This window comes from Phragmites australis, chromosome 1 (assembly GCF_958298935.1).
Source record: "Phragmites australis chromosome 1, lpPhrAust1.1, whole genome shotgun sequence".
Classification (NCBI taxonomy): Eukaryota; Viridiplantae; Streptophyta; class Magnoliopsida; order Poales; family Poaceae; genus Phragmites; species Phragmites australis.
In genome coordinates, this window is record NC_084921.1 from 3,144,907 (window position 1) to 3,215,995 (window position 71,089).

Below are 71,089 nucleotides of genomic sequence, written 5' to 3' on the forward strand. Positions count from 1 at the left end.
ATCTATTACCTACACATCATGAGACAAACAAACATATTTCTCCAACTGCACCTCTAGTTAGTCCAAATCAAAATCAACAGTTGAAAGCACATCCCAAAAAGAATCGTGAACACGGGACAACTGAACTTCATCTAGTGTATCCAAAAGTTCTGGGTTCAGAGCAAAAGTTTGGGGTTCACCAGAATCAACACATCAAGGCTCATGCAAAACCAGAGATCGTCAAACCAAATCAATACTAATGTAAATCACTCATCACAAAATAAACCAAAACATATTTCAACTTAGTTTCTCAATGACCGACCCTGGAGAGAGCAAGTGGCAGCCGCTCCGGGTCCCCAAAACCTAGGGGCTCCTCCCATATAGATATACATATATACTACTTGTGATCCAACAAAGCACATCAGTCCAAATTCCAATCGGCTAGGGGCTGTAGTTACATGATTGTGCATGGGTTTGCTGCTTTGCTACTTTGGTTCTTTAGTAGAGGTTAGTAGTAACCTAAATTACCAATCTTCTCATGCACAAAGAGGTCGATGAGATCGCTTCCTCTCGTACAATTTCGATCCGACTCCTACACCTCCCTGGAGCAGCTTCTTGACTTCCTCGGCACTCCCTTAGCCATGACCCTCTCTTCCTTCGCGCCTTGGGCACCTCATGGCCAATGCACTTTTTTATATAGCACCCGCCAATGGCATTATGAGCATGACCACGGACTGGACTGGACTCCACGCGGTTGTTGCTCGTTTCCAAGTCTTATCTCGCTACTTGCTACTCTATTTTGCAGCAGAAAACATTGTAGTAGTATGCTATTTGATCTCTAAACTTTGATTTTTTTTAGAACAGTCTTGCCAGCTTCATTTGACATGATTTGTAGTAAGCTATCAATTGACGGGTTGGGGACATAAATTTTTGCGAGTTTCACATGATAATTGGTAAGATTTCTTTAAGTTGATTTGGTGCTTTTATATGTTTGCACTAGTTTTCAAGTGCTAATGTATTTTTTTTTTAAAAAAAAATCAGCACATTTTTGATAGCATGTCTTCAGAAAGTATGCATCGGGTAGCGAAAAAAGAAGAAAAAAAAGAAAATGAGTTGATGAGTTGATAGAAATATTAGAAGAAATTGTTTAAAATAGTATTTAGAAAGTGTTTGAGGTAAGTGTTATTTTTTGATACACTTCAGATGTTTATCGGAAATAATTTTTTAATACATCGAATATTATTTTTAGAATTTATATATTAATTATTATTATTTATTTCAATTCAATGACTCGTTTTTAACTTCGTCCCGACCAGGACCGGTCTGGTTTCGGAACAAAAGTGTGTTTCGTCCATGAAAGTGGCCTGAGGCCATTTCACTCTCGTAGGGCAAAGAGCTCAAAACGTTCTGCGTGAAACGTTCCGCGAACTAGTGTTTGGTTGCGATCTGGCCGATTCGGCTCAGATCCTTCTAAGCATCCAAACGCGTATAATCAGACGAAAATGTATCGCACTGTCTTAGTAGTGTTTGATTGGTGGAATATTTTTGGATGGTATTTTTTTAGACGTATGGTTAAAGGATGTGAGTAATAGAATAGTTTTTATAGAAGAATATTTTTTAAAGATTTTGAATAAGAGGATCATAGAAATTTTTTAGGACGCAACCATCCTACTGTAAATATGAGAATGACAGTGAATCTGATATTAAAATAAACTTGTTATATTCTTCTCATTAAATAAATATTTTAAATCATTTCATCCTTAATACATCGATGGAATCCTCGAACCAAACGGTTTAGGGGCGGGGCCCGCATGTCAGAGAATGGAGGGAGACGATGACCTGCCCAGTCCTTGTCCCCGAATCCGAGGCTTTTACGGCTACCCACAGTACGGCGGCAGCCCTCGTCTTGTCTCTTTTTACGGCGCGTGTGGGGGCCACTCTCTGACCCCTGGCGGCACTAGACTAGACTAGACCCATGTGGATGTGGAGCTCCTGCTCCATTCTGACCCATCGCGTGTGGGCCTGACCCGTGGGGCCCTAACTGCGGGCTACCGCTCCCACCGCCACTGGGAGCCTCACTTTTACTACTACTGGTAGTACTACGTTGCTGACATTTTTACACACGGGAGCGAGACCCATCTGTCGGTGAGACGTGATGATACATTTCACAGCGCAGTAGAAAACCATCCGAAGAAGCTGATTTTCTCTCCCTCTCTCTCTTTGGAGACGCCGAAAAAGCAAATTGGTGACGCAGAAGCTGAACCATGTCCAGAGCAATTTCTGATGACATGACAATGTTAGTGCTAGAAAAATGGAAAAAATGGCTCTAACAAAACCTATCAGCTAGCTATAAGTTTATACCCATCAGATTTTTTATCTATATGCAAGAGAGAGTAACAAGCAGAGATGAAATTTAGGTTACTGACTAATAGGTAGTATACTTATTTAATTTATAGACAGCGCGATATTTAAACTATTAGGAAGATTAGTTATAATTATCTATTGCTGATATCATGATACGTAAAAATAATATATTTATATTATTGAAGATGCTCTAGTTATGGTTAGCAATGGCAGGATGTTATTTACGGGAAAAGCCCGGATGATCAGATGTAGTCATTATGAGGCTCGTCTGTAATTCTATGTAGCACTAATAATACTGGTTTGAAAAAAAGAAAAAGATAATTAAATTGTAATTATTGGGTTATTTGATTTTTTTGTTATTTTTTTATTTGATATAGTGACAAATTTATTATTCGATCCACAGTTCAGACTCAAGCACTATTTGTCACTCTTAGTGAGGAATTATTACTCTGGTAAAATAGAAAAAAGTTAAATATTCCGTAATTATCAGCTGACCACGAGTACTTTGGTCTGTCTCATCAGTTCTCAAGTCTCAGCTCCTTCGATATGAAAAAAAAGGATGAACGGACAGACTTTGTTGTTGTTGTTGACGAGGGAAGAATTCGATAGAGTCTGCAAGGCCGGCCGGTGCACATATGCACAGCCAGAGTCTGGAAGGCGTCGAAGCCGTGTGGGTAAGACTTGAAAGTCAAAACACGAGACGACAAGATGATACTCTCTAAGCACTAGTATCTCACTTTCCTTACGTTTCACTCCTATTTTCGCAGCGCCTCCTTTACTTCTTCTCACCGCGAGCAAATAGATCGAGAGTGACAATAGTTACAGCTAGCGCGGGATTGCTCTCACTTGCAGAGGTTGACAACTTGACATGGCACGTCGTGGGGTAAAGTCGAAGGCATCATCAGGTGAATACAACCCATGAACCCATCCAAGTGTACGTCACAGGGCATGCAACGCAGGTGTTGCATGTGTCAGACCAGGTGAGGTCCAGAGTTCATCCCATGCAAGCAAAAGCATGCATGCCCACTCCCTGAATCTGACCAGACGCTGAAGCAACAAGCAAGTGCTAGTAACAAAGGCACACGAGATCTTCCTAACTTTTCAGAGCCCATACAGTTACCACATGCGTCTTCCAGAAGTTCGGACCAACAAGACAGATAGTATCCAAGAGTCTCCTCGATTTCCAGACAACAACGTGCAAACAGCTGAGTTGTACCAATGCAAATTATATGTACAGCAACATAATCTCTCAATTCCGAAACGTGCTATGTGCTTAACTAAATCAATACTACTCGCTACAACAAAATGATACAACGGACGCCTGCTTGGAGCGGTTCTTGTTCTACCTGATGATATTCAGGTTCAGACGTCTGGGAGGCTCAGTTAAGTGGTTGAAGCCAGTGCAACAGCAGACGAAGTTTGCTCAACAGGTCCATCTGATAGGCTTATATCTTCTTGAAGAATGACATAATGTTCCCCTGCTTGGTACCAGCCTTCGTAGCTTTCTTGCTGCCTGCTGTTTTACTTGAAGCTTTGCTTTTCTCGGTGTTGGCTGGTGCCTGTGGCTTGCTTGGAAGGGTTGTTGCCCTGACACAAAATGGAAGGACAGAGAGAAGCATTAGTATGTTTGGGACTTTGGGTCGAGTTAGAGTAATAGGTGAGGTAGTGAAACAAAAAGGAATGCATTTGCTCAAGTTGTCTAATCCCGTAATGATCTTCTACACAAGATGAACATCAGGTCAGGAAGGCACTGCTATCAGACCACACGCCTCCCTTGTTTGTTTGTACCCACAACAGATAATAAGGAATTGACAATACGAAAGTCAATAAATTCATAGACCTACTGAAAGATGGTTCTGCCTGATAGGTATACTCCTGCATTTTCATGTTTTTTTTTCTCGAACGCGCAGGAGAGTTACGTGTCATTACATTAAGTAAAAGAGTCATCTGAATACAAAATCGTGCCAACGGTCAGGTTAGTTTTTGGATACATGTGCGCCACGAACTAAGAGAACGGCCACATTTTCATGTTAAAAAGAGGTGGTTTTGACATATCTTGGAATTATTCCCATAAGCACAACAGCGGATGGAAAGGATTTGGGTAACTGAGGAAAACAGACCTAATAAATTCAGTAGTCAAATTTAGTCATGAGCAGCTTTTTTTAGGTTCGATGAGAAAAATGGTTCTGCCTAATAGGTATTCCTCCTGCCTGTTGGTTTAAGAAAAATGAGGTTGTCTGGCCAAATATTGGAATTATTCCCATAAGCATAGCAGAGGATGGAAGGATTTGGGTAACTGAGGAAAATAGACCTTATAATTCAGTAGACAATTTAGTCACCAGCAGGTTTTATTAGGCTCGATGAGAGAAATACGGACAGAACATATTGCTTCAGCAATCAAATGAATTTACTTCTAAGTTTGACACTTTGCAAGAACTGTTAATTGCCATGTAACATGCAGAGAAGTCCTCGGTTCTGGGGTGATTTGGGTTCACCAACCAAACAAGGCATTAGATGCATAAAAGCCCCCAAAACACATGCCATTAAGATTTCAAATAAACTAATATTTCTCACTGGCAGAATATAATTCTAAGAATTAAAGCTTACATGAATAGCATAATATAGGCATAGCCTTGAGGTAAAATTTCTAGGTGACTTTCAGATTCATCATGCATTTTTTTCGTGCATAATGAACTAGAAAGGGAAAGAGAAGCTGTAATAAAACTGTCTAGAGATATTTCCTTCACTCTCAAATATCAATTGCCACGATATGGCCTTAAATTGAAACATGCAAATAAAACATATACATAATGAATTATCAATGACTTCACACAGCACAAAATACAAACAAGTCTATTAGCTGCTTCTAGCATCAGTATTGCTCATATTCTTATCTGCCTTATGGCTTGCAGAACCTTCACCCTCCCAGACAACCTCAGTAACTGAAAGAGAATATAACCAATACCTCAAAAAAAAATAGAATCATGTAGGAGGATCAGAAAGCAGATGAGAGAAATAAACAAAAGGAACACTGAAAAGCTAAATGTAGGGCACAACAATGCATCAAGAACACATGTCAGTGGCATCTTGAACAATTTGTAGACTATGTTACGCATGCATAAAAAAACTACATACAGGAAGTTAGAGCTTATATAAAATGCAATGTTTTAATAGCTACTGCATTTGAATATATTACCTCAACAAATTAACATCATTAATCATTTTTTCATGCTGTCATAATTATTTTGCAATTGGATGCCAACAATTCAACACATGACAGCAGAATCACAATATTGGGCATGAAGTTTTCATCGCCATAATAATGTTTGCTTTTAAAATAGCCAGTGAGCATAGGAAAAATTATAACAACATAATCGAACAATGCATAGTATGTTTTACTGGGCTCAGAGTATAACTATACCTTCCCTTCCCCGCTCATCTATGCGTGTCTTCAAAACTTTCATTCTTTTCGGTGAGGCCGAAGCAGGCTCAACAGTTTGATCTATGCTGTTCGGTTTATCCTGTTTATTTTCCAAGTTCTTCTGAACTGCTTTAGTGTATTCAGCAGCTTCAGTAACAAGATTTGGGGCAGGATGTACAGGCAGCTCAGGAGATGCAATGCTTACAATATTGTCCTCTTCCTCATCATCTGAAAAATCGAATCCTGCTCTTCTCTTTCTGTTATTTGCCCCACCAGAACCCCTCTTGTACTTTATACCTTGTTCAACGTCACTGCTATCAGCATCTGCTTCTTTGCACATATCTGTGCATCAGCTGTAGCTGAAAATATTCACAACATCAGAAATACAGAAGTATGCTTAACATAGCAGAGTTGATTTTACAGGACTAGATGTGCATTGGAAATTAACACACAGTAAAGTAAAGCGAAGGGATTTAAAACATGAACTTTTGCGATTCAATACCAGCAACACTAGCTGTAGCCGTAGAATTTGTGGCAGTTGGAGGCTCGGGTTTTCCTGATGCACGCCCCCACATGGTAGCCAGAGATCCACCGTTAGTGAGCTGGGCCTTTTCATTCTGAGCCTTGTTTTTGCTTGCATGGACAGGAATTGATGGTTCTTTGACAACAGGAGCATTACCAGCTTTATCTAATACTGAGGAATTATCCTTCTCAGCCTTATTGTGTGTTCCCTGCTTTGGAATAGACGGTCCAGGCAGATCTTGCTGCCGAGCAGTAACAAACTGCTCCTTTGAAGTAATACTAGGTTTGACTGCGCGGCTGCCGCAGCACTATTTATGGGCTTTGGTGGCAATGGACTCACATGCTTCCCACCGGAAGTTCGCTTGACAAAAGAACTCAAAACACCACAAAACCTGTGCAAATTTGAGTAGTTATCAAATTGAGATTTGAGAATACTGATCAGGGATAACAGTGACACACATCGAAATGCTTATAAACAAAAAGTTTACTTATCAAATTGCTGTTATCTTTGGTATTTTTGCTGTTTTATATGCTACTCTATCTCCCTCTGCCTCTGTGTGTTTAGTTATTTATATTCTTATCTCTGGTTATGTGATCCCTTACAATTCCTTTGTAGGTATGCCTGCTTGGGACAAAACCAAAGGGGGTGGGGGGGGGGGGGGCTCAAAGAACAATACCTATTATCTCTCAAACAATTCTCTTCATCAAAAGGCTTGTTGAAAAGCTCCTCTGCCTGCACAAATTCAGGATTCCAAAGCCTGAACAAGAATCTTGAATTCTTGCCTTGTTTCTGCATCAAACAAAGAAATTTACTATTTCGAAAAGAAGGTTGGCACTGCAAAACCAGCATATCACTGGAGAGTTGGGACAAAGTTTTTTTTTTTTTTGGCGAATGGGACAAAGAAAACATTTAAGATCCAATTTTCAAGATATTTATCTGAGAGGGGACAATGTAATTTTGGAATCTGTGCATTAAAAATGAAAACGAATTCAAGCATTACCATCAAGTTTTAGGCCTGAAGTGAGTTTTACACAATAATTTTGGAAATTGTTCTTTGACCACCCAGATACACTGTAAATCACTTGGAGGTTGGTTCCATGTTTGTTGAGAAGCAACCTGAATGTACCTTGCGACTGATTAGTTACGCTCGTGATATTACAGTTTCCTAGGGTAAATATCCATAAAAACTTAAACATTACCTCTTGGCATCATTCGATCATATGCCTTCGGACATAAGCACAATACATTACAGTGTGTTGGAACGTTGGCCCCCAGGTAAACAATTCCAACAAACTGAACAATGGAGGAAAGACATGTGACCAAAAATGTAATGTAGCGAAGGCATATGATCGATTCATCATACCAAGTTTGAGTAAAATATTGCGGTTTAATCACTCTTAACTATGCATAAACTCGTAAAACAAGAGGTCCCACTGCTATTCATTTTCCTTATATTTTGTGAGTTTGTCACTCCGAACAAACGTAGAAAAATCAAACTGATGAATATAACAACTCAAAGTATTACAGCACCTAGTTCACTCTAACAATGAGGATTGCAGTAAATCTTATCAAGTCATCAAGGGAGAAAATGAATCAAATGTCGTAAGAGTCTATACAGAAATTAGGCATCATATGGAGAAAACTGTATTTGTGCCATCCTACGAACGAATAAATAAGGAACAGTGCACCTGGAACAACAAATGTGCCGTGAACTAACACAATTTTTCAACTTCCTTCCCAGGGAACCGGGGTGGAAGCCAGAAACTTCCAGAACAAAGCACTAGAACATAACAAACGTCAGCAAAATCTTCAGAAGTAATCACAACCCAAACTCAAGCCCTCGCACCAAACGAGCCAACAAGAAGCAGACCAACGGAATTCAGGGAATCCTCTCCCTAACGTAGGAAGCTATCGCACAGCTAAGGCCACACGGCGCGGGATCCGACGGGAGGATCAGCGTGGGGATTAATTCCATTACCACACGAAGCGGGTCGGAGAAGAGGGCGTGGATCTGGGGCAGCAGGTCGAGCATCGCTTGGTCCGCGGCCGCCGCCATCCTCCTGCTCAAGAAGGTTCTAGAACCCTCGCTGCTAGGGTTTCCGATTCGGGGAAGACGAAGACGAGGGCGCGCGGGATTGGGTTGGGCGGCGAATCACCAGGCGGCCGTTTTCCCGCCCCTCTCTTTTCTTGGCGCGGGACGCAGGTGCCGTTCGTTTCACTGGCAGGTGGGCCACCCCTATCATCGGGCAGTCAGGTCATTTCGCTTCGTGTTGGGCTGGCCCACGCGTCAGCGAGGCGCCACTCGTCGTCTCACGCAATGGCAAGCAACCATGCTGTGCGCTCTCTGCTCTGCCTGTGTGTGGCTTCCGCGTCGGCGAGGCCACGGGCCACGGCCGCTGGATTGCGGCCAGCCCCTGGGCCGCCGCCCGCACCATTGGAGGGCACGCTCTTCTGCCACCCCGCACCTTTCGCTTCTGCCGCGACCGAAGCCTGCATTTCGCCGGCGCGACCCGTCGGTGGGGTCGGCGTTGCCGGCCACCTGCTCGACGAAACGCTGCAACGAGGTAACCAACTGTGAAGTCTTGCACTCTGGCTGCCGCCGCCGATGGTTAGGTATAAGAGCAGATGGTTGTGAGGTGTGGATGATGGCGATCTCCCGTCGGGTTCTGCATTCTGTGCGGCGCTGACACTCGTAGGCTTGTGTCGGGAATCGGGGCATAGGACGCAGAAACGGAGGGCGATTGAGCTTGATGCCATGCCTGCATTGCAGCTATCTCCAGTTCTCCAGGTTTGTGCTGCATTTGGGGTAATTGATGAAGTGCAAAGGAACGGGTAGCAAGGTGAATGTGAAGAATCACGGTCGCGTGCTCTGAGTTATAGGATACAAATAGGGTGGTTGAGGATATTCATAGCCAGGGGTACTCCCAATTGGAGGTGCTATTGGGAAGGGTGTTGCACTGTTGCTTGTTCGTCACTTGTGCAGGGGAATTAGGCAATGTGCAGATGGTATTGATCAGTTAGAGTTTATAAGGTTTGTGTCATGTGCAGCGAGAGCACCATGAAGTTTCTTGGAGGAATAAGGAGGTAAATTGTATCAGTAATTGGTGGCGCGGCAGCTAAAGCAGTGAATTGGATTAATCTCGGATATCTTCATGCATTTGTTCAATGCATCATCGTGCAATTATGAACAGAATGGTTAGTTGCTGATTCTTGCTGTAATGCTGTCGGAGGTGCTTCTAGACGAATCCTCTCAGATGATGAACCTGCCAAACGTGTTCAACTCCAAGGTGCTAGCAATGTCAACATTGTTGAAGGAATGCAAGGTTGAAGCAGCCTCCTCATACAGTTCTAACGGCTCTAGCCGGTGAAGGCCAATCTGCAATTCTTGGTGCCGGACTAATGTAACACAACTATTAACAATTGAGGGCCATCTACAACTACAAGTGCATGTTAGACTGATCTCTCACTAATTAAGCCCAACGGCTTAATTAGAACCTTGACCCGCGCCCTGATCGGGGGCGTCCAGCCCATTTTGGCTGGTGGGCCCCCGTCGCCAGCGCTATAAAAAGAGGTGGGGGCCGGGGCGCTCGGCACGAGGTTCACCGCGCCGCTAGTCACCCCACCGACACCTAAACCCTAACCGATCTAGAGGAGAGGGCGCTGTGCCGACGGGAAGCTCCACCTGGCCCTCTGCGTCACGCCCTGGACTACGTGCGCCTACGTCACCATCGTCGGACGCCGGCGAGCCCTTCTGCCCCGACCGTCGCTGCCCTAGCGCAGAGCTCCACCGACGAAGCAGAGATGGCGGGTTCTAGCAACCCTACTCCAACCACTGGAGTCTCAGGTATGAACCCATCCATCTCCCCCCTCTCTCTCTTCTACTCTCGGTAGTGCGGTCATCAGGTTGTTGAAGATGAACATCACATTGCTAACAATGGTATCAGAGCCCACAACCAAACCCTAACCCTAACAGTTCATCTTCGACTAGAAGGGGGGGGGGGGATGTCTCACCTCTTCTGGCCGTAGATCACCGCCGTGGGCGGCAGAGTACTCGCACCGCCGCTCGACGGCGTGCGGCACAGAGCCGAGCCCCGAGCGCCTCCTCCGCGGGCTCAAGGGGTCAGGCACCACCGTGAAGCCACTCGACGGCGGCGCGCTCACCCCTAGGGGAGCGCGCACGCCGGCGAGGAGCCTCGCGGCGGCACCGTCTCTCCTCTCCGGCGCCGGTCGCCGCGGATCGCCTCGGTCGCCACCGTGTCGCCGCTCGGTCTCGCGAGAGAGAGAGGAGATCGAATGGGTTAGGGTTAGGGCGAGGGGCGCGGCGACGTCGGGTTTTGTTCGGCCGAGATCGCCGCTGCGCCGTCCGATCCAAATGAATGGCTGAGATCGACGCGGGCGGGCGCGGGGGCGCGCTGACGGGCCGAATTGGCGACCCAGGCCCAGGTTGCGGCCTAGGCGCGCGTCGGCCGTCGCGGGCGCGTCCGCCGCGGGCCGCTAGCGGGCCAAATCTCCGGCCGGGCCGAAAGTGAAATGGATGGGCTGTCAAGGCCGAAATGGCGTTTTCAACAGTATAAAAGTATCTATACTGTTTAGCATTTTCCAGAAAGTATTTAAATTGAAATATTGGTGTGATTTTTATGCAAAAAAATTTATCCAACGATAATTTTGCCCAGAAAATTATAAAGTCTAGAAATAATTCTGGAAAAATAGTATAAAGTATTTAAAATTGTTTTCCGCTGCGTATTTTCATTATTAAATTCAAACCAACGGGAGAATTTAATTCTGGAAATGAAAATGATGATTATTATTATAATTTTGTTATTATTCTGACCAACGTTGATTAATAGCAATATTATAATAATATTAATGTATAATCTCATGTATTAATTCTATTTCTGCCCAACGGTGATATAGAATTAGTGCAGGGAACAGTTGTATGTTTTGATTTTAACCAACGTTGCAATCAAGGCATGCAATTGTGGTGTCATTTCATGTTCTCACATTATTTGAATTGTATTTTCAGGAGGGTACAACTTGATGGGTTGTATCAATGAGATTCCAACTCTGAAAGGTGACAACTATTCAGAATGGAAAAAGAAGATCGACCTAGCCTTCATCTTGGCTGAGGTTCATTGGGTAGTCACCACACCGTGTCCTACAGATCCTGTGGCACCGATGAGGGAGACAAACGAGGCTGATGCCGCTTGGGCAACCAGAGATAGGGATTATCAATCCCAAAAGATGGCCTATGACCTTGAGCATAGGAAGTGGGTCACTGCCAACAAGAAATGTTTGGCAGTGATAAAGAACACGATTGAGCCTGCTATTGTGGGTTCGATCCCAGAGTGTGACACTGTCACTGAGTACCTGAACAGAATAAAGAGTCAGTTTACTGGCTCTTCAAAGACTTATGCTACCCAGCTGATAAAGCAGCTGGTAACAGAAAGATACTCAGGTGGAGGCAGTGGCATAAGAGAGCACATACTGAGGATGAGCAACTTGGCATCCAAGCTCAAACCAATGGATCTGGCTCTAAAGGATGAGTTCCTTATCCATTTGATTTTTGCTTCTTTGCCAAAAGAGTTTGATACATTTGTTGTGAACTACAACATACAGCCCGAGAAGTGGGATTTAGAGAAGCTCATTGCTATGTGTGTGCAAGAAGAGGAAAGGATAAAAGCTTCACATGGTGGTTCCATCAACTATGTGAAAGAGAATAACAAGAAAAAGAATTTCGATGCCAACTCTCCAAAGGGCAAGGGCAAAGGCCCCATGCAGCATCAACAAAAGAAATTCACAGTGGAGAAAGATCAGTGTCTTCATTGCAAGAAAACGGGGCATTACAAGAAAGACTGTCCCGAATTCTTGAAAATGATAATGGCAAAGAAAGGTGAGAACATTATTACGTTCATAAATGAAATCCTGTATGTGAGTTATTCGAAATCTACATGGTGGATTGACTCAGGAGCAACTGTTCATGTTGCAAACTCATTACAGGGATTCCGTTCGACGAGGACTACGCAAAGAAGCGAAAGACACGTTAAAGTCGCAAATGGAGTCCAAGCAGATGTTGAAGCCGTTGGCGACCTTCCTCTGGAGCTTGCTGATGGATTCACATTAATTCTTAGAGATGTGCTTTATGTTCCCTCTTTACAGAGGAATTTGATTAGTGTTTCATGTTTGGATAATGATGGATATGATTGCCATTTTGGAAATGGCAAATGTAAGATAACATTCAATAATGCATGTGTTGGGATTGCTATCTTACAAAATGAGTTATATTTGTTATCACTACGTGATGAAGTAAATGTTATATGTGATAGTGAAAACGTATCCTCGTCTGCGGATGTAAACAGAAAACGAAAGCGAACTCAAGATGCGTCGTCGAAATTATGGCACTGTCGTTTAGGCCATATTTCGAGGGGGAGAATAGAGAGACTAGTAAAGAATGATATTCTTCCTCCATTAGAGTTCGCAGACTTAGAGCAATGCAGAGATTGCATAAAAGGAAAATATGTAAAGAAAATTAAGAAAAATGCCAAACGAAGCACAGGAATATTAGAAATAATCCACACAGACATATGTGGTCCATTTCCTGTGAAAAGTGTGGATGGTTTTGACTCGTTCATAACATTCACAGATGATTACTCCCGTTTTGGCTATATTTATCCAATTAAAGAAAGAACAGAAGCATTGGATAAATTTAAGATATTCAAAGCAGAAGTTGAGAACCAACACAGTTTAAAGATTAAGATAGTCAGATCTGACCGTGGAGGGGAGTACTACGGTCGTCATACCCCGTATGGACAGATTCCTGGACCTTTTGCAAGGTTCTTACAAGAAAATGGAATAGTAGCCCAGTATTCGACACCGGGCGAGCCTCAGCAAAATGGAGTAGCTGAAAGGCGTAACCGTACCCTGATGGATATGGTGCGTAGTATGATGAGTTACTCATCCCTACCATTGGGTCTATGGATAGAAGTATTAAAGACAGCAATCCATATTCTCAATAGAGTACCAAGTAAATCGGTGCCCAAGACACCGTATGAGTTGTGGACAGGGAGAGTACCCTCACTAAAGCATTTACGTGTGTGGGGGAGCCCAGCTGAGGCCAAGGTGTTTAACCCAAACATTGGGAAGCTAGATCCCAAAACAGTTAGTTGCCATTTCATTGGCTATCCTGAAAAATCGAAAGGTTATCGTTTCTACTGCCCTGATAGACATACAAAGTTTGTGGAAACGAGACACGCAATCTTCCTAGAAGATGAGATGATGAGGGGGAGCGTGGTAGCTCAAGAGTTTGACCTTGAGGAGAAGCGGGAATATGTGCCCACTCCGTTGACTCATGAGCCATTCTTCTCACTACCCGTTGTAGCTGCACCGACAGTGGAAGACACTGTGATGCAAGCACCTGTGGTTGTCCCTCCTGTGGCAACAACGAATGAAGATGTGGAACCTGTGCTTCAGGAACCCATGGAAGCTATTGCCACAGATCAAGGGGAGCAACAACAGCCTCAACTTGAAAATGTTCCAAATGTGGAGGCTCCTAGAAGGTCTCAAAGAGTGAGAAGATCAGCTATCCCTGACGATTATAAAGTGTATAACATCGAAGAGTTTCAAATGGAAGGTGATCCTACCTCGTTTGAAGAAGCCATGAGAAGCGAACACTCATCCAAGTGGCTTGAGGCCATGGAAGATGAGATAAGATCAATGAGTGCCAACGAGGTTTGGGACTTAGAGGTAATTCCTAAAGGAGCCAAAACAGTGGGCTGCAAATGGGTCTACAAAATAAAATATGACTCCCAAGGGAATATAGAAAAGTATAAAGCGCGACTTGTGGCAAAAGGCTTTACGCAAAGAGAAGGGATTGATTACAATGAGACCTTTTCTCCAGTCTCATGTAAAGATTCCTTCAGAATCATAATGACGCTGGTAGCCCACTATGATTTAGACTTGCATCAAATGGATGTAAAGACAGCATTCCTTAACGGGGATTTAGACGAGAGTGTCTATATGGCACAACCGAAAGGCTTTGTCGTAAAAGGAAAAGAACGTCTGGGATGCCGCTTAAAGAAATCCATTTATGGGTTGAAACAGGCTTCAAGGCAGTGGTACTTGAAGTTTGATAAGACAATAAGACAGTTTGGGTTCAAAGAAAATGTAGAGGACAATTGTGTATATTCAAAGTTTAAAAGTGGAAAGTATATCTTTCTGATCTTATATGTGGATGACATCTTGCTTGCGAGTAGTGATGTCAGCCTAATGAAAGAAACAAAGAAGTTCTTGTCCTCGAACTTTGATATGAAAGATCTCGGTGAAGCTACATATGTTCTGGGAATTGAGATACACCGAGATAGAAGCAAAGGGGTATTAGGACTGTCACAAAAGGCATACATAGAAAAGGTCTTGAAAAAGTTCAGTATGCATAAGTGTAGTGCCTCACCTGCACCCATAGTCAAGGGCGATAGATATGGGGATTTTCAATGCCCAAAGAATCAATACGAGATCGATCAAATGAAAGTGGTACCATATGCTTCAGCTGTCGGGAGCTTACAGTATGCGCAAGTTTGTACACGCCCTGACATAGCTTTTGTCACCGGGTTACTTGGCAGATTTCAAAGTAATCCAGGACCAGAACACTGGAAATTGGTAAAGAAGGTCTTGCGTTATTTGCAAGGCACAAAAGGCCTCATGCTAACGTACAGAAAATCAGATTCCTTGCACATAGTAGGGTACTCGGATTCTGATTATGCGGGAGATGATAGAGAGTCCACGTCAGGGTACGTGTTTACTCTCGCAGGAGGAGCAATATCATGGAAAAGCTCCAAACAAACCGTCACTACATCGTCCACAATGTATGCCGAGTTTGTAGCATGTTACGAGGCAACGGGGCAGGTGAACTGGCTAAAGAAGTTCGTACCCGGTTTAAAGGTGGTTGACGACATCTATAGACCACTAAAGTTATACTGCGATAATTATCCGGCAGTACAGTACGCTCACAACAATAAGTCAAGTGGTGCTGCCAAACACATTGACATAAAGTATTACGTTGTGAAGGATAAAGTCCGGGATCAAATCATAAGTCTCGAGCATATAAGTACAGCAAGGATGCTCGCGGATCCGCTAACGAAAGGCTTACCACCCAACGTGTTCAAGGAACATGTAGCCGGCATGGGGTTAAGGGATAGCCTGTGATTCCTGGACTACTAGGGCCCAAAAGTCAAAGAATCTGTTTCAAAACAGAGACGTGCTTGTAGCTACCAAATCTATCGTCGATTGACCGTGACGATGAAGTATGCTCTATGCAACTATCTGTGATGGAATGGGATAAAAGTAAAAGTTTAAAAGTAAAAGTGTAGAGTGAGATCAAGGGGGAGAATGTTAGACTGATCTCTCACTAATTAAGCCCAACGGCTTAATTAGAACCTTGACCCGCGCCCTGATCGGGGGCGTCCAGCCCATTTTGGCTGGTGGGCCCCCGTCGCCAGCGCTATAAAAAGAGGTGGGGGCCGGGGCGCTCGGCACGAGGTTCACCGCGCCGCTAGTCACCCCACCGACACCTAAACCCTAACCGATCTAGAGGAGAGGGCGCTGTGCCGACGGGAAGCTCCACCTGGCCCTCTGCGTCACGCCCTGGACTACGTGCGCCTACGTCACCATCGTCGGACGCCGGCGAGCCCTTCTGCCCCGACCGTCGCTGCCCTAGCGCAGAGCTCCACCGACGAAGCAGAGATGACGGGTTCTAGCAACCCTACTCCAACCACTGGAGTCTCAGGTATGAACCCATCCATCTCCCCCCTCTCTCTCTTCTACTCTCGGTAGTGCGGTCATCAGGTTGTTGAAGATGAACATCACATTGCTAACAGTGCACACTAGAGGAGTGAAAATGCATATGGTTTCTCAGGAAGTATATCTAGGCAAGAATTCTCTGTTCAGGCGACATTTTTCTCCAAAGATGGAGCCACCTCCTGACTACTGGTTCAGAATACTACCTTAACTTCATGCTTCCATCACCTTTCTGCCTGCTTATATTTGCCTATTGCTCACTAATAAAAGGTTCCACCTATTGCACATGGCTTCTGTTACAAAATATTTAATTTTACAAATGCAATGCAACAGTATTGCGGAACAGACCTGTAGATATGTGCAAGCACAACAACTGCAAGTCTCTTCTCCACATTCGTGCAATTTTCAATTTCATTTTTTTGCGATTAATCACAACTCATGCTCAAAATTATTAACAAAGATCTAACACAAATTTATGTTATATATTCTAGCATTCCTTTGGTAAATTATGATGCCACGTATGTTACAATTCTTCTCAGGATAATAAACCTGACATTAATTTCATCTGTGTAAACAGGTCATCGTATGCATAGAAACTGGGGAAAAAATTGGACTATTTTCTTCATCTGTAGCTTTGTAGTATTCACGAAGATCAGAATATGTTACTTTTTTGCAACAGAACCGTGGTTATTGTGGACACAAAAATCTTCTGCATGTGATCTTCCTATCTACTCAGAATTGCCTCGTTTCACCTAGGACCTGATAAATGTGAGGCTAGAGGTGGAAATGATGAAGCCATTTTCCCATCATTACCATTGTTGGCTGGAACTATAGCTACGAAGTTGAATTCTATATTAGGTTCAAGGTTCACTGTACCTTCCAGTACTTTGACAACAACTGACATTTGAGGCCTCTTCTTGTAATCAATCTGCAAACACCACATTGCGAGCTTCATCATCTGAATAATTTCTTCCTTGTGCATTTGCATTTCATCACCATTCTTATCAATCAAATCTACCAACTGATCATTCCTTGCCTTTTCCTGCAATATGCTAATGAGATGAACGCTTTCTTCAGGTTGGGAATAATCGAGATTCTTTCTTCCACTAATGATTTCCATGACCACTACGCCAAAGCTATATATGTCAACTTTCTCAGTGATTTGTGATGTCAACCACTCGGGAGCTAAATATCCAGGAGTGCCTCTCATTCTTGTAATCACTTGGCTCTTATCCGATATATATATATATATATATATATATATATATATATATATATATATATATATATATATTCCATGCACATGTGGTTTGTATCACCGTTTGGACCAGCTAGTGCCTGATGCTAAAGGCCCACGTTATTTGTAGCTCTATTTCTATGATACGAATGAAACATTGTCACACCGAGTACAAAGGTCTCGCATTAATCTCATTAGAAATATTCTACGCATACTAGAAAACAACCCTTATATGCAGATATTCAAGTGCATTGGTTATGTTCCAAACCTAGATGAGTATAGGATTGAACTAAACACAAGCGTCACTCCGGACCAGCGAAGGTACAATGCACTCACAGCTTCTCAAGTGGCTACGATCTGGATTGAAGGGAATGACCCACACAATACCTTTGATAGAAGTATTAACATGTATGGACAGGGAGACCGACCATGAGATATCAAAAGCATATCATGGTTGCTCTGACCTTTTTGTGTATCTTTTATTTTTCCCTAGTGGGGAAACTGGATGAACTCGTTGGAAGTCGTACGATGGACCACCTTTAGGTGATCAGGCGAATAACCTGGATGCCACCCAGAATGATTCTATTGAACAAGAGGAACATTCCATAAAAAAATGTTATAGGTATATGTACTTTACTTACCACTTTCATTCCATAAAAAAATGTTATAATATTTTGCGTAGAGTTCAACATATTTATTTGTACACATATAATTTGTTACTAATATACTTGTGCTCCAACCTTGATCCAAATGATAAGATAATCCAAAATCAGAAAGTTTTGCGCTGAAGTTGTCATCTAAGAGGATATTTTGTGGTTTGATATCCAAATGAGCAATTCTCTGTCTGCACTCTTCATGAAGATAAGCTAGACCTTTGGCGATGTCAGTGATAATCCTGCATCGTGTATGCCAATCAAGGGGAGTATTGTCATCTCGGCAATAGATCCACTTGTCCAATGATCCTTTGGACATATATTCATATACTAGGAGTCTGTGGGATTTCTCTGCACAGAAGCCAATCAATCTCACCAGATTGATATGATGAATGTTTCCAATTGTCTCAACTTCGGCCAAGAATTCCTTCTTTCCCTGAACAGCTCGATCCAGCTGTTTTACAGCAACTTTCTGCTCGCCTACCTGCCCCTCAAAAACGGAACCAAATCCTCCTTTCCCAAGCGTTTTACTGAATTGCTCGGTTGCGACTTTCAACTGCTCAAATGTGAACCTACTGGTCATACCAGATACTTCCCCAAACTCGTCATCACCATCTCTACGTTGATATCGCCTCCAGAGAACCACTGAGGTTATGATGATCACAATGAGTAAGGAAATGACTCCGGTAAGTGTGTAGCCAACAATTGCACCAGCACCAACCCTTTTCTTTCCTGTGGATGTAGACCTATTCACTGGCGCATTCGAAATCGAGGGACCAGGACTAGGAGGTGAATGTGTGATCTGCACCTTAAGGTATGCAGAAGAACTATAATGAGTTATTTCCTTCTGATTTACCTGCAACGAAAAGAGTTGTGTTGGCAGGTAACAGGAGCCTGTAGAAGTATCGTCAGGATCGTACTGAAAGAGTGCAGCCTTGCAGGAGCAGTTCCTCAGGCAGGCCCCCTTGCAACTCTCTTCATCGATCATTTGAGGCAATGCGGCCGTTGAATCTATATAATTGAAGTAAGAAACATTACTTAGAGCAAGGAGCCGGTGGTCTTGCATCGACGCGCAAGAAATTGGAGTCACCGGCGTGCATCCGAGGTTAGTCCTGCGGTCATCAATCTGCTTGAAGTATGTCGCATTGCTGTCAATTGGGCATGTACACTGCCCACTGTCGCAGATGCCGTACTCGCCACAGACAGTCGGGTAAGCACAATCATCTACTTGCCCCTTCAGAATGTCATGCACCGCCGGCCACCCTTCCACCAGTCCAATATACCGATACAACTTCAGGTGCCCGTCAGATTCGAGCCTTATGTACCCCATCCCCGGCTCGCCGGACGCCATGTTCGTCTCTAGAGTTGCTACAATCTCAGAGGAGGATCCAAAGATGGCCACGGAGTCATTTGTCAGGGTCATGTAAGTTTTCCTGCTTCCGGTTCCGGCTGCGGTCACCGTCTTTTGGTAGTACAGTTGAGGAGGCGAAGATTCAGCAAATGCATATAAACCATCAGCGCGGACAGTGATATACAGCTGATTGCTGGCCGTCCAGTTGGTGGCGGAGGCATTCGGTGTTAACCTCATCCCTTCCACCAGTGGCTGGCCCGGGAGCAGAGTATCCGTTGGATGGTTGAATGACTGCCACAGTAGCGCATTATTGCGATTGAAGAGCACCAGGTTGCCGGACTTGGTCACGGTCATGCCGGCAACTGACTGGCCTGAGGTGCCGGTGGACCAGACGAGGCTTCCATCGGTGTCGCGGAGCAGCAGGTCGCCGCTGGCCGTGAAGCTGAGGGTGGCGTTTTCACGGACAAGGTGGCCACGGTTCGCAGACCAGACGATCTGCAGGGTGCCTGCGTTTGGCAAGCTGAGGTAACCCCCGCTGTCGACGTAGACGATGCAAACGCCGAAGAGGAAGGCTTTGCATGGGGTGATACAGTAGAAGCACGCGGCGTAGCAGAGGCCTTCCTGCGGGGGAACTTGGATTGACTGGAGGAGGAAGACGCTCACGGACGTGCCGTCCATGTAGTCGAAGGACAGCGCGCCATGGTTTGCCGCCGTCAGGCTGACGGTCCAGCGGGTGGAGAGGTTCGCGGATGCCGGCGTGGGGAAGGGGACGCCCTGCGCATGGACGTGGACGGCCGGCGCAAGTAGACGCGCGACTGCAGCGGCCAGGAGCAGGCAGAGGAGGTGTGAAGGAGGCATTGAGCATGAGGAAGTGTCTGTCACAGCAGTTTGGAAAGCTCACATGACTAACAGGGGTTGATCTTGAAATGTGCAGATGACAAGTGGAAGTTTGAGTGCTTGACGGGGCAGCGGTCGACGGTCCAAGTGTCACAGCAGTTTCGCGAGAAGGCGTAGCGAACGAGTCAGAACCCGAGTTCAAGATTGGAGGCGCCGATCGGTGTCATCGGTCCATCGCATTTGGCAAAGCCGCGTTGGATCAGGGAATAGTATGTGTAGGAAGATGCGACTAAGGATCATCTTATTTTATGTTACGTGGAATCGTGGATGCGGTTCAGCCAAGACGGTTTTCGTTGGGCCGGCGTCCGTGTCAGCCGGGCACAACTCGACTCACGCAGCCATGCCCTGTTTTGTTCTGCCTCCAGCGTCCAGTCTGGATTTGATCCAAGGGCGGTCTATTTTTTTCTTTTTTGTATTGCTACGGTTCTAGCTTTAGCTGTAAAATACTAATCTACAGTGTTACTATGATTTGGTTCATTTATCAGGTAGCCTAAATTTACTCTGATCGCTTCCATTGCTGGCTGTTGGTATTTGGTGAACGCGCATTGATGCATTGAGAAAACAAGGCCACACAAGGCCAAAGTTGAAAACTAGACTCGTGAACTGGATTACTCCTGCCGAAAAGTCGCGCGCCCTTCAATATTTTGCTAGTTCGATTAGGATGGGAGCCAAGGAACATGAGCTGCAGTCGTAAAAGGTAACGCGGCAAACTCCACATCGATAAAGAAACTATTTTTTGGACCAGCAGAAACTATTGCAGGACTGGACACACGACCTTTTGCCACCACTGAATTTACATATTTTATGGAACTTCTACCGAATGCAGTTCATGGCACTCGACCGTGGTCTTCGTCGAGGAGCTCGAGGCACTCGACCATGGTCTTCTCGAGGAGCTTGAAGCACTCGAACATCTCAGGGACAAAGCCGTCGGGCGGCGGGTGCTTCCTGGAGACCCTGGCGGAGCACTTCTGCCACTCCTTGTCCGGCTCGTACCGGTGGAGCTTCTCTTGTATTATTTTGAATGGATGTCAGGATTTAAAATAAATTCTAAAAAAACGAGACGTTTGTTTTAATCATCCAGCAACAAAAGAGATGTTGAAATATGTGTCGAATATGTGTACATGGTAGGTTACAGATAGACTTAAGTTATAATTGAGTGAGATTAGGATTAGAGTTGTAGTCGAACTCCTAATTCCGGGTCTTTAAATAGAAAGCACCACCATTGTAACCAGAGTTAAGATAGAAACAGTGGGAAAGGAGCGCCCGTAGTCATGCCTCGAGAATGTAGGCAATTTGGTCGAACCTCATTAAAAAATATCGTGTCTTGTGTGTTGATTTTGTGCTTGGCTTGATGATCCTGGTGATACTTCCGCTAAAATCCTAACAAGTGATACCAGAGCCATGAAGAAAAATCAAGGGAAGACACGAGGATATGTTTCACACCACGCAAGGCTTGCACGGGTCCGGGGAAGGACGGCGCAAGGTGGAGCATGGCGGCGATTGACGATTCGGTCAGTGGATTCGGACACTTCAAGCGTGGTGGCTTGAATCGTTCGATGGACTGCATCAACGGGGATCCGTCCAGACGTGGAGATCGGGTTGATGGCGGCTGGTGGCTGCTGTTCGATAGGGGTTGGTCAGACGTGACGCCCAAGTTCGACGGTGCGGCTGGAAGGCGTCGCGGACAAGGCGGCGACTTTGATTCACGGTCTGATTGACAGGCGGTCAATCCAAATCGAAGCGGTTGTTGTCTGCTCAAGGTGGAGCAGCGACAATGTCGGAGGATGAACTCCACAAGCGGGGATCCGGAGGGACCCCTTTGAGATTCGGCCGGGGGATGGTTCTGAGTCTGCCTCGTGGGTGAAATAAATGGGAGTAAATGAGATGCAGGTGGAGTTGGATGATCGAATGCAGTAGGAAGTAAATGCTCAGGGGATTTTAGACAGGTTCGAGCCGCACGGAGCGTAATACCCTACTCCAATGTGTATGCTATAAATGCTCTGAGAATGTCTCTCTGTGGATTTGCTGTGTTACAAGAATGTTTGTCTAAATCTAGAGCTTCGTGAGCTTGTCTTGGTCTTGGAGACTTTGCTGTTCGTTCGATGTGTTCGGTTGCTTCTTCTATGTCTCTCGTCTCTGATTCAGGCTTGGTTTCGCCGGGGAGCCCGCCCCCCTTTTATACCCGTCGGGGCGGTAGAGTGCCCAGAAAGGATGGCGCGAGTTCCAAGGCGTCATAAATAGAAAGCAACCATCATGGGCTGCAGTTTGAGGTGACGGGGAGGGTTGAAAACGTACCCCTGTCCGGTCTTGTTCGTCATCATTCTGCTTTTTCAGCGAGTGCTACGGGGAGGGCCCACCGGGTAGCCTCCGAGCAGCTCCGCGTGCCCGCCCGGTCAAAGCGAGCCTGACACAGCAGGGGGGCAGGCGTCACGCCTTGAGCCCTGTGACGTTATCCCGAGGCGCACCAGACGACACGCGATGGGACCCGTGCATTAAATGTCCCCACGCCTCCCTGCCAGACCATGGCAGGGACTGACAGCAAACGTGGAGGAGTGGTTGGAAGTGACAGGCCACGCGCCCTCTTAAATGCAGCATCGGGCCTTGTCACCAATTGACACCTCACCGCTGAGCTCTTGTGGGAACCACCGGCGAAGGACTTCTCAGGCCCTCGGGGAACTGTGAGTGCTCAGGGGCTACTGTTCACAGCCTCGAGCACTCTCTCCCGGATATACCCTTTCTTGGTCCTCGGGGAACTCGGGTGCTCGGGGACCACTATTCATGGCCCCGAGCGCTCTCTTCCGGTACTTAACTGCTTGGGTCCTCGGGGAACTCGGGTGCTCGGGGACCACTGTTCATGGCCCCGAGCACCCTTTCCTGGGACTTGATCTTCTCGGGTCATCGTGGAACTCGGGCACTCGGGGACCACTGTTTATGGCCCAGAGATAATCTCCGAGGAAGGGCGCCACGTGGCACTCTACTGTCCTGGCCTCGGGACTCGGGGACCCCCTGTTCCCATGTCACCGACAGACAACGATGACGAAAGTTATGGTGGACTTTGGAGGTTGCGAATGCGTTCGGGATTACGAAGCGGCGCAGGTGCGCGTGGAAGGGTTGCGCAGCAGCAGGCAGTTTGGCGCGGCCTGGGCGTGTGGCGAGTTCGGCGCCATGATGGATCAGGCAGCCGGTCTGCTGGCCGTGGTGCGTGGAGGCCACGTCGGATGCGAGGATGACGGCGCTGGATAATATGGCTGCATGTGGAGTTGGCGTACGACGGCTGAGAACACACAAGAGACCGAAAGGAACCTGGAGGATCGACACCGGTTTTGTTTGCTACGTTAGTCCAGATCAATTGGCGTTGGTGCTGTCGGTGATCAAGTCAAATGGTGCATGCAGGAGGGCTCCACGTGTATTAATGCACATGCAAGGAAAAGATGCTTCACGTGTATTAGTGAATGCAGTCTGTTCATTGCATGCATGTATTAATGCTTCGGCTGGAGTGCTCGGCGGATTAAAAAAAAAGGAAGAGGCCAACAGCAGCGCTGAGGCGGCTGGCCTGGTGCGGGAGGCTTGGTTCAGCCAGCAGGACAAGGCCTGGCGCAGGAACACTCGGGAGGCACGAGACATGCAGTAGGCGGCTAGTTTTATTGGAGCGCACGGATCAGGAGACCGAATATTTGGAGTTGGAGTTGGTCACGACTTTTGTGTTGTGAGGCAATCGTGTTTGGACTCATCCGATTTGTATTTCGATCAATGGTCAAACGGGGCAATAAATAGTAGCCGTGTATAGGGTGCAAGAGAGAAGAACGCAGAGGCAATCGAGCTGTTCGTGAACCGTTGCTTGTGGCGGTTGATGGCGAACAGCAGGTAGCGATCGAGTGGGTCAACTTCGTCGTGTGCAAGCGGCGTGGCAGTCGACAGGGCTTGAGAGCGGCGGATCGTTCACGGACGGTGTACGAGGCGGCGTACGCTTAGTTCGGCGTGTGCGTGGTGGTGCATCCAGGCGGGGCGCAGGTACGTGCATGCAGAGGCGCGTTCAGCACACGTGAGGTACACGTGAGTGGGATTCGGCGGTCTGCGGCAACAGGCAGATGGCGTCGATGGCATCCAAATTCGAGGTGATGAGATTTGACGGGACTGGCAACTTCGGGCTTTGGCAGACAAGAGTCAAGGACTTGCTGGCGCAACAGGGGATCCTGAAGGTTCCTAGTGACAAGAAGCCAGTCACGGTAGATGATGACAAGTGGGAAGAGATGCAAGCACAAGCGGCAGCGACAATAAGGTTGTGTCTCTCCGATCTGATCATGTACCATGTCATGGATGAAACATCACCTAAGAAGATTTGGGATAAATGGATGATCAATTCATGTCCAAGACATTGACTCGAAAGCTGTATCTGAAGCAAAAACTGTATGGACTGAAGATGCAGGAGGGGTCGGATCTTGCTGAGCACGTAAACGTCTTTAATCAAGTTTTCGCTGATCTTGTGAAGATGGAGGTGACAATTGATGATGAACACAAGGCGATTATTCTTCTGTGTTCCTTGCCAAGGTCTTATGAGCACTTGGTCACAACACTGACGTATGGTAAAGAGGTGGTCAAAGTGGATGATATTCTTGCGGCGTTATTTGCTCATGAACAAAGGAGGAAGAACAATGCTGGTGAGAGTTCATCTGGAGATGCTTTTTTCGTCAAAGGTGATCGAGACAGGGAGACTAACAAGAAAAAGAAGAAGAATGGGCCACAGTGCTATAAATGCAAGGATTGAGGATATGTAAGGAAAGATTGTCCAGAACTGAAGAAGGGTGTGGCAAATATTGTGGTTTCCAAGAAAGATGACTCGGATAGTGATGGTGATCTTCTCATGCTATCAAGTGAAAGGTCTTGTGGTGAAGCATGGCTGTTAGATTCGGCAAGTTCATATCATGCAACATCAAACAAGGAGTGGTTCTCTTCATACTCTGAAGGTGATTTTGGTCTTGCTCGCTTGGGAGATGACACGGGTTACCGTGTTATGGGAGTCGGCAATATCAAACTGAAGATGTATGATGGACAAGAAGTGCTACTTGAGGGTGTGCGGCATGTGCTGGGACTTAGGAAGAATCTAATATCGCTTGGATTTCTGCATGGAGAAGGTTGGCTGTATCAGACGATGTTAGATAAGAAGACCTTAAATGTGATGCATGATGGAAAGACTATGATGATATGTGAGAAGATGGAAGGTCATCAGTACAAGCTGAAAGGTGAAGTCAAGGAGGTGGGAGCTGTAAATTTTGCGGAATACATTCCTGGCGGCGAGGCATCCTCGTCGGACTGTTCAGGATGAGCAGTGGAGATAGACGGCTCAAGTCTAAGTACACGGAGGTTCACACATGGCGGACTCAAGTTGGCGTGCATATTCGCCAAGGTAGAGTTTGTTGGAATATGTGTCGAATATGTGTACATGGTAGGTTACAGATAGACTTGAGTTGTAATTGGGTGGGACTAGGATTAGAGTTGTAGTTGAACTCCTAATTCTGGGTCTTTAAATAGAAGGCACCACCATTGTAACCAGAGGTAAGACAGAAACAGTTGGGGAGGAGCGCCCGTAGTCATGCCCCGAGGATGTAGGCAACTTGGTCGAACCTCGTTAAAAAATATCGTGTCTTGTGTGTTGATCTTGTGCTTGGCTTGATGATCCTGGTGATGCTTCCGCTAAAATCCTAACAAGACAAGTGCGCCAATATGCTCAATTGCAGATTAGGGATCCTGCCCCTCAAGTATCTGGGAATACCAATTGACGACCAACGTGTAGCCTTGGCTGCTTTTGAGCCCCTAGTTCAAAAACTATGGAAAAGATTGAACCCTTGGAAAGGGAAAAATATGTTGTCAGGGAGAGGCTGGTTTTGACCAACACCTGCTTGAGCAGTCACCCCATGTATACCATGAGATTTTATCTCCTCGATGCTGGAACTCATGGTAGTATGGACACTGTTAGGTTCAGGTTCTACTGGAGAGGTGTCCAGGACAAATTCAAATATCATATGATTAAATGGGAGGCAATTTGCAGGCTAAAAGACCAAGGGGTCTGGGTGTCATTAATACACAGGTCATGAATCAATGCTTAATGGTGAAATGGATTTGGAAAATTCTGAGGAAGGGGGATGCCCTCTGGTGCAGACTCCTAAATGCTAAGTACATGAGTGATAGGGATTTTTTTGGCTCTAAGAGGAAAGGATCCTCTCAATTCTAGCAAGGCTGGCACAAAGTCAAACATCTTTTTTAGTGGGTGGCTATTTACACTGTTCATAATGAGAAAAGGATAAGATTTTGGACAGATACATGGATTCATTACACCCCTCTTAAAATTCAATTCCCTGATCTCTACAAGATGGCCTCAATTGAAAAGGCCAAGGTAGCTGAGTGCTTTGAGGAGGGCACTTTCAGTACATTTCAGATGAACTTTGACTCCTGCGGAGCTACAGAGTTATGAAGATCTAAAGTTCCTAATGAGCTCCATAAAGTTAGATAATCTAGATGATGAAATCCACTGGGCTTTAGATAAATTTAGGAATTTCACCACTAAATCGCTATACCGTTTTATGCTAAACAGTGGGATAAGAAGCAGAATCAATGGGAAAATCTGGAAGTGCAAAACCCCCCTGAAGATTAAGATCTTCCTCTGGCAGTTATTTAATGACAGACTTCAAACAACAACCAATTTAAACAAACGAGGGTGGAAGGGCAGGGAGTCATGCTGCCTTTGTGGTGCAAAAGAAAATATGAATCATATCTTCTTCTAATGTGTTCTCGCTAATTTCACATGGAGTGCGAGTAGAGAATACTTTGGTTGGATTGAACAGACAAGGATCCTTGATGATTTCAATATTGGCTGGTTAACTCAGAAGCTTAACCTTTCAGCAAATCTGAGTCTGTTCTTTTTTGCAGGACTTTATTAGACGATCCGACGCACGCGTAATAAGATGGCGATTGAGAAGACCTTTCTTAACAAGCCAATTGATATCCTACTCAACTGTCTTTCTTGCTTGCAGAGGTAGAAAATCTTGCTCAAGAAGAGCGACAAGGAGAAATGTGACTCAGCGCTAAAACAGCTCGGGGATTGGTGCAATAGCTTCCATCTGAATCCACATATCCAATCCGATGTCTGGGAGCTTTAGCACCTCTCACCTCACCTTGATCACTGCCGCTGATGTGCGCCTGTTGAGAAGCTGATGCTACTTATCTTCTCTATCGCTGCCTTTCTTGCATGTTTTTGTTAGAACCTGATATTTTGGGTTGGTCTAAGCTTATGGGTGAGCTGTCTGTTACTTTATCCGATGTAACTGGCTATGCTTTAGTTGTTTGCTGATTTCCTCAGCATCACCTATTTTCCTTTCTTCTGTACTTGTAAATTAGCTTTGAATAAAAACCGAGTTAATCTTGTTTAAAAGAAAAAAATCTGCGGCCAGAGGCGATGCTAGCGCCGAAATGAAGGTGGCGCACCGCTTCATTATATATCTAACACATACAATTTTCTACAATTGATACGAGCTTGTTACTAAGCAAAAATTTCCTTCACCCAACTCTCTAGCGTCGCCCCTGTATGCGGCTGGATCTCGCTTCAACTTTGTCCTCGAAGCGGGGACTCCCACACCTTTTCTGTTTCTTATCATCCTTATGGGTTGGCCTGGCCTTGGTCCTGGTCCTGGGAGGTGGGACCGTGGTGGCCCGGACTGCAAGTTGACGTGAGAAGGCGTCTCAGGTCAAACACTAACCATCTCGTGTATAATATCTGATGAGTGGTGATTAGGATATTCTGACAGTGACGCTATGTTGTCAGACATTTGTCGTCATTCATGCTTGGGAAAGACTCTGTCGGAGCGCAGATAGCGATGGTTTATCTTTGGTCGTCGAGATAAAGAACGGGTAGCAATATAGGTTGGAAAATAGAGATAGGATCAAAAAAAAGATAAAAACGAAAGTTAATGTAAATTGTGTTGGATTGATTGGCTAATGATTTCAATCAATTATGATAATCTTCTATTTAAAGGGCGGCATGTTTTAGCCGTAAGGAATCGGGACTTCTAATTTAAACCGGACAATCTTACAGATATGATTCGGTTATACCATCTAATCTCCAAACCTTCTATAACTGACATATCTTTCCTATTAAATCACGTAAGTTCTTCTATATCTATCCGAATATTTTTTATTGTGCAGTTCGGACTTTTTGAACTCGATTACCTTTTCGACTCGAACCACGTGCTTAAAATTCAATCAGCCACTACTCGGTCCGACCACCTGCTGCGAAAACTACATGTTCGAACTCGATCAGTCCTTCCACCTGCTCGGGGATGCTTATGTCCTTGGATTTGACCCATCATTGCTCAGTCTGACCACCTGCTCTGTCCAACATGCCCGAATTCAACCCGTTACTGCTCGGAGATACTCACGTGCTCGGATTCGGTCATTTGTTGCATTAGAGATGCTCATGTGCTCGAATTCGACCGGTTACTGCTCGATCCGACCACCTGCTCGAACCCACTCAGAGATGCTTACATGCTCGGATTCGACCAACTGATGCTCGAAGACTGACTGCTCGATTCAATGTGCTCGGACACCAACGTGCTCAAAATTATTTGGTCGGAGACATTTGCCTGAAGATCACCCGATCGAGAATCATCAGCTTAGAGTCCATCTGGTCGGAGATCGCTTTCTAGAAACCTTCCTAATTGTAGACAATCTGCCCGACATTCTCCTAGTCAGAGACTCCCAGCTTGGATTCGATCAGCCCTCCAATTTTAACCTACTAGCGTATCAACCTGTGCGACTACACAGGCTAGAAATTTAGCATACAACTGAATTTTAGATATTTATGTTAATAATAATTGTATGCTAAGATACATCAGCTATTTATATTTAAATATTAGAATATAAAATATAAATGTAATTTTTATTCATAATATTGAAATCATATTTATTATTTGTGAATAGATCTAATTTATAATTTTCATTTTATGTGTTATGCAAATTGATTTTTATTTGTTTCTTGATTTTTTGAAATTATTATTATTTTTAATATTGTCACCGTATCTCATATTATTTTTTTGAAATACATTATAAATTCTTTGATATTACTTTTATGTGATAATCCGTAATATGTTTGCGTTCTGTTGTTTTAATTTTGTAATATCTGATTACACGTATATTTAATTGGTATATTTTAATTGATTTGGAAAAGTGTGTTTATTGCTAACGTAACTAAGTTGGAGTTTGCTAACGTAACCTTGTTAGACAAAGGATATCTATAAAAAAAAGGAAAGATCAGGAAGGAAGTAGTCTTAGAGTTGGACTCTGATTTGTTTTTTAATCTTTTGTTTCTTCTGGTTGTTGATCTATGGTTACAGTTAGTCAATCAATTAATTCGACGGTCGGATGTTTTGCTTTTTTATGAGAATTTTTAGAATTTTTTTAGAATTAATGTGGAGGCATCAAAAGGAGCCTCCAATTAGTAAGGGAATTAGAGGCTCCTTTTGATGCCTCCACATTAATCGTAAGAAAATCCTAGAAATTCTCATAAAAAAGCAAAACATCCAACCGTCGAATTGATTGATTGATTAATTGTAACCATGGATCAACAACCAGAAGAAATAAAAGATTAAAAAACAAATCATAGAGTCCAACTCTAAGATTACTTCTTGCCTTTTTTTTATAGATAACTTTTGTCCAACAAGATTACGTTAGTAAACTCCAACTTAGTTACGTTAGCAATCAACACACTTTCCAAACAAAAGCTAACGTAACCTTGTTAGACAAAGGATATCTATAAAAATAAAGGAAAGATCAGGAAGGAAGTAGTCTTAGAGTTGGACTCTGATTTGTTTTTTAATCTTTTGTTTCTTCTGGTCGTTGATCTATGGTTACAGTTAGTCAATCAATCAATTCGACGGTCGGATGTTTTGCTTTTTTATGAGAATTTCTAGAATTTTTCTAGAATTAACGTGGAGGCATCAAAAGGAGCCTCCAATTAGTAACTAGAATTTTTCTAGAATTAACGTGGAGGCATCAAAAGGAGCCTCTAATTAGTAAATATAAGATAAGATATAAGATTCCTTGGACCCGACCAGTTTCGGTTTTTATTTTCTCATCTTCCTAACATCGAATGTTCCATTATGTTAAAGCTCCCAGGTCCGAGACTCTTCAATATGTCAATTTCTGTCATGGACACTACGGAACATATCACTAACTAGCCACGTATCTCTAAAACCTTCTGGCCCACTTCACCTAGACCAAACAGCGAATTTCCTATACGTTGGCGACGGTCTGACTGACGGACGAGGTCGGCCGGGGACTCGGCAAGGTTCCGAGACTGGCGGTGAATTACTAGGCCGGCTGCAGCTCACCAGACCTTTTGCCGTTCGACAATGTGACACAGGACAGAGACTGCTGGTTTCAACGAGCGAGAAGAGGCTCCAGAAGAATACTCCTCGTTTCTTCGGCATATCCTCCCCAGGCCCTCGGCATATCAATGCGATAGCTTCTGCGCACGTTGCCGGACGGCTATAAATTTGCTGCACAGGCGAAGAGCCGATCGAGGCATGGCTACGAAGCAGGCTCAGCTGCATCGAGAAATTAAGAACCTGGGGGGCTTGTGAATGACAGTGCAGTGCTCCCTCGGCAGAGCGGAAGGCCGGCGAAGCACCTTCAGCAGTGCAGCTTGCCGATCTGCCGAGGGAGAGCTGCCCTGCCATTCAACGCCGCAAGCAGCATAACCAACCTTCTCTACCCTGCTTTTTTTACTGGCTACCGTCTTGTGGTAGAACAGTAGACTAGTTGAGGTGGTCTGCTTCCGGCAAACGCTTCAAAGGCTATATTATCTTGGACAGATCGTTGGTGGTAAAAATGCTGATGGAGCAGTCTAATGTCGGTTATCATAGAAAGCCCTTATCTCATGGCACATTAATATTAGACAACATGGGCATTATATTTCATCCTCAAACAATTAATATATACCCTCAGTGTTCACTACAGGAACTGCAGACACGTATTTAAGAGATGCTCTCCTGGAGCATTATTCAGGTGAATTGAGGTTTAACTGAACACACACGGACCATACAACCGTACAAGTCTCTATAAAACAGTGTAACTCATCGGCTCTGGTATTTAAGCGGGTAGTTCAATAACCACAGATAGAATTGTCTAAAGATCATTATAGAATATTCAATCCCTGTGATCCAAAGTCCTTACACTTGGCTTTTGCTTCATACAAGAAGCAATACAAGTCAACCACCACCCAGCAATCAGGTACATTATGCAATGGACTAGAGAGAGCAAAGATTTACCCTTCCAAAACTTCTGCAGAATGATTACTTTGTTTCAACAGAACAACAAAGAAGGCAACAATTTAACCACAAACCATATACAGGTCATTCATGAAAAGGTAAGTAACACATCTGTTTTTACATCCCACTAGACTCATGTATCAAGTATAGACTTCCGCAGTTATAACTTATTACATGCACATGAGATGGTTCGCACCATTGCAGAAGCTTAGAGATCATATGGCATCCCATTTGACAAGAATATTACATGGCAAGGCATCATGGAAGCGCTACATTTCCACTGACAACTGGTAGAATTATTGGGGCGGGTTTATGTAATAATTTCTAATAAATTTTAAAGGTCTATATTGTGAAGAGGTGACACACGTTGAGACCCACCCTCAATTAGTACTATATTACTAATGGAGGTAGATGTGGGGGATTTTCTTCCTATATATATGTAAGGATCCCTACCTCATTGGGTACACAAATAATATAGACTGCTAATTGAGAGTAGCTCTAAAATTAGAAACACTCTCATTACGTGAGTCTATATAAAAGTTAGGGTTTTTACCTCTTTCTCTTTCTATTGCGTTGCCGTTGTAGTCTACTCTGTTCCGGCGTCAGCATGCACCGGCAACCAGGAGAGCAGGTCTCCAAAACCCTCGCTCTTGAGATCTTGCATCAGGAGATGGCGAATAAGGTTTTTGGGAAACGCTCCGCACGACTGCTCAAGTTCTTCACCATAGCTCATCTTCCTGATTGCTTGGGCGCTGCTCGCTGTCATCATCAGCAGGATCGATCGTGCCGTCAACACGGTTCAACCAGCATCTTCAGCAATCTCCACAGCGCAGGACCAATACGTAAAAACCATATTACTCGTACTTTATTTCCTGTGGTTCCTAATTTTAAGTATAGTAAATCTAGGCATATGTAATGCTTTCATACAAATATCTAAATTATGCTCTGATAATGTGAACATGTTAGTTTATTCTTAATTTGAAGGTGTATGATCCAACTTACTATTATGTCGCCTGTGCCTTGGTTTCTCATCAGTAACATGATTACAGTGGTTTTCTTGTAGGGACCTCAATCAAAGCCATTAGAGACATAGCTACAATAGAGATGAAATCAATCAGGTAGTATGCTACAATGCCACTCTATAAAAATTGCTTTATTTTAGTTTGAACTGATGCCGGGACACTCTGTACTTTCTCTTACAATTTAACTATAGGCTTTATGCTAACACTGGATCGCGCCAAAGATTCAGATTCTGATAGTTCTACATTTGATGCAGATTGCAATCAGCTCTAAAGGTTTTCTTGCTGCTTCAGATGACAGTGGGGATGTTAAGGTATAGAAGATGTTGGAAATGTATGAGCATAAATGTTGAAGACTATCGCACATGTATCTATCATTTTGTAACAAATATGAAGTATCAAGTGCTCCAGATTTCAGTATTGGCTCTCTTGAGTTTGTCACATGAAAATGTTGAAAGAGTGTGCAAACCTGTAGGCATTGCAGTGCTGCTACAAGTAAATTTGAATAAAAATTATTTTGACTATAAAAATATATTTTATAGGACCAATAAAACAAATTCTAGGGTACACTATTTTTCTAGCTTTAAGTGATGAAATATTGTATAGCAGTTCTGTTGGAATGTTCTTTTGAAACAACACAAATGCTGCACTTAAGGTTAGACACAAGCTGCACATGTTAGGACTTAGGAACATCAAATTGTTTGTCATTATGGGTTCAAATTAATCGCCTTGTATGTTTCTTCGTTTTGAAACCAAGAAATATTATATAATTTTTTTTTTTTGAAGCAGAAGTGGATTGATAGATGGTTTAAGAACTGGAGTGAAACAGATCATCAAGTTAGAAGAATAATATGTGCAACACATTGATAGGCACAATTAGTCTTGTACTCTTATTCAATGATTTCGTTCTTGAGAAGTTCCACATTGATAGCCTGTATAAAAGATTGAGGGAAGCCCACACAAGTGTATCCTTATGTGGTGTGACTGGATGGTTTTGATGATATTTCTTCGGATAACAGTGCTCCACTTTATGTTTAAAATTTTTACCACGATCCGCAGATCAATCTTTTCATCTTCATGCAGCCTGTATATCAGTTATATCAGTTGTTCCTTAGTTATCTTTCTACAGATTTGCAGCAGCGTATAATTCATTCCTTGGAGACCTTGGACAGGTTGGTGCCATCGTTTATTTTTTCCCTGTTTTGTTTGGCTTACTCTTGTTGCTCCCTTTTGTTGTCAACTCAACTGATTAGGGAGCAAATACTATATATTTTTCTTGGATTTTTTTATTCTAAATTTGCAATGTTATTTATCCTCACAAATAGATAAATTTCATTTGGCAGCAATCACTGGCCTTGATTCAAAGCTAGCTGCATGGGATTTCTCCAAAGGGCGGACACTATTTTCTATTGATCACGGTACCTCTTTTTTCTACTGAAGGCCTGTGAACGGCTTACATTACTTAAGCTGCTCCAAGTTCTATTTATGTCTTGGCCTTGATTATAAAGTATCCTGACAGTTCCTAGGGGGTCTCATATAATTTGCTTTAAGCATGGTAAATGCAGCCCATGTATGCCTATCAGAAAGTGGGTTCACCTCGCTTTACATAGTGAAAAGAAAAAAGTTTATGTTGATCCATTGCAAAGCTGTATGCACTATTATTTTTCACCTCAAAATACTCTCCAATTTGGATCAATCGGCACAATAATTTATATTGATTTTCAGGATCACCTGAATTGCAAAATGGTAGTTCTTCCAGTAGCACAGGGCAATGTTTCAACCCTGCTTTTGTTCATTCGGTAGCAGTTTCTGAAGAGGGCATTTTGGGAGGGTTGTACAAAGTTTGTGCTGTTGCAAGGGGGGATGGTGCTGTTGACGTAGTTGATCTCGAATATGAACTGGCCCCTGCAAAATCAAAAGGATCTTCTCGGGCGGTGGGTTCAAGAGTTCAAAAGGACCTGATCTTGGAGATGGAAGCAGTAATCAAAGTCAAGTGAAAAAGATCCATCATGATTTTACGATGGGTGGCCATACTGCAGCTGTGTCTTGCGTCTAAGTCCTTTCATTCTGCTGATGTATCTATCACTTACACATCTCAATTTTAACTAATCAGCTCCTTAACAGAGCATTTTCAGCATTTGGTGAGAAGGGGAAGCTCCTTGTTTCAGGTGGCAATGATGCATCATTAAAGCTATGGGATTGGTCCAAAGGATTTTCTTTTGAAACAAACAACAATGGTGAATTGGCATTGGATATTGATGTGAAGAAAAATGTCACAACTGGATCTCCAATTTTGTGAAAGCTATTGTCTCTGGTTATTATATGCACAGTTCAGAACAAAATATAGAGGTCTAATAAAGTTTGTTGTTTTAAAAAAAAAGGTTCTAAGTCTCAGTAAAATGCTGACCTGTGATCCACGTCTTGGCAGGTAAATTGGTTGTGTACTACTCCAACTGATTCAGATAACCTGATTGTGTGATACATCGAAGGTGGTCAAAGTATATAATTTCCCATAGATGGAGCAATATTTGGCCTCATCTTATCGGACAATTTTCTGAAGGAGTGAATGTTGCCTGACCATCATTGTCAAGTTGGCCCCGACTCTGGTGTCCTGAGATGTGAAGCCAAGCCCACCGCAGCTAGATATGTGAAGTGATAATCCAATATTATTGGTTAGTTCTTTGCATTATCAGTTGTGGGACTGAAAGGATCCGCTAAACTATTTATAATTTTCAGTCAGGATAAATCTTTCTTTGCTGTGACATTTTTGTACTTCGATAGACTGCTAGCTAGACTCGGCATGTATATCTTTGTTGTATAGTGAAATGAATTTATTGTTGTGGGAAAAAGCTTGTTTGTGCTGGCAGACATGATTTTCATTTAAAGATGTTGAAATGTGTTTATCTTTTTATTTATTTTCATTTCTATAGGTAACAGTTGTTTCTTGAACACACGAAATTGTTGTTTCTTACAAAGGCATTCTGCCGCAATGCTCTGATGTCATTCTCTTCATATTGTATAGGGAAAAATACAAAAATCCTCCCAAAAATCACTTGGATTTTGACTTTCATCCTCAGAAGTTGTTTTTGTTGCAAAAACCCCTAAAAAAATTCGGCTTTGTTACAAAACCACCCAAAAATTAAAAAAAAATCACAAAAATTCTAAAAAAAACTAGAGACAATTTTAAGACATTTTGTGAATTTTTTTTCGAAAATAATATCCTTTACTTCATATTTCATGGAGATGAAGTTTGAAAAAAAAATATGCAGCTCATTTATTAATTCGAGTTAAATGTATAGTTAATTATTTACTAATTCAAAAATCATGAAACTAATTTTTTTAATCTTCTTACATGATCCTCTATCTTCTAAAAATACATGAAATCTTGAAATAGTTATTGTAACATGCAGGATTGAGTAAATGTGTAGCAGATAGATTAATTCATAACTAATCCATAACACCTAAAATTAGTCAAAGCACTTTTATTAGTTTACTTAAACAATGATTTGTGTAGGAAAAATAATGATAGAGATGACAAAGTTAAAATAACATGAGTTAATAAATGAGCTGCACGTTTTTTTTTCAAACTTCCTCTCCGTGAAATATGATGCAAAGGATATTATTTTTGAAAAAAAAAATCACATAAGGCCTTAAAATTGTCTCTAGTTTTTTTAGAATTTTTTTGTGATTTTTTTTTTTTGAATTTGGGGGGTGTGTTTGCAACAAGCCAAACTTTGGGGGGGTTGCAAAAAACAACTTTTGAAGGGAAAGTTAAAATCCAAATGACTTTTGAGAGGTTTTTTACATTTTTCCTATTGTAAATGCAAATCAGAGTCCGTATGCACATGTGCTATGAACAAACTATGGTGCTACTAGTAGCAACATATGTAGGCTGGTATGAACAAACTACAGTCACATGATTGATGTTTTCTCCACCAGTACCCTCTCAAGAGCACCGGCCTTCTTCGGAGTGATGGAATCTGTTTGGATCTCTTAGAATGTTCTCTCTGTTGTGCATCTCGGATATGAGTTTGGCAGCCTCATGGCAGTGACTGCAAAGTCTTGTATCCATGGGAGCAGGTTTCAAATTTTGCCGCAATATGTCGTGATTCCATTGCAATTTAGTTTGCTTGCTTGTAATGGATAGCTTTCTGGATTAGGTTGTCCATTTGCTCTTTACCCCCCTGATATTTTTAGGAGGGTATTTTTGCATATTTTCCTGGCCTGTATCATTTATCATTTGCATATGGTGACTGGTGAGGAAGTGGATCGAAGCAGCACCAGCACCAAATTGTTTCCACTGAAGACCAGGAGGTTTTCTTCTGCTCTTATTTGGGTGGAGCAAAGAGAGGGACGAAATGGGAGGCATTCTTGCCGCATCACCTAATCTCTCCAAAAAATTTCCAAATTCCAAAAGACCGCCTTCCCAGGATCATTTGCTCTTCACAAAGCTGACTGGAAAAGGCATTTTCACTTGGCAATTTGTAATTTTCCTTTACCAATGAAAGGCAGCGCCCCTGCCATTTGCTTCAAAAAAAAAAAAACTTAGCAAATTGTATGTCTGAATGTGTTCATCAGTGCTATTCTTGGCAGATTTCATGATGATGACATTAGACTTTGCAGCATCTCTCATCTTGATCTTTGCTAAACAGAATAGAATTGTGCAAAAACAACAGCATGCATGTATCAACACCTGACTGAAACTGCATTTAACTGCACATCATAACAAAATGAAACTGGGGGCTCAGCACTCTGTTGGTGCGCCCACTGAACTTGGTAGAACTTGCAGATGTGCTCCTCTTCTGTTCTCCACGGCCAGGCTTTTCGCGCTCATTTTGTGCGCCAATCGTCAGATCAGAAGCCAACAGGGCTGCGTCGCCAAGGACGGTCAGAAAGCATAGCAAAGAGGAGCTTATTGCGTTCTTCAGCGGCATTCAGACCTCCATTGCCGACAGCACGCCTAAAGCTTCCAGGAGGACGAGGAAGCGATCGCCTGACCCGTTTGAAGAGGTTGAAAAGAGGAAGCAGTCATATGGTATGTGGTAACGTTGATCTTGCCATTTTTTGCATGAGCAGAACACTGGAGTAGCATTCTAAAATTGCCATTTGCAAATTGCCACTTTGATAGTTTGAACTCATCAGAGCTCATCATTCCTGCTATAAGCATACCAAACGAGGAACATGCTATTTTGTTTTCTCACTCTAGATCACATTTTCTGGCATAGGCGATGGCGGCACTGATGATGTTTCAGAGGAACACGGAAAGGTAGTAAATCTTGATGATATGAAGGTGGCTGAGCTGAGAGAACTGGCGAGGGCGAGAAGGATGAGGGGTTACTCGAAGCTAAAGAAGGGTGAGCTGATTGATCGTTTGAAAGGGCTTATGTAAATTTCTCCAAGATCAGGAGCAGATATCAGGGAATACTGGAGCTGTACTGACTAATCGATGTCCTTTTCTACTTCAATTGACCATGTTGAGATTGCACATGTTCCTATTGTCAATGTCAACTTCACATGTATGATGAGATTGCACATGTTCCTATTGTCGACTTCAAATGTATGATGGGATCTCCTAAAAAAAGAGTATGGCCCAGACGTCGCAGGCCAATGGCACCGAAGGCTGTTGTTGTTCTCTGAAATTTTCTAGTGTTCGTTCATTAATGAGAATTACAACGAGCTTAAAGAACTATTGATGTTAACATGTAGTGAACGACGACAACGATTAGTTAAACAAGCTTACATCTGTACTGGTGCAAACTGGCCAATTGGGACATTTTCCACCAAATCTTTGGGCGTTCTTTTTTGAATTTTAAAACTTTCACCATTCTGATACACAACAAGGCTCTACCCAGAACATTTCAGTGTACATCAGTCAGGTTATAGAATAAAAGATACAATCTAATTTTTTTTTAAAACAAACGATTCCACTATCACTAAAACCTCAACAGTAACCAAGTAACCTTTGTGTTGCTGGATATTGGTACAACCAAGGAAAAGAAATAAGTTACAGAGCAATCAAATCCGTTGTAGTCTAGCTGGTTAGGATACTCGGCTCTCACCCGAGAGACCCGGGTTCGAGTCCCGGCAACGGAATTAATTTTTTTGTTAATACATCGACCAAATTACGATAACACCCCTGCACACACTGCATTCCACGGGGGCCACGAAGGTAATTGCACACGACATAAACACCCAGCACTAGGATTTAGGGTTTCCTTGTGTCTACCTAAAAAGCCGCCGCCGCCGCCCCCATACCACGCTGCAAACACCTCCTGCCTCCCTCGCCGCCGCCGTCTCCCACATCTCCCCATGGTGAGTTCGCCACCCAGAGATGCGCAGCGCTCAGTGCTGTCTCATTTTGTTGTTTTTTTTTAAAAAAAACAACGAAATCGCTGGCCCTTGCGTTCGTGTGCGTGGTTCTGACGGTGCGGTTGGTTGTGTGGTTCTGGTGTCTGCGATTGCAGGCGTCGGAGAAGAAGCAGTCGAACCCGATGCGGGAGATGAAGGTCCAGAAGCTCGTCCTCAACATCTCCGTCGGCGAGAGTGGCGATCGCCTCACCCGCGCCGCCAAGGTATTCACCCATTCTCCCCAACAGTTCTCAGTTCTCACTAGGTTCTGCGCGCTGATTCATGTTCTTGCTCTGCGCCTGTGTGACTTAGTTTACTTCCTTGAGCGTATGTATGTCCGAATCGCATCTAGTTGTGCTCCACTTTCTTTTTGGTGATAATTAGTTCTGCTCTGTAGGTTAACCGCAGCTCCCCAAACCATCCAATCTCGTATTTTGGTATGATCAGCTGCACTTAAATTGTGCCGCCAAATGCTAAGTAGTACGGTTGCTTGTTACATCAGTTGTGGTTTATTGTTGTTCGCATAGTTTGAGTTAGATACTGATCAGTATTGTCAATGTTGCTTTGATTTCTCTATGGGTACCTTGTCAATGTCGTCAATGAGGCTTGTTCTTTGTTGGCTGTTCACAATCTTTACCATTGGCTGTTGCTCCAACCTCTGTCGGTTTTTATTAGGTGCTCGAGCAGCTGAGCGGGCAGTCACCGGTGTTCTCCAAGGGTGATTTTCTTTAACCTGACGTGCCAGTTTGATGTGTGGTTTTGGTTGGCGGTGCTCATAGCGATGGTGTTGTGATATTGCAGCGAGGTACACTGTGAGGTCGTTCGGCATCAGGCGTAATGAGAAGATCGCGTGTTATGTGACAGTCAGGGGAGAGAAGGCAATGCAGTTGTTGGATAGTGGCCTGAAGGTGAAGGAGTATGAGCTCCTGAGGAGGAACTTCAGTGAGACTGGTTGCTTCGGGTTTGGTATTCAGGAGCACATTGATCTTGGCATCAAGTAAGATGATCCCCATCTATGCACACAATAATTTCAAAGCAGTGTATTTGTTTCTATGAATGGACGCTTTTATGATGGTACTGTTGCTTTCCTGTAAGTAGAGGAAATCACATGTAACTTTACATTTATGTGTGCAGCTAATGGGTCACTATTTAGGATAGCTTAATACAGGGTTGGGAACTTAGAGTGGTCAGTGGTTGTAAAGTAGCTTTAGGATAGCTTAATCCATGTGCTGATATACTAATATGGACAAATCATAGCACTATGGAATTCCCTTTTATAGTTCAGCGCAGTCATAGTTTTCTGTGCAAACAACATTTTCGTATCAAATGGAGCTTTTAGTTGATTATCATTTTGGTCATTGTATGCATTTGAACTGCTGTTTCATTATCTGATCACCAAGTTAGTTTGCATGTCATATTCAATTGACGACATCCAAAATTCTTCCATGTAGCAGATGCCATTGATACAAGACATTATTTCCTACGTTTGTTTTCTGAGCTTATGTTTATGTGTTTTTAGAAACTGCTGCACGGCCGTGTGATATTTTACAAATTTTTAGTCTAGTGTGGGCTTGTAGTAGGAATGCCATGTTCTTTTCTGAGTCCTGAGCACTCAAAATGCTATTCTTTGGATGCTTTTGTGAGTCTATCCAGGTCAGCATGCTTATCCAGTATCCAGTATGGTTGACTGTGTAGCACTGTGGTGCACCAAACGTGTTTTATTGTGCTGTTATTATTTGACAAGTTTGCATCCTGGTGTATCTCCTTGAATTGAATAGTGCATATCATTCCATTCAATTTTAGTCTGTCTGAGAATTACTGTCCACATATGTGGACATTGTGTTTGTGTCTAGTTCCTTCCTCCCTTTTGGGTTACTTCACATTATGCTGTTGCAGGGGATACTTCGTTTTTTTCCTGGCCCGTGTAGCTTTTGCAAAATGAAGTATTGCATTTTGTTCGCAATTAATAACATACATTTTTATCGCTTTATCTCAGGTATGACCCATCTACTGGTATCTACGGCATGGACTTCTATGTTGTTCTTGAGCGTGCTGGATACCGTGTTGCCCGCCGCCGCAGGTGCAAGTCCCGGGTTGGCATTCAGCACAGGGTCACCAAGGAGGACGCCATGAAGTGGTTCCAGGTCAAGTATGAGGGTATCATCCTCAACAAGGCCCAAGCCAACACCTCCTAAGCATCACGAGAAGAGTTTAGTCCTCTTTAGAAGTTGAGTTAATTAAGTTCCATTTGTTTGGTGGATTTGTATGATTTCTAGAAGAAACCAAATGCCTTATCGGTTTTGCCTGTTTTGGGGTTGGATCTTTTTTGGGGCGCTCTGTAGTCAGCCTAATTCTCACTTCTTTTTTACCCTCAGCAATATATACATGCCTGGCATATTCTGTAATCAACTTGTGGTTTTTTTTTTCTAGAATCTTGTTTGAGTGTTTACTATATTTGCTTTCTCTCAGCCTAAGCCCGTGTAAAAACGAACGAATGCTCGTTGTATCTTTGATACTCTAGCGACGAAACACTGGATGCAGAAGAATACGAAAGAGGGAAGCTAGGGGTATGTTTGGTAGAGCTTATGGAAAAGTGATTCTCCAGCTAAAAGTGATTTTATAAGGCTTTATTTGGCAGCTTAAATTGGTTCTGATTCGTCCTTGATTCCGGAGAATCGGTTGCCAAACGGAGCCGGAGGAAATGTTTCTCTCTCACTCAATCGAGGAGAAACGGTGAAATGGGGTGGTGACAGTTTCAACCAAGTCTCCCATCCTGTTTTCAACCTTTCGCTGATGCCTGCCGTGTCGCCTGCGCACGCTTGGGAGAGGGAGGGAGGAATAGATAAGGGAGATGAGTGAATAAAGGAGAGATGAGGGAGAGAGATGAGGGAGAGAGATTATTTATGTTAAAAGAAAAAGAAAATAAATGTTATTTGTATTAAAAGAAAAGTTAGATAAAAATAAAAATTAGCATATAAATAAAAGGTAAAATGATCAATTACATCATTGTTCTCTTTGAATCTAGACAACTAGCTAAATAGTTTTTTAAAGTAATTCTGATTTAACAGAGAAATATTTTCAGAGAGAATCTAAACTTAAAATGTTCCTAAGATAATCTAGATCCCTACTAAAAACATCAAAAGTTAAACTTTATGGAGAAAGTAATTTTATGATGGAAGTGAATTAAGTAAAACTAGTTTTTTTAGCTTAAACATCTAATTTATTTTAAAAAATTATTTTAATAACTGAAAATTGTAAGCTACGATTTAGCGTAACTTCCACTGATTTTAGCTGTGAACGAGCTCCGATAAACAGCGGCTGGGTGCCGGCGCCGTCGCGGTGGACCAAGCGGCGGATACGGACGTCCCTGGCGCGGAAGATGCGGCGTCCCTGCCGGGAAGTGGAAGACCACGTTGCGTTCTTCGAGCGCAGTGTCCTCATGCTCAACATTTCTTTCGTGGCGTCGGACGGCCGGCTGCTGCTGGACCGCCGCCTTCACTACGGCCTCCACTACGACCTCGACGCGGCGACCGGGCGGGTCTCCTTCACCGTCTTGCACCTCGTACGCGTCCGCCGTCAGCGCGTGCTCGTGGAGACCTTCTCGTCCGCGACCAGCAGGTGGCACATGAACGTGCTGGGCGCGCAGGGCGCGGCACGCTGCCTCGGCGTCGCCTACCCGTGATCCACGTCGGCACTTGCTTCTACTGGCTGCGCCGGCGCCGTGGCCACATCGTCCGCTACGACGTCGCGCGCGGCCGCGCGTCGTTCCTCCGCAACCCGCCGGAGGCGGAGGGTTCCATGGGGCGGCGAGTGCGGCGATCCCTGGGGTCGGCTGCCGGGTGGCTCCGGTACTGCGCGTTCGGCATCCGCGAGGAGAAGAACCAGAACATGCTGCCGCACGAGGACATCGAGGGCGTGCACGGCGTGTGGGTGATGGACGCCGCCGGTACCATGCATTTTTATCAGCTGATACGGCGATAATACAATGGTTTTTCAGTGGTATATCTTCTGTTACTCCCTCTGGTGACAAATACACGACGTTTTAGACAATGATAAATTAAACTTTTGAAACTTTGATCATTACTCATTTTTAAAATATTTAGTTTTAAAATATAAAATATATATATATATATATTCATAGTATTATAAACTTATTAGATTATATAAATATATTCTAGTTAAAAATAATAGTCCAAATATGCATCAAAGACCATACTATTTTATCCTGACAACGTTATTTGTCTCTTATCCAATGGATCATAGTAAAGTGTGGATGCAATTTTGACCATTATTTTGTTGGAATGCACATCTCATCTTGTGTTTTATCGTCCATCTTGTGTTTTGTCTGAGAGTCGATTAGTCAACCAAAGATGATTAATCAACTAAAGAGAAGGATGACGGAGACATTCGCAAGGTTAAAATTGATAAGACCAACAGCGTCAGAGACCATCGGTCACGGCGGCTGGATCCCCATTCCCCAAATGGAGACCAACCTGTGCACCGTCGAGAGGCGTGGCCGCGTCCACCTCATCACCCTCACGGGCGCCGGCGACCACCGCCTCAGCCCGGCCCTCCTCACCTCCATTCGCTCCGCCGTCGCCGCCTCCGCGGGCGCCGGCGCGCTCGTCCTCGCCGCCGAGGGCAAGTACTTCTCCAACGGTTTCGACCAGGCCTGGGCGCGCACCGCGCCGCCCCACCTCCACGCCACCATGGACGGCGGCTTCCGCGCGCTCGTCGCCGACCTCCTCGCGGTCCCCATGCCCACCGTCGCCGCCGTCACGGGCCACGCCGCGGCCGCCGGGTGCGCGCTGGCGCTGGCGCACGACTCCGTCGTTATGCGCGGCTCCCGCGGGTTCCTGTACATGAGCGAGGTCGACGCGGGCATCAAGATCGTCGACTTCGTTGCCGAGCTGCTCCGCGAGAAGGTTCCCGACGCGGTCGCCAGGAGGGACCTGGTTCTGAGGGGGGACAAGATGACGGCCGCGGAGGCTGTGCGACGGGGCATCGTGGACGCGGCCGTCCACGGCCGCGTGGAAGACGTGGTGGCCGCGGCCGTCGCCGCGGCCGAGAAGCTCGCGGCGAGGGGCTGGAACGGGGAGGTCGTGGCCGAGATCAGGAAGGCCACGTGGCCGGCGGTGTGGAACAAGGTCAAGGACCACGGTGCCGACGCGTCGGCGCCGGCGCAGCCGCGGCTCTAGGCGCGCGCGCCGCGTGCTGTGCTGCTGTCCTGGTACGCCGTACGCGCCAATTTCTCCAAGCTGCAGTGTAGCATTTCACATCATTCGCCGTACAACTAGAGCTTGTACTAGACTCGTTCTGGATCAATAATTCTAGATGAATGGACCTACCTACCTAGCAAATGAATGATCGAATTGAACTGCCCAAGTGATGATCTGATTAAGAGTGTTCCTACCTACAAAGAGCATTAGGCTTTTTGATGAACAAGCAGGGACTGCTTATTCAAAGAGCGCAGTACTAGAGCAGGTTTGTTTCAGCTTAAAAGTAATTTTTAAATTATAAATTATAAAAAAGTTAGATTGTGAAAAACCGAATGACTAAAAATTAAGAGTCGTTTGACTACTGGATTGTGAGAGGTTGCAATGATAGCTTATATTTTGTAATATCTATAATATTCTTAGCTTTTGTAGTACATATTTCTCCTGTTTGTTTCTTTGTAGCTATTTTAGAAATACGAATTTGTAAGATAAAATAGTAAATAAAACATAATTCATATCGCATTATTTTTTAACCATCAATTAGCAACTAATATATCAATTATATAAAAAAATTTAGATCATAAATTAGGAAATATTATATCATTCATATCCTCGTATGAACAATCTAGTTACTCTTAGCAAACAAAGTATCTGCAAGATTATCAAGAAAGGTATTTGTGTATCCATCAATCATTCAAGTTTTTCATAACCCATTTTATACCGGAGAGAACAATGCCCTCTTCTCAGATTTGTTTAAGAATGTGTCACCATAATACATACTAAAAGTACTTGCTATTTCTCCATACTATTTGAGCACATTTAGTTGATTATGTGCTAGCTCTAATATTTCATCATCTCCATCACTTTAAGTAGAACTCATCTACAAACAAATGAAGAGATAGGTTACAAACTAATATGTAGGTTCATAAAGTAATAATTTAGTAAATAGACAAGGTTCAAGCAAGTATTACATAACAATAGCTAGGTTTATAAAACAGTTCAAGCAAATAAATACTCATGATTTTTGTTCTCCTCGCACAGCCTCTTCAATCAATTGAGCCTTGTTTCATTTGAGGACAAAGTGTTGAATACATCATGGTGTTCAGCTTTAACAAAAAGCTTGTTAGCCATGAAATGTTCTTCACTTCCTTCTATTGCTTTAGATTCTATCGTCAAACTCATCACTTGCTTAATTGATTCAGACCTCATTTCACCCAGCAACACCTTATTGGCAACAACATTACAGGATTGCATATTATCTCATGTACCTTTCATTATCTTAACCAAGAGGTTCTTTTTTTTTCAGGCTACTAGCACTATGTTAGTACCACATAGCTTCAGTGGATTAGCAATATTTCTAGTGCCGGTGCTGCCTTGAGGGCTTACAGCTGCCAATTCTTCGACATCAATTGTATTATTTGTGTTCCCTCCTACTCCTTCACTAAGAACACAAGAGGAAAAACTATCCACTGCACTATACTCAAACATCCTCTCAAGCCCTGAGAGACACTCAGGAGGTCCATTTCGAAGCTTCCTCCATCCTCCATGATTCTAAAAACCAAAGAAGATAATATCATATAACTTATGACACAATAGAATTAATTATAGTAATGGGTATATAAAAGTGAGTACCTTTGTGTTCTCTTTCCACCAACTGTCACTTGCGTCCACCATTCCTTTGGTACTATCCCATTCAAGTCCAGTAGCTTTATTGTGGTTAGCCAAAAAATATACAAACCCTTCAACAAATCACATCGGTTTTTAAATTGTGTTTTTGAGTGATGCTTCCCTGTCTTAACGAAGAACTTATCATGCAAGTTCTTGTATGTTTTGTTAGACAATACACCAAGAGACATATTCCTATCGTCTATTTCTTGTACACAAATTATGTAACTAGTAAGGATGCAACGATTGACAGGTATTATATAACTAGTAAACAAATTGTAACCATTTAATGACATCTAAAAAGGAATTGTAACCCTTGCATGCCTCCACCCCGTAGCAACCTATGCTAATGGAACCTAATCACAACCATTAGTAGAGAATTAGCAAAACTATGGAAATAGGGGATAAGGTTGCTCGGTTCCTTCTCCCTTCAACTGCAGCTTCACAAACCCAACTACAACTGCAAACATTCAGTTATTTGCTGGCACTTGCATATTCAATAGTTTGTATATGTTATTTTGTTTAGTAGAAAAATTAAGATGGTATAGAGGTTAACAGATGGAAAGCACGAGAATATTTCATACTTTATATCTCAGTAGCAGTGATTCCTACCATAGGCATATATAAAACTTCAGTAAACCATAAATACCAATGCAAATTGCATCACTTAGAGCACATAGCCTCTGATTTTACCACTACACAGGGCTGATCACACAAGCGGGTTTACATCCCAATTTAATAGTCTTGCCAATATTAAACCAAACCAATGCTCCATGGAGGGGACATGAGGGATGGAGGTGTAACTTAGCGTTGGGCGGCAAGAGGGGTAGGTGATGGTTGGAAGCAGTGGCAATGACCCTCCTTGACGTCGGGGTCGAAAGGGAGCCAAGGCAGCAGGGTGCATGGCCCACGTCGAAGTCTCGGAGGCGTCGAGCCGACGAAGGATGGAGTTATAGCGGCGGAGGGGAGGCGGTCGTGGGTGCAGAGCTCGTCGGGGATCTCTGACCGATGGCGGCTCAGGCCAGTGGAGGTGTTGGCCACCAAACCCTAAGACCGGCGACGTTGTAGGGTTTCCCGAGAGGGAGAGAGCGAAGGAGTCAGGGAGGTGGGGACGTAGATATGGATGTTAACAGGGAATTACTCGTTGTTGAATGGTTCCCCATCCCCGTCCCCGAACGAAGGAAAATTCCCCGTTCCCGTCCTCGCTCCTGCTCGTGAGGACTATTTTATCCCCATCTTCGTCCCTGCACCAGGAATAGGAACCCGACGAAGAACAAGACCCCACTAACAATTAAAGAGTCAGTCGCCCACCTAGGTCGAGGCAGCCTACTGGGCTGACCTGCACCGCGCCTGGCTCCCCCTGGGCCGGCTGCGCACGCTTGGGCTGCCACCACGTGAGCTGTGGTGCTACCTGCTGAACCACGGAGGCTACTATCCGCCAAGCCAAAACAGGTCTCCGTGGGGAAACGGAGACTGAGAATGCTTTCCCCATACCTGTCCCTGCTAGATTCGACGGGAATATGATTTCTACCATTTGTATCCTCACAGGGAACAAAATCTCCTCATCCCGTCCCTTAATAGGAGAATTCGCCGCGAGGAATCAGGGATCGGGTTCTCATTGACATTCCTATGCGCAAAGGGGGAGGGATCAGTCGGGGTGGTTCAGTGGCAATTACGGGTAATTTATACCAACTTTGATGTTCAGATTCAATTGTCCATCCCACACAATCCAATAAAAATTGGGGAAACCAGATTGTGGATTGTGATATAATCCAGCCCCAAAATGTGGATTACAAAATCAAGTCGTCTGTTTCGATTTCTAGCTTTTGTTACCAAAATCCAAAAGCAAAAGCGAAAACAAACAGAGTCTTACTAAAGTGTCCGTTTCCTAAATTTGACACCCAATACAAATATACAATATATATTTCACTGTACCAATCAAGCTAACAAACAAATCAAAATACAAACATACCAAGTGCCCACTTTGAAAATTTGATCTGTAACTTTGAGGACAGAATGGCGAGTGATCATAGTACTGAGAAAACTCTCATCTTTGTACTGATGGCGAGTGATCATAGTACTGAGAAAACTCTCATCCTATGTCATAATAAATTAGCCATAAAAATGTAACTTGTTTCATAGACACTTGACTTGTACAAGACAGCATGCTGGAAAGACCACTTCAGATTGAAAAACATTTGTTATCAATCTCCAGCTGTTCTGAAAACAACTGGAATAACCTTCCTCTGGACTAATGTCATACCTATTAACCTATCCAACAATTGTTCTGAAAACCAACACAGTTTCTCAATTTCCACAAACCCCACATGGCTGCTGCACTTAACAGATTAAGGTCTCATTTGGTAGTGCTCCAGCTCTCAATTCCCAACTCCAACCTCAGAGCTTGTAGGCTAATATAAATTAGTTTAAGTACATATTTTTAGTTTAAAATGGAAAAAATATATCTCATCAAAACACCTACGATGTACCTTAGCTCTAGCTTCATGAATTTGTCCAATAATATCGGGAGCTCAAGCTTTGCCAAACAGGCCCACCAACAGAACTTTTTATTGCTAAGCCAATGTTTTGCTACAGACTCAAAGTCAACACCTATATTAAAACCAATTGCTTCAGAGATTGCACACCACATCTTAACTTCCTAGCAACTACACATTCGAAAAACCAAAACCTGACTTATATTTCGAGAAGAAGAAAAAAAAAAAGAAACCGACGACTAGTGAACCACCCCTTGTTTTTTTGGGACGTTCGACCAAACTTGAGGCATGAACTGCTTGCGTGTGGTCACTGTTCGTTAAGAAAATAGGAGATAAATGAATCGGAAATCTTAATTGCTTGATCTTTTTAGTGTATTTGGTGTATTCAATACCCAAATGATTCAATACTGGCCCTAAGCAATATTAGTCTAATCATTGTATCGAGGAGTGATTAGTACAAAATGCTAGTAACGCACATCGTCAAATTTGGCTGAAAGCATCACCTCGACTCACTTCGCCCACTCAAGTCATGGCCACCGGAAACCTGTGCACCGTGGAGAAGCGCGGCCGCGTCCACCTCATCACCCTCACCGGCGCCGGAGAGCACCGCCTCAACCCGGCCCTCCTCTCCGCCATCCGCTCCGCGGTCGCCGCCGTCCGCGCCTCCCCAGGCGCCGGGGCCCTCGTCGTGGCCGCCGAGGGCAAGTTCTTCTGCAACGGCTACGACCTGGCCTGGGCGCGCGCCGGCGCGGCCCCGCCGGACCGCGTCTCCGCCATGCGCTGCGCCCTCCGCGGCCTCGTTGCCGATCTTCTCGCGCTCCCCGTGCCCACCGTCGCCGCCGTCACCGGCCACGCCGCGGGCGCCGGCTGCGGGCTCGCGCTCGCGCACGACGCCATCGTCATGCGGGCATCCCGCGGGTTCCTCTACATGAGCGAGGTCGACGCCGGCATCAAGATCGTCGACTTCTTCGGCGAGCTGCTCCGGCAGAAGGTCCCCGACGCCGTCGCCAGGAGGGACCTGGTCATGAAGGGGAAGAAGATGACGGCCGCGGAGGCCGTGCAGCGCGGCATCGTGGACGCGGCTGTGGATGGCGGCGTCGACGACGTGGTGGCCGCGGCAGTCGCCGTGGCCGAGGGGCTCGCGGCGAGGGGATGGGACGAGGAGGTCGTGGCCCAGATCCGCAAGTCCACCTGGCCGGCGCTGTGGAGCAAGGTCAAGGACTACGGTGGCGAGGCGCCAGCGCCGGCGCGGCCGCGACTGTAAGGTGCAGACATTTGCTTGCCAGTTGGGCAATTTCGACTGATTTGCCTGGTGTAATGTATGAGCTAAAACAAACTGCTAGAATCTGCATGCAACGGACCAAAATTCCAGCCGAATTGATGAGTTTGCACCTGGGCCTGTTCGGAACGCAAGTCTCCCAAGAACTTCGAAGATCCCAACAGGAGCAGGCATTTTCACAGCATCCCAAACAGGGCCTCCTGGCCTTACAGCAACATCACAACCACGCATCAGAGACTGGGAAACGATCTGGGGAATCACCATGTAACGAAACAACAGTCACTACAGTTGGGTGGTGATCATTTACATCATGGAGAACGAACAAAAAAAGGAGCAGCTACACTACTGCAGGGAAGTACCAGCAAACACTACAGAATGGCAAGAAACAAAAATAGCCTAGCATTAAACCTGTCTCCACCCTCCTGCATTCTTACCTTACCTACTCCCGCCACCCCCCCCCCCCCCCCGGCAACAAGCCCCGTCAAGTACTTAACACTGGCGGGGATTTTACGGTCAGATAATTTACATAATTATACTTCTCTGCTGCTGCTGGGTCGGTCTCTCCAAACTTGAAACATGAAGTAGGGCATGGAAGTCAACGAGCGAACAAAAAGCTGGGCATGGAAGTGCCCTCCTCCTAGCTCCCAGTATGCCCAAAGTTCAGGCCGTTTTGCCGTCTAACATGTTCCGGTACCAGCCTGTTGATGAGGTCCGGAGAGGCATTTGCTAGCTGCAGCAAAAAAGGGCACTGATGAGCACAACAGTACAAGAAGGGCATGTCACTGAAGTAGGGTTAATTGTTTGAAGTTTGCACTGTGTTTCATGTACTTCATGCTTGAAATTGAAGAGAGGAGGGAATGGACGCCCATTTGGCAAGCGTGCATTCGGTGCCCGGAGCTCATCGAAGAAGGGGTGTGCACATGCATCAAGCTGCATAGAATCAATGAATGCATAAGTACATTTATAATCAACAAATTGCTAATTTGAAAAAAATGTTTTTTCCAGCTACAGCATGAGCACTACAGCTACTCTTTTTAGGTGGGACACTAACTAATATACTTAACAAGCACATCTGACTATAAAGTTGCACCCACCCTTTATCAGCTAACACTCATCAACACTTGGTTCTGGTCTTCTGGACCACAGCACTGGGTACCATAATTATCATATCCATGCAGGACCAGAATTGAGAGCACATACGTCAACAAGGATTTTACCTCTTTTTGTTGGTCTACGAATAATTGGCAATAATGCAACCTTTCGGAAACCATGTAGGAGTAATATAGTATACACATAAAAAAGAAGACCATAAGCAACAAAATAACCGTAGCTTGATATCCCATTCCAGTTTATATATTACCCTGCTACTTGGCGCAATCAATAGCCTCAAAAATAATTCAAAAGGAACCAAGTAAAAGAAAATACTCACAGAAGAGCAGCGAAGGCTTGGTGAATACTGGAGGAGACGAGAAGCAAGGTCAATAGCTTCAGGAGGCATTCTCTTGTGGAAAATCTGGAGAATAAAACGGAAAGTACAGCAATAAGTTAGTCACTGGTGCATTCTGAATTCAGTGCTCACAGATGACGTAGAAACAGGTTAAACTAAGTGCCTTTTAAAGGCATGTGGTCTACAACTACAGTACCCTGTAGGTAAAATGGCATGATGGATGTGATCCAGTACAGGATTAACATATGCATACCTTGTGCCACGGATGAGCCTTTATCTGAGGGAACTTAAACTCGGTATAGTTGGGGTTCATGCATCGAATTTCCTCACGAGTTGGAGTACCAAGGACCTACACAAATATCACGTGAGCATAACAAACACACATAGCAGAAGAAATGTCTCCTGGGGAAGATTTCGCAGTACCTTGATTATCTCTACTAGCTGATCAACCGCACTCTCTCCGGGAAACAGTGGCTGATACATACACAATATGCAAGATGGTCAGAATCACATCATAAATGATTTGTTCTAATTGAGGTACAAAAAAATTAGGTAAATCATCAGACGAAGGCAACCAACCTGACCAAGAAGTAATTCTGCGAGAACACATCCAGCTGACCATATGTCTATAGAAGTTGTATACTCGATTGCACCAAATATGAGCTCCGGGGCACGATAATAACGAGAGCATATGTATGATATATTGGGTTCACCAGGAACCTGACAAGCAACACAAGGAACTGGTTAATAGGTGGGTTAAAAACATACCATGTGGAGAAAACACAAGTTAAGAGCCCAACAGTCAAAATCCAAGTTCAGGAATCAATCACTGAAGTTCAAGATTGGGAACTTTGCACCAAAATAAATAAAAGAATTAACTTCATTACGGACTACTGAAAGCAATTGCAATAACTAGTAAACCCAACAAGATGCAGGTAAGTAGGTAACATCATATGATGAAAGCAAGTTGGCACGCACCAATTATCCACAAGAGATCAATTATGAAATTAGGCAATCTGTGTATTAACAATAACAAATTACTGAGAAATTTATCCATGTGTATTGCATCTATATCTAAGCCACCTTCAATATGTGAATGATTCCATACGACTGACCAACTACTTCGATCACAAACCAATCATAACAGGCGAAAGCAGTGTATCGATGATAAATGTAACAGTGACATAAACCACTGATGCCATTTCAACAGTATGACTAGCCTTTCATAAGAATATTTCAAAAATGCATACAAGTACTGGATCCAATTACATATTCTTAAGGGGGGAAATCAACACACCAGGACTTTTGCACTTCCAAAGTCACAGAGCTTGACTTGGTGAGTGAGAGGATCGACCTGTATAGGCGAGCAATAAGAGACCAGTTCAGAACCAATGACCAAATCTGAGAAAGAACATAATCTTGTTCACATAGGACATACCAAAACATTTTGTGGCTTTACGTCCCTGTGGCAGACTCCTGGAACAGTATGAATATACGCTAGCCCTCTAAAAAGCTGCAAACATAGCAAAATGAATGTCTTAGCAAAGCAAGGAAAGCACATATTGGCAGTCGCACAAGTTTTAAGATGATTGTTCACAAACCTGATACATGTAAAGCTTGACGTAGATAAGAGGCATCCTCTGGTTCGCATTGCTGTAGTGCTTAAGCACACGATACAGCGTCTCAGGCACGTATTCCATGACAAGGTTCAGGAACAGCTCGTCCCTGCTCGTCGTCGAGAAGAAGCAGTGCTTCAGACAGATGACGTTGGGATGTCCCATTGCGCGCATAAGTTGCAGCTCGCGGTTCTTGTAACGCCGATCCTGCAACACCTTCTTGATGGCCACCGTCTCCCCGGTCTCCAAACACTTAGCCTAAATGTCAAAACCAATTCAGTAAACATCGCATCAACTATTGTACAGCACCCTCCAAGAACAGGAAAATCCCTAAGACCAAGCACTTTACCTGGAAGACGATCCCAAATGAACCTGTACCCACGACCCGCTCTGCCATGTAGCTAATCGTCTGCATTTGTGATTAATACAATACATGGGTAAGGGCAATCGAGTGCGAGATGAGGCTATCAAGAGTAGGTAGCACAAATGGAGGATATCGGAATTGGCAGGAAACCGAATCCGCACACAAATAATTAAAACTAAAGACTGATATTTCTCTCTGCAAACAACAGAACTATGCACACACCCAGCAATTTTTTGAAGGTGAACATGCTTCCTGAATAGAGCCTTCAAATAATGAGCAACCAACCACGAAACGAAGCACTCAGCTCATGATTTAGCTACCAGTACCAAATATTTTGGAAATGGGGGGGGGGGGGGGGGGACAGGTATATCTGGCCAACTAAAGCCCCAAAATTAGCGTCAGCGGCGCAATTCTTCAACGAACCAAAATTTCATGCACAAAAAAAAAATACGGCACAAGCAGGTAGACACAAGCTACAGAACACGAATCCCTCTGAAAACCAAGAGTGACGACCGATTCTGACCACGAAGCCGCTAACAACAGGCAAGGAAACCACCACAAGCGCACTAAAAGCGGCAACATTCAGCCAACACATCCGCGAGAGAGAGAGAGAGACGGGACACGCCCGGCAGCTCACCCGCTTCGGCTCCCCGTTCTTCCCGCCGATGGTGGTGGAGATGATGTGGCCCGTCACTGCTTCTCCCCCCTCCTCCTTCTTCTGCGTCACCAAAGCGGGAAACACAGCCAACATTAGCCACACCACCCGAGAGGCGGAACCAGCAGATCGGGGCCGCGAACCCTTGCGCCGCAGATCCGACACCAACCCCAGATCTGGCCGCCCCACTCACCTTCTCGCTGCCGGCGGGGGCCGCCTCGGCGGCTGGCGGGGGGGCCGCGTCCAGCTCCATGGGCTCCGGCCCCGGCGGCGCCTCCATGGGTGGTGGGCTGGGGGTGGGGACGAAGAGAGGGCGCCCCTCGCTGCTGCTCCACTGCGGCTGCGGAGTGGTTCGCTTGGGGAGTCGGAATGGGATGCTGGTGTGCCGTGCCGTGGCGTGCCGTGCTTTTGACCGGTCGGGCCGCGGGTGAGGAGGAGCTTTGGACAGGTTGGGAGGTGCTGGCAAAGCGATAGGGATTAACTAGTTAATGCTGTGGAGGCTGTGGTTTACTGCTGCTCAAAAATTTCTTTACCGGAGAGGCAGCCTGCCGTTTCTTCCGCTAATTTTGGTCGGTTACTGGTGCATTGCTTTTGCTGCCAAATCTGAGGAAGGGGAGAGTGGCTACTCATCAATTGCTTCCACTGGTTGCTCCAGTAGCATGAACAGATTTTGTCTGCCTTTGAATTATCTCCTTTTTACTCATTCCTCTACAGAAGGTTTGTAATTCCCATATGCAGCCTTACAAATATTTGTAAGGGAAAACTGCAAAAAACCCCCCAAAAGTCACTTGAATTTTGACTTTCCCCCCAAAAGTTGTTTTGTTGCAAAAACCCCCCAAAAGTTTGACTTTGTTGAAAAAAACCCCTAAAAATTCAAAAGAATAAAAAAATCATAAAAAAAATCTAAAAAAAAACTAGAGACAATTCTAAGACCTTCTGTGAAATTTGTTTTCAAAAATAATATCCTTTGCATCATATTTAATGGAGAGGAAGTTTGGAAAAAAAAGAAAAATGTGTAGCTCATTTATTAACTCATGTTATTTTAACTTTGTCATGTCTACCATTATTTTTTCTACACAAATAATTGTTTAAGTAAACTAATAAAAGTGGTTTCACTAATTTTGGGGGTGTTATGGATTAGTTATGAATTAATCTATCTACAACACATTTACTCAATCCTGCACGTTACAATAACTATTTCAAGATTTCATATATTTTTACAAGATAGAGGATCATCTAAGAAGACTAAAAAATTTTGTTTCATGATTTTTGGATTAGTAAATAATTAACTATGCATTTAACTCGAATTAACAAATGAGTTGCACGTTTTTCTTTTTTTTCAAACTTACTCTCCATGAAATATGATGCAAAGGATATTATTTTTGAAAACAAATTGCACAAAAGGTCTTATAATTGTCTCTAGTTTTTTTAAGAATTTTTTGTGATTTTTTTAATTTTTTTTTGAATTTTTGGGGGTGTTTTTGGAACAAAATCAAACATTTGGGGGTTTTTTGCAACAAAACAACTTTTGGAGGGAAAAGTCAAAATTCAAGTGACTTTTGGGGGGGGGGGGTTTGCATTTATCCCTATTTGTAACCAATATTATCCGCTTTTGACTTATCATCTATTCAACTCGTATTTGTGATCGAGATTATCCACGTCTATATCTGATATCATCCATATTTAACTTCTGATTTCAATAAAAAATATAAAATATGATATAAGATCACTTAATCAGTAATATTCGTCTATATGTGATGGATTACACCCTCTATGTGCCAGTATCGCTGGAAAGAAATCCCACGGAAACATCACTGTCGATGCTCAGCAGGAGGAAAAAAGGGTTCAACGTGCTTCGCAACCAAAAGATAACACAGTAGCGGAATGAATCTCGATGTATGATCAACGGCAGGCTCGCCCCAACAGGGAAAGCGGCGCCTGACACGGTGGCGGTCAAACCGGAGGATCCGGACCTGCCGCTGCCCTCCTCCTCCGACGACGAATCGACGACGATGCCGCCCCCCGACAGCGCGGCCCCACCGCCGTTAGTTTAAGCGGCTCGATCCGATTATTATTATTATTATTTGCGCCTAATTATTGGCCCCGGGCCTCGGATGTCTCGCGAGTCGCGTCACATGCATCCTCGCTGTAGCGCCACCGACCGTTGTGAGCAGCAGACTTGTACTCCTCCTCCCTGCTCGCGCAGCTCTGGTCGCCGGCCGGCCGGCCGGCCCTTTCCTCGCTTGCTAATTTTATGCGCGACGGGATGGTCCTGCGTCCAGTCCAGCGCAGATCGACGAGGTCGACCAGTGTAGTAAAGAGAACTGGTCCGGATCACGCATTCGCTCGCATGTGCAGTGCAGATCGAGTCTGTTGCGTTGCTGTTCGTGCCTGCATCTGCATCTCTGGCTACTGCTGCTGTACCTGATCGGGTAGTCGTTTGTGTGTGGTCAAAGCTGATGATCGGAGCCTGGATGTGGAGTTCGACGCTGTCTCCGCCGCGCTGGCAGTCAAATCCGCTCTCGACGGCCCAATTATGCAGTCAAAGCTGCTTTCAGAATACTACTTTGCTGTTTTGTCCGGTTGCCACTTGGTTCTCGTTAGGAATGAACATGGATCCAAAAATATAATCAACTAACTAATAATATAAGCTAGAAAATTATCTAATTAGTTAATTAAATTAAATATAATTAACAAACTGAAAATATAAATTAGAAAAACTATCTAATTAATTAATTAAGTTGAACTAAGATGAATTAATGAATATCCACGGATTGATGCGTATCATTAGTTCTTGCTCCTTGACTCTATAGGTCTAAGTTCATAGGTCATCAAACTCAGAACCCCTCGAGAGATTCAAGCTTCGGAGCCATTGCGAAGATCCAAGCCTTCAGGGTCGTGGACCCTCGGAGCCCTAGGGGCGAGCCCCCACCCCAGAAAGATCAGTGGAAAGAGGGCCTACCGGCCACGTGGTCTCCGCCACAATGTGACCGAGCATTATGACCACTTGTCGCCATGATTACTGCTACGGTTATATGATATCATCAGAGAGGCTGATATTTTGGCTTTGGGCCCGAGCAATATTTTACGAAACTGGCCCTATCTCCCCCTTTATAGTTGTAGCTTGTATCTCTATCCCCATAGGGGCTTGTTTATACCCTTACACTCTGAAAAGCAATATAAACACTGATCATGGGCATACGATGTCGACGACAGCCAATTTTGTGATCACTATAGGCAATCTCTTTCTCTCTAAGCTTAAGCCATTCAAGTGAGTTAAGTTTTAGCCGCACCTTGTTCATGGAAGATATTTTCTTTTACCAATAACGTATCACTCAGAGCGGCAGAATGCCACCCAAGAACAAGACCGACAAAGCGGTTGGCATCGTGGCAACGCCTGTGCGAAAGTCAGCACGACAACCGCGGCCAAACGCATGCCATGTCGACGCCAGCGCCCCAACCAGGGGCGACGATGAGTCCACGCTCGGGCAGAATGAGTGCCGCGTGGCCACCATCTACATGGCCATGATCCCGACTACGACTGACGTAGGGGGCCCATCGGTTTGGAGACCTTTCAGTATCAGTACGGTGAGAACATTGCAGCATCCCAAGGTGTTGTGGTTGAGGCCGCAGCTGTACATACCGCCACGACCAGTCAACAAGCACATGTGGAAGCCCTTAAGGCCCAACTGGAGGAACTACAGGCGTCCCTTCAGGCCGCTTAGCAAGCTACAGACACAACTGAGGCCGCTGGAAGTGCATCTAGCCTTTATGTGTAGTTTTGGTAATTAATGACAATACCTATCAACTAATAATGATGTTTAGTTTGTTAGTAGGTTATTCCATAGGTGACGCATGGAGGAGGCATATGTAAGATAAATAAGCTCTAAGTGTTGATCGGGTAAGTTGATGATAATATCCATGTACTAACAATTATGTTGAGAATTGTTATTAGATTTTTTTTATAGGAGATGTATAAATGGCGAAGCATGAATTAGTTGAGAAATGTCATGAGTTTAAAGAATTGCATCAAAATCATTGAGATCTCAGTGATGCTCATAAGAAGAAGAAGAATGAGAGAAACCGTCCAAATAGTATTTTAATTAATCATTAGGACGGTCATTTTTTCATAATCGATCCTATAATGATTAACCGGAATACCACCTCGGTAGTTCCGGCATGTGTTTACTTCCAGGATCAGAAGACACGCCTTTACAACAAGCACCACATCACAAGACATAATATAGAGCGAGTAATTAGATTAAGTTACAAGTCTTTAAGTAATTTTAAACTTTACAACAAAATACATAAACCAACATAAATTACATAACGAGAAAAGATAGTTAGCGCCATTTACACTAAGGCGCCACCCAAAAGACATCTCATAAGTAGATGGCATTACACCTACACATCGCCAACATTAGCGGGCGTAAAATAGCCAAATACTAGTTCTTCCTCACCTGAAAAGTAAACAAAATATATGAGTACGAAGGTACTCGGAGAGCTTAATCTACAGCGGGTACTTATAATAACCCGACTATAAGGAGAATGCAATTGGATAAATTAGCAAGGGCTCAGCCATAAGGTTAAGTGATTTCATAAGTAATGCAATTTTGACTCAAGTGTAAGCATCTATATCTACCTAAGACACACTTTTATCTTAAGATCATCAATATAACATAACTGTAACTTGTACCATATCAACTCTCCATCAACAACACCATCCATTTCTTTACATTGAAACTCTATAATTGATGCACATGGACAGAAGCATACTTATAACCGAGAGCGCGAAAATTCGAATAGATCTTACACACTGCAGGGGATACTCCTTTGCCCACATAACACGAGGATCATTGGACTTGTGTTACCCGCTAAAGTACATACAAGGGGTACTTGTGACAGCCTTTTTCAATTGAGCCCCGACCGTTTGAACATGCTCCTATAGGTGTGAAGGTTCACTAGGGCTACTTGTAGAGCACACTAGTTACGGCTAAAGATACGGAGGTAGCTAGAACTACTTCCTGAACAAACTGGATACTTCTACAAGCCTGTTATTGAAAGTGCATCTAGGCCTCCTAAGTGGATTTTGGCTTATTGATGACAAAAATATTAAGAATCTAATATGTTTATCTAAGTCATGAACAGGTCTTAGTCTAAATTGAGAAGACTTATGACGGTTGACGCCCATTGAAAAGAAAAGAGAAGCAATGAGGAGTACTCAATAGGATTTAAATTTTTCTATCTTTGAAATTGAGTCTAGGATAACCGCTCTATTAAGAGGGTTGCATTTGATTGTTTGTTTAGTGTCTCAATGCTCAAGATAACCTTTAGAACCAATAAGTTGAGAGACACTCACCTACGGACACCGGGAAGTTAGACAGAAGTTCACTAGGTCCGGAGTCTCCAGTGTTCACCGGATACTCCGGTCCTCAGTATTTAGGCCGGAGTCTCTAAGACAGACTCCGGCAGAAGGCGCTCGGTTCCGAATTTCTTTTTGCCCGGAGTCTCTGGTGTTCACCGGATATTCCGGTGTTGGTGAGTTTTTAGGCCGGAGTCTCCGAGGGAGACTCCGCCAGAGGTCACTCGGTTAAGCATTTATTTTTGTTGAAAAAGACCGGATACTCTGGAAGGAGAAAATATTTTTACCGGAGTCTCCGAGGGAGACTCCGGCAAGGGTGGCTCGGTTAGTATTTATTCTTTTGTTAAAAAGGACTGGAGTCTCCAATGTTCACCGGATACTCCAGTACCTGGAGAAGCCGAAGGGTCCGGCAAGTCTCCGTACTTTGTCTGAGTAGTAGCCCTGTCAGGACCGGAGACTCCGGTGTTCACCGGAGACTCTGGCAACTCAACAGAACCGTAACGGCTAGTTCTGATACAGTTATGTGACCGTTCTGACGCCGTTTTGGATTTTAGATTGGATACTCTGGTGTTCACCGGATACTCCGTGTCAGGTGTGTCAGAACAGTAATAGCTAGTTTTTTAGAGTGAGCTATATATACTTCCACACCCCATAGCATTAATGGCTTGCTGTTGCTGCTGAGCTCTACACTCATAAAGCCTTCCAAGAGGATTCAAAGTCCATCCAAACATATCTAGTGCTTAGTTTTGCGCAAATTTAGTGAAATTGGGTTTGGAGTGAAGTTAAGACACTTGAGCATTGAGTTCTTCATCAAGCATTCGCTGTGATCATTTCTCTTGGAGCCTTGTGCTCCTAGACGGCAAGACGTCGCCCGTGGAGCACCCAATCTTTGTGGAGTGCCACGGGAAGTTTGTAATCGACATCAAATTGAGTAAGGAAATTCTAGCTTGATCTTTGTGGTCGCTAGAAGAGGATAGGGTTGGAAAAGACCTGGCTCTTTGTGAGCTTCTCAACGGAGACGTAGGCACTTTTTTGTGAGGTCGTCGAACTCCGGGATAATCCCTTGTGTCCTCATTTGTGCAATTTATTTAATTGTGTAGCTTTGAGAATTTTCCATATAATTAGTCCTAGTGATCATCTTGCTAGTATTTATTGTTGTTTAAGCTTTTTGCTATCTAGTAGATTTAGTATCTCCTTTAGAATCTAGCTGTTCTTGTTAATTCTTAGTTATTCTCGAAATCCTGTATAGACCGGAGACTCCGGACTAGATCGGGTACTCCGGACATACCGGAGTAGCCAACCTTCACCGGAGTATTCGATATCTGTTTAATCCGCTGCTTACTTTTAATTTTCAGAAAAACCTATTCACCCCCTCTAGGTACTTTTAAGTACATTCAGTTATGCCCACGATAAAATATGCTAAAAAGCCAAAAGGACACATCTACAAAAGGTATTTATCTTATCTTACTATTATATCGATATGTGGTAAGTATACAAAGTGCCAAGCCAACTATAACAACGGTCAGTCCTTAAACGATTCAATCAGGCCTATAGCATTCAAGACTCCCTTCTGGAACCATCCCTATTGCTCGTTCGGACCTCGCATCATCCTTACTAACTTACACATAGCTTCATCATCATTGTTTTTGTGAATAAAAGTAAGCCCTAAGCTCGCGAATGATGATCGAACTATCGCACGACTTCTACCAATGATCTAAGTCTAGGATAACAATGCCAAGGAAGGGTAATGCAACAATTAGGATATACTCTAAAAATTTGATCTTGACCAAGAAGGGTAATGCGGCAATTAGTCATTGCCTCCTCGGAGGGTGTAAGCACGCCCGTCCCTTCTCCCATGATCATGGGAAAACAGAACTACTCTCCATGACCATCTAATGCCAAGACACCACGTGTCCCACTACTACCTAGCAAGATATGATTGCACCACTAGCCGAAAGTTGCATTTAATGCTCTCTCTCTCACAAATGATGTCAAGCATTTGGCTTGACTATTGGAACGGCACTTAAAACAACTCAAAAAAATCTGAAAGACCATGGGCCCCCAACAACAGAGCTAAGGATTGCCAGAGGCCATGCTCCGACAACCGCAGGGCCAGCCGCTCCGTTGGTCACCCTTGCGAGGTGCTACTATTGGGGGTTCGCCAACAAGGACCCCCGACGTTCTTGGCTCCACTAGACTAAGTCCGAAGGTCATCAGGTTCAGAACCCCTCAGGAGACCCCAAGCTCCAGAGCTACCACAGAGATCCAAGCCTTTGGGGCCGCGAACTGAAAGGACACTGATGTATCCTAGAGGGGATGTGAATAGGTGTTACTACAAAATTAAATCTTCACAGCGTACTATACAGAATCTGGATCTTCTAGGTTTAATATGGAACTTTTGGGTTCAAAGCTTTGTAGCGGATTAGACATAGTCTGAAACTTTTGGTTTATTCTGGAACTTCCGGGTTCAACTTAGAACTTAAATGCGCTAGGTTCAACTAGTGCTCTAACACCCTAAATGAAATGTGATGGATTAAAATCTTATGGTGATAGACACACATAACAATTCTGAGCAAGATATGCAAGAGGGTTCAAGAATTAATATGACAAATATAGATATAAGCATGCAATTCAATTTTATACAATATACAAAAGAAGATAGAATGAATTGCAGGCAAGCATATAACAAATAAGCACAAAAGTAAATGAGGCACGAAGACACTTGATTTGTTACTGAAGTTCAAACACCTTCATTTGAGGCTTTTAACGTCTTCGTTGAGGGGCTCGATCAAACTTGAGACGGGTCTCTTTCAATCCTTTTCCTCACCAAGCTCGGTCACACTTGAACTTGGCATTTCACTCTTGATTTCTTCTCTTGTGGAGATAAAATTCAAACCTTCACAAACTTTTCATGGCATACCATAACCTTGGGTGCTTGCCGGTGATACCTAGCTGCCTAGGAGCTTCTAGCTCCAAGAGTAACAAACTTTTGAACTCGCGCATGATCAACGCCAAGTGCTTAAACACATGCAACCTATGCGGTAATCCGTGGGCTACCTAAGCATCACACCCTCTCAAACCTCTCTCTCTACTCACTAAGCCACGAAGGCTTGATTCTCACCAAATCTTGTTAGAGAGGAAGAGTGAGTACTCAAAGGTGGAACACCAAGTTCAAAATACCTCACACCACCAGCACAAAGCTAGCCAAGTAACCTCCTCCACGCTAGGAGGACAAGGAGTATTTACACCCCACTCTTAAAAACTAATTATTGGGCAGATTCTGCACAACTCGAAAGTTTCAGATTCGTAATTATATCCAACTCTTAAAAACTAGCCGTTGGACAGATTTTGCACAACCCGAAACTTCCGAGTCCAAGAATCCCAATTGTCAAAAACTAGCCATTACATAGCTTTCTAGCCTAACCCAAAACTTTCGCATTGACAGGAGACAGGCAACAGAGGACCCTAACCTAGAATTCCATCCGAAGGGTCTAGATAAAGATTACTTGAATCTAGGAGTTCTGAACCCATCTCGAACTTTTGGGTTAAACTAAAAGTCCCAAACCGAACACCCCTGCCCAGAGCATATCCAGAGGTTCCGGCTACCTGAAACTTCCGGATCTCACCCAGAACTTCCAAGTACAGCATAACTGACTATTTAAAAATAGTAATAACTTTTGATCCCAAAGTCCAATTTTGGCAATTTTAGATTCTGCAGAAAGTTTATTAAGAGGGCTACCTGTCCCAAAAAAAATCATGCTCTCAAACATATAGGATCAAACTAGGAACACTCCGAAAACTAATTCAAATACTTCCAAACTTTCAGCACTAGACTCCTAAAGCAAACTCTCAACTTAAACTCATCCTGCACTAGAGCATGGTTTGAGCACTCAACACCACAATCGAGCAATGCTTTCGGTAGCCCCTCTTAATAGTACGATATACCTATAACTCAGTCTCCCACAAAAACTCCTTAAAATCGGCAAAACTAGAAAACATATTCTAGTTATACCTTTGCCGTAAGCAATTTTATCGGACTTGAAGAACACATCATACAAGTCATGATGCTTCGTATAGCTCTTCAATGCTTGTTATCAACTCTTCACTCAAGGATGATGAAGATGCTCATCTTCACTTCCCTTCTTAATCTTTATGTAATTGATGTGAACTACTCATAGTTTCCCATGACATCGCATAGTTCATTGGCGCAAAGCCTTTACTTACCATTCACCCCCGCATTGGTCCTTCGGCACTAAGCCATTTGCCTATCCTTCACCACCGGATAGTCTATCACACTCGATTATTGCTTACCCTCACCGTTATATCATAGAAAACTACTTTGTATCCGATATTTTCAGGCTCTTCACTGTGTTCACCACAGAGACATGAACTGCAAGCATTCAGGCATGTAAGTTGTTCACTAAACTTGTCTTACTCTTGCTCTTTCAACTTGACATATTGAATATCTCAATTCAACTCATGTATTCTTATGGAACATAACTCCAACTTACTCTCAAGCGCAAAATATATGAGTTAGTACATAAAACGTAATTGACAGTCTCATACTTTTAGTCACTTAATCTTCATAAGTGACTTAGCCTTTATGTATATCGTCAATCTTCTTGAGCTTCTCCTTCTTCTCAGAGTATTACTAAGAGCTCAATAATAATAATACATTTCTTTTGATCTCATATCATTCTTTAATGAATTCATACTTTAATTTTTTTATATCTCCTACGGAATAACCTAATAATAATTATCAACATAATTGTTAGTTCATATATATTATCACTACTTACCCGAGCATCACCTAGAGCTCATTCATCTTGATACATATTTTTTCTTCATACATTACATATGAAACAACCTACTAACAATTTTTAATAATATTGTTACTATATGAGTATTATCATTAATTATCAAAATCACACTTAAAAATCAGATGCACTTTCAAAGACCCTCAGAGTATTAGGGGAGCCCCCAAAAAGATCAGCAGCAAGAGGCCCCACTGGCCACGTGGTCTTTATCACGATGAGATTGGCATTCAATGTCAGTCACATCGAGGACGGCCTAACACACTGGACTAGATCGGCGCCATAGTCGGTGACCGACCAAACATTGGGACCACTTGGCGACATGATTACTGCTACGGTTATATGATGTTATCAGAGAGGCTGATATTTTGACTTTGTGTCTGGCTAATATTTTACTAAGTTGACCATATATCCCAGTTGACCATATATCCCAGTTGTATAGTTGTAGCTTGTATCTCTATCCTGTAAATGTTTGCTTGTTTTTTTATGCTTTGAAAGGTAATATAAATACTAAAATAGGGTATATGGTGTCGGCGGTAGCCAATTTTTATAATCATTATAGATAATTCCTTTCTCTTTACTTAAGTCTCTAAACTTAAGCCATAAAAATGAGTTAAGTTCTTGTCGCGTCTTATTTATAGAAGATATTTTTATTGCTGGATCTATCATAGATCACTTTCAAGGTAGGCTTCAGCTAGTAATCGATCGCTCTTTCACACACGATCTAATCCAAATCCATGTAGCGCTCACTTGCTCATCGGATTTCCCGTTCCCTTTCCCACCTAGAGCCCAGTTTTGTACCATAAGGCTAGCTAGGGCATTGCACCTTTCGATGAAAAGAGCCGCGGTTGGTGATCACCTCTCTCTTGTGCAGTTGTGCCGATAACTTGGACCTTTCGGAAATCCCGGAGCCGCTACCTCCTCCCCTGTCCTGCTCGCAGAGCGCAGGCGGCCGGGTCACCTGTGCAAGCACCGGCCGGCGGCAGCTCGCAGCTATGGGCTACGCCGTGACCGGGAATCGGGTAGGTTTTGACTGCATTCAATCATACATGGCGTCTCTCTGCTGTGCAGTAGTACTGCGGTGCGGTGCAGCGCTCCTGTTCTTTTCCTGCCATTCAAAACTGCTGCTGCTGCTGCTGCTGCTGCAAGTCGCAAGCTGCAAGCAAAGCTATTCCCTGATGTGAATGCTGTGACAGCGAGTCAGCGACGTTGCTTGTCTCGGAGCAGCTCACTTGCTGACCTTGACTGATCTCGTGTAGCCCTGCTCTCAACTTCTCCGGGAGCTTCACTGCAGGGAGTAATTTAAACGTAAGATTTATTAAGAACTAATCATATATTAACAGTCACGTTATAATACAGTTACCAAAGATCTTGTTCCTCCAGGAGCCCCATACAGAAGACCAGAAGTCCATTTCCATTACACTGCGTAGACTAGACCGACTAATAACCATCTTGTGTCACTTCCTGTGTAAGCAGTTAGGAAGAGATTAAGAATACACACACTTCCAGGATCCGGAATTTTCGCCAGGGTCGAAAACTGCCAAGAATAACTCATTTTCTAGATGCTAATATCAAAATTCCAATAGCTAGTTGGTTGGGTAATATCATTCTACTCCTGATTGGAGCATCTGCTGCTCTAACTCGAGCAGCAGCCGCAGCAGCAGCAGTTAAAACATTGCCGATCTGGAACAAATTTCCCCCAATTTAATCTGCCTCGGCTGCGCCTGTTTCAGTTTCAGCGCGCTCAAATGATTGATTGCTCATTCTGGTGCTATTCCTTCTCGAAATAGAATATGTTCGGCCTTCGCAGAAAAAATGTTCGGGAACAGTAGGAGCAAGATCTAACATGAACAGAAATGCAGGATCATGTGGTGGGCCAGGAGATTGCCCTCGAGACGCAAATGCAGGACAGATGCTATCACGTCATGGATTGACCAAAGCAGGAACCTCGGCGTTGATGTGTCGACCGGGCTCAGAACCCAATAAATCTAAAACCAACTGGCACTCAGCTGGGTAAACCAATAATCTTGTACGGATCGTATACATAAGATGTGATTAAATTTTAGTAGGCAAAAATTTAAAAAGTAGATTATTAGGATTATATACATATTTTCTGGAATTTATTCAAATAGATAATATATCGTCTTATTTAGGTGTCGAATATGATGAACAGTATCATATTCGGTACTGAAATGCCAAAAAGAGTGGGGCTGGCGTGTTTTCGGAGTATGGTGTACTGAAAATCCATTTACGGTAAATGAGGTACCAAATATGTATGTTAAATTTGTAAATACGATGACATATTGTCTATTTCGATAAATATGGTCGAGTATGTTATCTACTTTTGGATTTTTGCTAATTTTAGTGTGGAGTTATATTTATTAAAAAAATAGTGTTTGATTGATTGTATTTGTCAGAATAGACTGAACTGAATTTTTGTTTGGTTGACCAAATATGAGGCTATATAAGCGGATGCAAGAGTTAAGACTGTAATTAGTTACTTGTATGAAAATAATTTTGTGACATTGATAAATAGATCTGTCTGTATAAGCAGATGCATAAGTCTTTATAAGTTGATACAGGAGCTTACATCTACCAGATCAAGCTGCGGAGAAAAACTTATATCGAGCTTTCCTCTCGAGCCAGACTATGAGCATATATTTGTATCCATCAAATCAAACTAAAACGGTACAGCCAAACATACGTCTTACTATAATTATACCTATCCATCAAGCCCATATCCATATGTACTGTTTCAGTTCTGCAGAAAGTACTGGCACCATCCCTGTTCCGAAATAGAGGAAATAATTTGGAAGTAGTATTGCAAACAAAATTTGAATTCCGACCCAAGTCCAGATCGTTTGTGGGCTTAAGATTTAACTGGAGTTGTCACGCATGGAACACGTTGGGCCAGTGTTTTTTATGGACCATTTTGAGCCGTATCGACTTACTATTGGGCCCAACTTTATTCAACAATCATGTCTTTATTTTTTGTTACTTTGTTCGTACTTGACCTGAATACTCCGTCGAATATGAATAACTAGTTATTGTTTATGAATATCTCTCAAAACGGTGCTGTTTGTAAATAAATTATCAGATTAAAGGAACTATATGACACTTCTTTAAAGTAATTATGTTGAGATTTAAACTTTGAGCTTCAAGTCTATTGGATTGAAATACTCTCTTTTTTTCTTTTCAACAAATCGGCACGAGATTGTCCCAACTTCAATAAATTAAGAAGAGTTTTACAACTAGTAACCTTGAAACACTAATAGCAATGAAACAACCAAAACACCAAAGATGGATTACTCTTTCAAAACTAAACTAGTGACGCAAAACGCCGCGCTTCGTCTAGGAGAAGGCCCGTTGAAAGCTTTCTGCTCTTTCCATATTTCCCATGCAGCTAGCATGATGAGTGTTGTGATTGCTTTCTTTTGGAACTCCTTCTGACTCACCATTCATGCACCAGGTGCACGGAGTCCAGAGGCTTGGCTGGATTTGTGGGTGTAAAATCCAGCCGGCAGTAGAATTTCACGCTCGCCAAACAAGAACGTAAATAGAACTCAAATGTGAAATGCAAAAGTGGGTCTGATACGGCTTTTCTGGATCAATGAATTTTCGATCGGTACACTGATCCCACTTCAGGTAATCATGAAGCATGTACTATTCTATGCAATAGCACTTGATGATGATACTGTAATCTGGGCATCTGGCGCCTTATCTGATTGCAGTGCTTGGCTGGACTGGACAAGGTTGTTGGGCAAGAATATGAACTGCTCTGCCGACACAAGTCATATATGCGCACTAGCCAGTGCAGGAATTGCCGAAGTGCACGGATAGATGGATCTCGAGAAATCGAGTCAAATTACGGAATGTATTTCCAAGCTTCATGTCGGCTTACCAAGGCTAGCGCTCAGTGTGTCAGCGATGCTGTTCCTGGTACGGCAACAAGCGGCGACAATGAAGAGAAGCAGCTCAATCCGTCAGAAGGAGTAACCGGGCTCGTCAGCCAAACGTGAAGTTAGCTGAGCTGGAATGACTGTGTAAGAGTGGTGTAGGCTTGGCCCGTGAGTGAGCATGGGAGACCTGTGGCGTGCATGAGTAGCACGCTTAAGACAGAAGCGCGGAGAGATAGGAAGGACATGATGAAGTAGAACCGGATTCTTCTTCCTACTCATGGCTACAACGGCGTCAGTTAGCCAGAGAACAATACCACATGCCTACCTCCGATCTACATTCTTCTGTTCTTCTTCTATACTTCTCCAATTCTTACCATGCTGCTAACATCTGGTATCAGAGACACCAATCCGATAGCGCTCTGGAGAACCACAAACATTTTACTCGATTTTAGCACCAGCTCGGGGACATGGATCCCGACATGAAGCTCCTCCTCGACGAGATGAAGAACATGAAGAAATCGACCAAGAAGCAATTGGCCGACGTAGATTTGAAGCAAGACGATGGTCTCAAGCAATTCGAGGAACATTAGGTGGCCATGAAAGTCTGGAGCCGCAGATGGTAGCAGCGGTGGACGATCTGAAGATAGAGATGGGCGTACTCCGCAAGCAACTCGATCGTTTGCTCGAGACACCAGAGATTCCAGCGACACCTTCGGCAGCCGCTCCTCTGGTCGTCGGCCCTAGCGGGCACCATGTTGCAATACATCACCAAGTGTCTAGATCTGGGATGAATTCATGCCTTTCTCATCTCCCGGTCATGGGTATGGCCGATTTCAACTCTGCTAAGCATTCTTTTGAAGAACATTCGATGCATCATCATGTTAGTAGTCGCTCTCACAGAATTCCTCAGTACAGTAGCAAGGTGCTGAAACTAAATTTTTCGGTGTTCGATGGCACAAACCCCAAACTATGGAAACCCTCAAAATAGTAACTCAATGTAGACCCAGACATCTGCATCAAAGTTGCCTCAACGCATTTTAACGCTGCAGCCACTTGTTGGCTTTAGTCAGTGGAGCGCAGAGTGCGTAAAATGAATTGGGAGGGGTTTTGCCACTTGATACATGAGTGTTTTGGACGAGATCAACACAACATGCTCATTAGACAACTATTCCACATTAGGCAAATGGGTTTGGTGTCATAATACATTGAACAATTATTTGAATTAGTCGATCAGCTCACCGCCTATGATTCAGTCATAGACCCCTGTTACTGCACCATGCATTTTATTGATGGATTAAAAGATGACATTAAATCAATTATGTTAGTTCAGCACCCCCAATATTTGGATACTGCTTGTGTTCTTGCTTCATTGTAGGAGGAGATGATCGACTCCGCTTGACGCATTTAAATTCATGATACAAGGTACATGACATCTAATTCTACCTCATTCAAATTATAAATAAGCAATCAAACTTAGTTTTTACCTTTGTCATCCATTCACAACGAAAGTAAGAAGATCATCCAGAAGGTTCACAAAGCACGCTTCGCTTCCCACAGTTACACAACGGAGGATCCTCTACACATTGTTTCCTCAATTCCAACTTCTCTTTATGTGTCAGTTTTGGTGGATTTAGTGGAGGAGGATCCCAACGAACAAACTTGCATATGGCTTCGGATACTAAATAAACTATTTCACCTTAAGGATCCTCGGGTCATACATCTCAGTCCCATTAATCCATTGGAAGAAGTAGCACATCTCTCACTTCTATAAATTATTAAAACATCATGTCAGCAAAAGTAATGCCATATGCTTCTACTATAACCCATAACAAATATGCACTCACACGATAATCCTTGCACAATTGTAAGCGTGACCAACAATATTTTCATGTAGCAACTGAAGGACCACAGCGAGCTCACCACAGTCACAGGTCTGGACGGGGAGGGCGGGAGGAACGGGAGCATCTTTGCAATTAACATCAGGATGCTTCTTTCCAATATATGCCCACTTTTGCTTACGCTATAAATTGAAAGTCATACCGTACAAATGCACAAATACAAATCCATTACAAATTTAACATGCACCAAATACTATTACAATCAACACTACCAAATCCTATGCACTACACCTTCGATGATCAATTTCACGCCACTACCTACAAGAGTAAAATGGTTCATGTACAAGAATAATAAACATGCTATATTAAGCATTGAACAACAACAAACAACCAATAGTTAATATAAAAAAATAAAAAATTTCATCACCTAATCTCCAAACCCTAGGTTGCCCAAAACCATCTAAAAGTACTGAGAAAATCGAAATCGAATGAATAGAATGGAGTATTTACCTTTACTGAGCAATCCCTCGTGAAATCTCCTTTGATTTTGGTCTGAAATCAATGAATTTGATTATGGATTTAGAGTAGAGTTAGGGAGAGAGAGAGAGCAAGGTCTCGTTAGGAGGAAGAGGACCGGTGGGAGAGAAAGGCCAGGGCGGCTCTTTGTATCGAGCTTAGTCATGCCAAAGGTGTTGGCGTGACAAGAGTCGTGCTAGGACCCATGACGCGACTCAGGCCTGCCACGTTGGTGTGACACGTGGCACAACGTCGTGCGGACGCCAGCGTAGCTCCTTGGTCACGCCAAACTCCTTGACGTGGCCAAGGCGGAAGTCACGTCAAATCTTTTGGCGTGATCAAAGAGGTTGCTTCCTAAAATATTAGATTCCCACATGCTATTATTAAAATATTAATTTAAAATAGGCTAAAAATATTCCCAAATACAACCGGTGACCGATATAGAAAAACAGATAGGAGAGCTTATCCGCCTATCTTTCTCTTTTCCTTCTCTTTCCTTTTTACTTTCCCTTAGATCCCTCATCCATGGATCCTACCAATAGAGACCCTGAACACCCTCCCCTCCTTCCCTTCCCCTCGAATGCATCTCTAGGCGCGCACCCACAAGGTTTTCGATAGGGTCAACTTGTTCCGCATTGCCACTGTGACAGACCACGCTGGAGACTAATTCTGAGATGAGCATATGCGTGAACTGACACTCCTGGTTCGCCTCCAGTTAAACTGATTTTGCAGCAGTAGACAGTCACAACCCCAAGAATAACGGAAAGAAATTTTATGAGGCCGAGTCCTTCGTATACACCCAGGCAACGCTGCAACACGTGCCCCACGCTCGTAGGCATGCACGCACGCGCTGTGTGCGCACACGTGCACGGAGCGAACGAGGGTCTCAGCGGGATCCTAGGTCTCATACTTTTTTTTTTTCAATAATAACTAGTACATGAACTGTAAAGGAGGGACAGAACTGTAAACGAGGGACCCTGACTCTGCATCCTACAGGATATTACTACTAGCGGCTTTGCATTTGTCT

The 71,089-nt window shown here is 43.8% G+C and overlaps 6 protein-coding genes, 1 non-coding gene and 2 pseudogenes across 7 annotated transcripts; 6 read left to right on the forward strand and 3 right to left on the reverse strand.

Annotated features, from left to right (window-relative positions):
* Positions 1-3,788: 3,788 nt before the first annotated feature.
* LOC133917751 (uncharacterized) lies at positions 3,789-8,714 on the reverse strand (annotated as a pseudogene).
* A 9,229-nt stretch (positions 8,715-17,943) lies between these two features.
* Positions 17,944-20,281, reverse strand: LOC133930271 (G-type lectin S-receptor-like serine/threonine-protein kinase SD2-5). The gene has a single exon (XM_062376916.1). The coding sequence runs from the start codon at positions 20,170-20,172 to the stop codon at positions 17,944-17,946; it is 2,229 nt and encodes a 742-aa protein (XP_062232900.1). The 5' UTR covers positions 20,173-20,281.
* Positions 20,282-24,299: 4,018 nt separating this feature from the next.
* Positions 24,300-35,144, forward strand: LOC133930282 (uncharacterized; annotated as a pseudogene).
* A 1,377-nt stretch (positions 35,145-36,521) lies between these two features.
* LOC133930291 (uncharacterized) lies at positions 36,522-37,937 on the forward strand. Its single transcript, XM_062376927.1, has 4 exons — positions 36,522-36,530; positions 36,966-36,999; positions 37,323-37,583; positions 37,774-37,937. The coding sequence occupies exons 1-4, from the start codon at positions 36,522-36,524 to the stop codon at positions 37,935-37,937; spliced, it is 468 nt and encodes a 155-aa protein (XP_062232911.1).
* Positions 37,938-38,568: 631 nt separating this feature from the next.
* On the forward strand, positions 38,569-38,641 carry TRNAE-CUC (transfer RNA glutamic acid (anticodon CUC)). Its single transcript has one exon. It is a non-coding gene; the product is annotated as a tRNA-Glu (tRNA).
* Positions 38,642-38,718: 77 nt separating this feature from the next.
* On the forward strand, positions 38,719-41,299 carry LOC133917840 (large ribosomal subunit protein uL5-like). The gene is made up of 5 exons (XM_062361693.1): positions 38,719-38,860; positions 39,013-39,120; positions 39,572-39,614; positions 39,698-39,893; positions 40,893-41,299. Exons 1-5 carry the CDS (start codon positions 38,858-38,860, stop codon positions 41,089-41,091), a joined length of 549 nt encoding a protein of 182 aa, XP_062217677.1. The 5' UTR covers positions 38,719-38,857; the 3' UTR covers positions 41,092-41,299.
* Positions 41,300-43,081: 1,782 nt separating this feature from the next.
* On the forward strand, positions 43,082-44,243 carry LOC133918023 (enoyl-CoA delta isomerase 2, peroxisomal-like). The gene has a single exon (XM_062361822.1). The coding sequence runs from the start codon at positions 43,267-43,269 to the stop codon at positions 44,092-44,094; it is 828 nt and encodes a 275-aa protein (XP_062217806.1). The 5' UTR covers positions 43,082-43,266; the 3' UTR covers positions 44,095-44,243.
* A 133-nt stretch (positions 44,244-44,376) lies between these two features.
* Positions 44,377-49,619, forward strand: LOC133918125 (enoyl-CoA delta isomerase 2, peroxisomal-like). Its single transcript, XM_062361891.1, has one exon. It carries the CDS (start codon positions 48,802-48,804, stop codon positions 49,534-49,536), a length of 735 nt encoding a protein of 244 aa, XP_062217875.1. The 5' UTR covers positions 44,377-48,801; the 3' UTR covers positions 49,537-49,619.
* Positions 49,620-49,797: 178 nt separating this feature from the next.
* Positions 49,798-54,094, reverse strand: LOC133917922 (shaggy-related protein kinase GSK1). Its single transcript, XM_062361761.1, has 12 exons — positions 53,827-54,094; positions 53,616-53,696; positions 52,964-53,023; positions 52,600-52,872; positions 52,437-52,511; positions 52,296-52,352; positions 51,578-51,718; positions 51,422-51,472; positions 51,252-51,347; positions 50,981-51,064; positions 50,380-50,481; positions 49,798-50,281 (listed from the first exon to the last, which is right to left on the reverse strand). The coding sequence occupies exons 1-12, from the start codon at positions 53,911-53,913 to the stop codon at positions 50,189-50,191; spliced, it is 1,200 nt and encodes a 399-aa protein (XP_062217745.1). The 5' UTR covers positions 53,914-54,094; the 3' UTR covers positions 49,798-50,188.
* Positions 54,095-71,089: the final 16,995 nt, after the last annotated feature.

What these genes read in the sequence shown, in the direction of transcription:
- LOC133930271 (XM_062376916.1), bottom strand. Translation starts at nt 20,172, where the DNA reads ATGCCTCCTTCACACCTCCTCTGCCTGCTCCTGGCCGCTGCAGTCGCG.
- LOC133917840 (XM_062361693.1), top strand. An exon ending in GCCTCACCCGCGCCGCCAAG is followed by an intron (nt 39,121 to 39,571) that starts GTATTCACCCAT and finishes GGTTTTTATTAG; the next exon opens with GTGCTCGAGCAGCTGAGCGG. An exon ending in CACATTGATCTTGGCATCAA is followed by an intron (nt 39,894 to 40,892) that starts GTAAGATGATCC and finishes GCTTTATCTCAG; the next exon opens with GTATGACCCATCTACTGGTA.
- LOC133918023 (XM_062361822.1), top strand. Translation starts at nt 43,267, where the DNA reads ATGATTAATCAACTAAAGAGAAGGATGACGGAGACATTCGCAAGGTTA.
- LOC133918125 (XM_062361891.1), top strand. Translation starts at nt 48,802, where the DNA reads ATGGCCACCGGAAACCTGTGCACCGTGGAGAAGCGCGGCCGCGTCCAC.
- LOC133917922 (XM_062361761.1), bottom strand. Translation starts at nt 53,913, where the DNA reads ATGGAGGCGCCGCCGGGGCCGGAGCCCATGGAGCTGGACGCGGCCCCC. An exon ending in CCCCCGCCGGCAGCGAGAAG is followed by an intron (nt 53,697 to 53,826) that starts GTGAGTGGGGCG and finishes TTGGTGACGCAG; the next exon opens with AAGAAGGAGGAGGGGGGAGA. An exon ending in AGCTAGTAGAGATAATCAAG is followed by an intron (nt 51,348 to 51,421) that starts GTACTGCGAAAT and finishes ATATTTGTGTAG; the next exon opens with GTCCTTGGTACTCCAACTCG.
- LOC133930291 (XM_062376927.1), top strand. An exon ending in ATCATTTGCTCTTCACAAAG is followed by an intron (nt 37,000 to 37,322) that starts CTGACTGGAAAA and finishes GCCCACTGAACT; the next exon opens with TGGTAGAACTTGCAGATGTG. An exon ending in AAAGAGGAAGCAGTCATATG is followed by an intron (nt 37,584 to 37,773) that starts GTATGTGGTAAC and finishes TTTCTGGCATAG; the next exon opens with GCGATGGCGGCACTGATGAT.